The following is a 72,089-nucleotide window of genomic DNA, read 5'->3' on the forward strand; positions in this document are numbered from 1 at the left end:
TGTCGAACATAATATGGCCAGTATCAATGAATTAATTGGAATTTTATAAGCTGTTTTGGATATAAAAATTATCCAAATGCTACTAGGTGAAAAGTACTCTGAACACATTCTTGCTAAAACCCCTGAAAATATTCCTATAATGCCTGTCAATGAAACATACGTTTAAAAGGATGTTTTTCTCTCAAGATTGGCCAAAAACATTATTAAAAAGGAATATAAACATAAATAAAATTGCTAGAAATGCTACCACCCATTGTGAAGAGCTTTCTTTTCCAAAATATGTGGCTAGAATCATAAAGCTCTACAAAATTGCACAGCAATTCTGTCACCATATTGACAAAAAAATGGGAAAAAGCAAACCAACAATTGTGGTGCATAGCAACGGTAAAGAGATGGAAAAAAATCATCTAGGATAATTGCAAAAAGACATCTAGCTCATGATTATAAGGTTTCTGTTGGAAAGGGCTCTAAGTCATAATACCTAAAAATCTAGAATAATCCTAACAAAATAAGAAAAAAAAATTACGCAAGGGCAGAAATTGGAAGAACGATATCCAACTAAATAGATTCTATAACTTATTCTGATATTACAGGTACCTTCCTGTATTGCTATAAATGTCATCTGCTTCATTCTCTCCTTAATGGTCAAAATCTTTGTGCTTTTCCTATGCCACATATGTGACAGTAAGAATTTCAACAAGCGTTATGGCCATATTGTAAAATTGTTACACAGTCAGGGGAAATTGAAGTTAATCTCAGAATCATGTGATTTCAGAGCTAGAGAGACTAGAGTATTGCCTAATCCATTCCTTGAGAAATGCTGGTACGAAAAAGCACAAACTGGTACACGTGTATCCACATGAAACATACAAATTGCAATTTCTAATTTCTTGTGAGGAAATGACTGTATTCCTTGGATGGAGTACTTCATCCAAAGATCATTGACAGCAGGACTAATATGTGGCTAATGTTTCTTTAGGGCTTGTGCAGTCTGTTTAAAGATGTAAAAGCAAGATATATAAAAAGGTTTGGAAAGTAGGTCCTTTCTTGGAATCTCTAAATAGTACGTGCCTTTTCCTACCTATTTCCATTGATTTATATATAAACCTTAAAATGAAAAAAAATCTTTCCCCAAAGCTTTAGGACTGAGGAGGAAAAGCAAAGTTCCTGTTGGCAAACATCTAATACTGACTGCTAAAATATACTTGAAAAAATATTTCTTAATATAAAACCCTTCTTTTTATATTTCATAAAGGTCAAAAAACAAGCCAAAATTAACATATGTGAAAAAAGTGAATTTTCAAAAAGCTAATTTTACCACTTTTGTTCTATCAATTCTGTTGCATATTTTAAGATGTACATTAAGAAAAGCTACTAATTTACTTCTTGGGAAAGGATTTAAGCCCTAGATACCTTTATCCTTTGGGAGACAAATACCAACTGGGACTGCATGCATGTGTAGTTACTGAAACTACCAGATACTGTTAGTTCTCTGTGGCATAATTATATAAAAAGACAATCAGGCAAGTCATTTAGGAGTTCTGGACCTTAAAAAAAAAAAAAAAAAAAAAAAAAGGAGTTCTGAACCTGTTGAATTAGGGTTTCATTGTTACTAGATCTAGATCACACACTCCATGGACCTTAAAATTATTTAAATGTCTTTTGAAAATCAGTTCTCAAATCATCTCAGTTACATTTCAAATCCCTTTAGTCAGCATGGGTCCACAAACAAATAATAAACAATTTCCCACCTTTTTTCAATCTATCTTTTCTTACTTTAGGGGTTTTAATTTGGATGGTTTTAATTCACCTTATTTCTCAGTGTCACTTCCACATAGTACATATGTCTGATTTTCTAAATTTCAGGCTAGTCTTTTCTTTCTTTTCAAAAATAATTATAAGTTTCGCCTCCTCATTTTTCTTTCTTTCTTGAGAGTTGCACATCTGGATTACTCCTTGCCATTAATCTCTTTCTTTCCAAACTAAATATTGTTTCTAGAACTGCAATGATCTGTTTTCATTTATTTTTAATTTAATTTTATTTTATTTTATTTTTTAAATTTTTATTTATTTATGATAGGAACACAGTGAGAGAGAGAGAGAGGCAGAGACACAGGCAGAGGGAGAAGCAGGCTCCATGCACCGGGAGCCTGACGTGGGATTCGATCCCGGATCTCCAGGATCGCGCCCTGGGCCAAAGGCAGGCGCCAAACCGCTGCGCCACCCAGGGATCCCTATTTTTAATTTTAAAGAAAATAGTTTTAGTCATTTCACCCAGTAAAAACCACACCTGTGATGTCCCACAGTCATGATATGAACACAGATATCCTAAACATTTACTTCTCTAAAAAGTTGTATCTGTTTGGGGCACCCAGGTGCCTTATCAGCTAAATGTCTGCCTTGGGCTCAGGTTGCTATCCCAGGGTCCTAGGATTGAGCTCCATGCTCTTTCATGGTTTCTCTCTGGCTCCCAGCTCAGGGGTAGTCTGCTTCTCCCTCTCTCTTTGCTCCCCTCCATGCTCTCTCTTGCTTTCTCTCAAACAAATAAATAACATATTTAGAAAAAAAAAACTGATATCCTTTTATTACTTTACCAGTGGGCAAGGTGTTTGGTGTCCAAGCAACCTCCAGCTGCTGCAGAGAACTATTACTTTCTTTGCTATTTCTCTCCTCAAACTGTCAAACACACTACAGAAAGGTGTATTTGCCCTCATATGTCACAGCATCAGGAATATTATTTACATACTGTCACTTACTGAAATTTCTGCAGTTATATTCCCTTGGGCACCTTCAATAGGGGAAATTCTAGGACACCAAGAAAGTGTTTTAATTTACCATTTGCAAAAATCCAGTTCTCCACAACCTTTATCTTTTTCTATGAAGAAGAATAAGACTTGTTCCTCCTGTGCTTTCAGGGAGTCAGGAGGAATTTTACCTTGATCATTTTATGACTCTATTGGAGAAGAATACTGAACTGGAAATCAGGGAATATACATTCCAACCTTGACAGTCAGAAACTAACTTTAGGACTTTTTTTAAAGTCCCTTATTCATTATTATTTCCAAAAATTGAAGGGAGAAGTCAGACTATGCACCTTTCTTGTCTGTGAATCTATTCCTCATTTTCTCTCTCACAAAGATATGATTCTGAATATTCTATATTTAATTCATATGGTCCCAGATTTTAAATATCTCTTAGTGCATTTCAATTTTATGAATTCGGATTGTCACAGCCCTGTTAAATTGTTTTATTCCTGCTTTAGTCTCCTGCCCAAGCACCAAGTTAATTAGCATCCTCTCAAAACCTTTTTGAAATAGATCAGGATACCAATTGGTAAATAAAGAAAACAATGTGTTAATCATCAGTGATGTAAACCGCACATCCAGAAATAATGACTTTGACCATTTATGTATCTGTACCAAAAATGGAGCCCTGGAGGTACCGAGGTGGATCTGAGAACATAATCTGCGTTTGATTCTGCATCTGAAAGACCCTTCATATCCTCTGGTATTTGTGTCCTAAATGTGTAGTTAATTCCTCAATATTTATGAACTTGAAATGATCATATCTTATGAAAAATTTCATGCTTTTTTATGGTTGGTAGTGTTAAGAATTGTCTTCATATTGACTTCTGTCTTGTCTTTATATTGACTTCTCTTCCCTCTTTGTGGCAGCAGACAGAAAAGCCATGGTAGAAATGAAGAGTTTTACATTAATGGCTTCAAAACACTGAGACATTACATATGAAAGAAAGGATTCCAAAGCCTCCTTTCAAAATGAAAGCAAAGTTTCACTTTAATGCGCAAGAAAACTTCACCAGCTGGCTACATTGCATGTACTTGGCATGCTGGTTGCTAAGTTTATTAGATATTTTACAGTCCTGGAAACTAAAGATAATGGAGCCAGTTCCCACATGAGGCATCAAGAATTGAGAGTCAGTCAAGCTACAATACATGATGGAGGAGTGAATACACCAGGATACACACACTAAGATAAATTGATCTGAAGTCATTAAAGAGACATTGTCAAGTATTTACCATATTTAGCTTTTAATTCTTGACTATTATCTGTTGGTTGCAATGCCCTTTTGAAAGATTTACAAAGGAAATATTTTCCTTTGGATTATTTTTCCCTTTCCAGTTGATCAAAATTCATTATTTTCCTCTACCCACTCCCAGCCATCTCCACTTTAATAGTTAGGAAATAAAGAGACAGATTTTGACATTACTTTTGTCCCAAATGCTGTTTACTATGTCATCAAGGCATTAAACAGTATTAACATCAATTTTAGGCAAGAAAATCATTCACTAATTTCATAAGATTCAACTTAATATTAGAATATTACAAGAAATGGAGGGCAGCCTGGGTGGCTCAGTGGTTAAGCGCCGCCTTTGACCAGGGCATGATCTTGGAGTCCTGGGATCAAGTCCCACGTCGGGCTCCGTGCATGGAACCTGCTTCTCCCTCCTCCTGTGTCTCTGCCTCTCTCTCTGTGTGTGTATCTCATGAATAAATAAATAAAATCTTAAAAAAAGAGTATTACAAAAAATGGTGTGTATCTAATACCTGACTGCAATATGTAGTAATTTTCTACAGTTAGTAGCAAAGAGATTTTATAATATCAAGAATATTTATAAAAGATTCTTTTTTGAGTTGATAAGTAATCAACAAGCATGAATATTGTCTAATACATAGTCAATATTCCTATTCCAAAGTACATAGAACAACATCTGCACTGCCCCAAAATGTACATTAATGTTGACTAATAGAGCCTGAAACCTATGACTATAACCAGAGACTATAACCTTTGGCCACTCTCAAGAAGTATGGTTTTGGGGGAAATTTCTTATTTCCTCTATGTTGCATTTCTTCATCTGTTAAATTGGATGATGGGCAAATGGTTGGGATACATGAGCCCTAATATTTAAAAAATCTTTTGTGATACAACCAACATACAAATTCTAGTGAAATATTACCTCGACTGTTTGAAGATGCAGAATTACAAGGATAATGAAAAGTAAGTTGAAAGCATTAAATCAATCTCAACCTTTTCCAGATTGGATACTTTGGGGCCTGTTTGTACCACTAGGCAGGAAAAAATGACTTAGTTTGGCAGGTGGGGTGAGGGGAAGAAAGCTTCCAAGAAATGAAATTGGATAAATTTAGATGTTTTGTGATTGTAGCTACTGAACATGTTTTATACTGGCACAATATGCTCTCTGATATTGGAATACCGTCAAAATCCATTTAAATCATGCCAGAGAAATGTTAAATGGTGATGAGAGGGCTGGAATTGAAGCTGATAACAGTAGTAAAGACCTACTCACACTGACAAATTTGATGGGGGAATCTGACCTAGCAGATCACTCAAGTAGTAGAAGAATCTTCGTGTAGCAGCTTTCTCCTGGAATTCACAAGGGGATGACACTTTGGCAAAAAGCTATTCCCACCATCATCTCCAACCCCTGCTGGAATGTATGAGGTTTTACAGTCAAATCACATCCAAGGAAAGAACCAATCTAATTTATAATCTGTGAGAAACATGAAGATAATAGTATAATTTGTAGGACTACTAACCGAAATGTCAACTTAGGAATTTAGGTGATGAATATTTTCTCTTCAGAAAGATATCAGTAATTAACCTGCCAGAAGTAAGTAATTTTTTCTCTTTTTTTTTTGTAGACTTAATGAAGAGCAGAGAGAGATAGGAAAGAAAGCCGAAAGGAAAAGGGAAAGGAAAAGAGAGAAGAAATGATAAAGTCAGGGATTGTAGACACGGAAGAAAGGAATGGGAGAAAGAAGAAAAGAAGACAAAAGAACCTCCCTTTAAGCCAAATAAGAAAGAAAGGAGCCAGTGAAGGTGAAAGACAAGCAGACAAAGTAATTCCAAGTCCAACATATAAATATAATGTTATATTGTTGGAAATTATCCGGAGGCAAAATGAAAGCAATTATTTTTTTTAAGATCAAAACTACCTGCAAACCTGTGCACTTTATGTTCATAAAATACCTATTTCTTCCCTCTGTAATCATCTGAGCAACAGGGTGGACTTTTAGAATTTTGAATAGGTGGTCCAAAGATTAGTGAAGTCAACTATTTAAATGTCTATGGACAGACAAGCCCTACAAAAGACTATGTGAAAAGGAGTAGACAAAACTGAAATATTCCTTGTGAATCAATGAAATGAGAAGAGTGGACGACATAGTAGAAGACTAACATTCAGATTGTGGAGAAAGCCTTGGGCTCTTTTTTCCTTTCCTTTTTGTACATTAAAAGTGTCTTGGATTTTAATTGATTTATCTATTAGACTGTGGAAAGATCCATTTACTCAAAGTTTTAATGAACCTATTGCTTAAAGGTATTCATTTGTGTTTCATAGAATCAAGGAAAGTTGCTGAGAACCATGCAGATGAGTAGAGTTTAATCAGCACCAACATTTATGGGTCAGTGACATTGTATATATTAAATGAACTAACTCAATGGAATCCAGAAGAACTTAGAAGAAGCTAGAATTCAGAAAAAAATAGTTGAAAATCGAGGATTTAGATTTCCAGGAATGGAGAGACTCAGTTAATTTTGGATTTATTTTTAAGTATTGTTCAGGATCATCTGAATTTTGTAGCTTGGTTTAAATTTTTTTTTTAAGAATTTATTTATTATAGTCACACACACACACAGAGAGAGAGAGGCAGAGACACAGGCAGAGGGAGAAGCAGGCCCCATGCACCGGGAGCCCGACGTGGGACTCAATCCCGGATCTCCAGGATTGCGCCCTGGGCCAGACACAGGCACCAAACCGCTGCACCACCCAGGGATCCCTGTAGCTTGGTTTAAATCAAGGTGCTACACATTAGCCAGGAACCCTTCCCAGTCTGACTGCCCAAGAGTTGACTCACTTAGCAGGAAAACTGACACTGTCCATTGACCTACGGCTTATTTTTTCCCCCTATGGCCTGTTTATAATGGCTCTGGGAACTCCTCCTTAGAATGAGAAAGAAGTTTTAGAAATAATTCAGAAGGGGGTTTTATGACCTTTGAAAACCTCAGCATTTGAAATTGTATGTTCCAGCTGGTCATTCAGATGTATATGATATTGTTCCCTACTGAAGTTCCCTACTGAAGTAGTGGAAAAGGGACAACACTGGAAATTGTGGGTTAGGTAAGAGTTGGAATACTTTATGGGGGAAAAATGACAGTGAATTGTCCATGTTTGGAACAGTCCATAGGTCCTGCTTTATTTCATTTGTGACAAACACTGCTAGAGATAGGACTAAAGCCTCTTACTAAAGTGGAATATACTCTACTTTATATAAGTCCTTTCTGAATATACTCAGAATGTGCAGTGCCTAAGACAGGAGGGGGAATTTATGAATTACAGCAGGAATATGTCTATGAAGTTTTATAGGAATAAGACTCCAAGAAAGAAAAACAAGTGAAGGGTTTAGAAATTATATGAGTAAAAGGAGTTGCACATATTTTCAAAAGCCACAAATGCTTCAGTGTCTATGGGCTAGGTTTGCCAGTTTCTGAAAGGGTATTTTATAGTGTGAAGATAAGGTGAGAAGCATATAAAAATTTTGACACATGGGAAGGTAGAAAAGAACTCAAGAAAAAAAGAACTCAAGTCTTTTGGTGCTTTTTGCTAAGAAGAATATGGGAAGATATTATTAATGAAATTATACTGGATTTAGTGATTACTTGGATCTTAACATTCAAATTCAGCTAAAGAAGCTCAACTTGCTGACAGAAATGGAATATTTTGCCAAATTGTCCCTGTTAGTATATGAAACTTGTGAGAATAAGAGGGTTAGTTAACATTATGTGTTTTTAGAAATCAAGACAAACAGCAAGATAGAGTGGGGTTGGAACTGGAAACTTCAGGTGAAATCTGAAAAGTGGGAATGGAAGTGTATATAATTCAAGTACCTAGGTTGAAGTTCTTTATAACTCATATTCCACGAAATTGGTGTAAAGAGGTCTCCCTAGAGTCTGGATAAGCAATTAGATTGCTCCTTGTACAAACTGAATGCAGTTTCAGCATAGATATGATCAATCTACCAATTGAACCATAGTGCCACAGAGACTCATGTCTCCAGGGATGCAGGAACTAAGAGCATAGGAGAGATAGCTAAGGATGTTCCTGGTAAAGGAAGAGATGATGTTGTGCACTAAATAGAACTTCTCGTAAGACGGAAGAGCAGACTCTGGTGAAACAGAAATGGCTACTGTTCTGTTATTATCATTGGTATAATACTTTCTAACAAATATCATGTTGAATCTGATTCTAGATGTGCTGAGGGGATCCCTGGGTGGCGCAGCGGTTTGGCGCCTGCCTTTGGCCCAGGGTGCAATCCTGGAGACCCAGGATCAAATCCCACCTCGGGCTCCTGGTGCACGGAGCCTGCTTCTCCCTCTGCCTATGTCTCTGCCTCTCTCTCTCTCTCTCTCTCTGTGTGACTATCATAAATAAATAAAAATTAATTAAAAAAATAGATGTGCTGAGGCTGGGTCAACTGGGTTAGAGTAAAAAAAAGTCAGCCATATTGAACCCATCAGAGAATATGTTTAATTAACATAATTTCTCCTCCTTATAAGAGAGAAAAGCTGGGAGAAATATGCTATCCTCCCAAAAATACTCTGTTCCAGTGTATAGAGCTCAGAAAAACAAAAAAGACCCTCCACTCACGGAGGAAAATACTATGGCAGAGATGTAGGCTATCTTCTTGGCGGTGTTAAACTTTTATAACATATATTTGAACCAAGAGCTGTTGTATCCATAGTCATCCAAATCCAAAAGCAAGTAATTAAGAACTAGAAAGACTCAAGTTAGAAAAGTGCAGTTTGGAGGAGAAGCCAAGAAGTTATCTAGTTATCTGAAGTTATCTAGGTAATAGGACAAAACTGGGAAGCAATTCTGCTAATAGAAATGAAAACAATTATCTAAAATATTTAAGAAAAAGAAATGGCATTGCACAATCAGTTGGAGAAGGAACATAGGATAAATCACATCAAATAAAAGAGTCAAAACTCTTATCCTTCAAGACAATAATCTAAATGTAAGACTTCTGGAACTAGGTAGTCATCCCAAAAAGGCATGAAAGGAACCAGTTCCTACAACACTACAAGACAGTGTATGGAATCCAAAAAGGCATGAAAGGAACAGTTCCTACAACACCTACAAGAGGTGTATGGAATTAATGCCTCTTGGAAGGGAAAGACAAAAAAGCAGTTATGCATGTCAGTAATAATGATAGATGTAAGGAGACCTGACTCTGATTAAAAGACAAAGTCTATTGCGTTGTATGTAATTTATAAGAATTAGAAAGGAAGAACTAAATTTTTCACTATTGGCATATTTACTTACATAACCCCCCAGCCCCCAGAGAAACAACTGATTAGTAGAATCTTAAAGAATGTTGTGCAAGTTTTTGGATATAAAACTGATATGTAAACATTAATTGCATCTTCATATATTATGCAAAAATAATTAGAATTTAAGAATATATTTCCAATGAAAACAAAATGATGACATGCCTAGAAGTAAGTCTGACAAATCATATGCAATATTTTGGGATGCCTGTTTGGCTCAGTAGGTTAAGCATCCTACTTGTGATTTTGGCTCTGTCATGCTCTCATGGGTCATAGGATTCCACTCTACTCAGTGGGGAGTCTGCTTGAGATTCTCTCCCTTTGTTCCACTCCCAACTCATGTTCTCTTTCAAATCAATAGATGAATATTTTAAAAAAGATATCTTTATGTAGAAAATATAAGAAAGTATCGAAAGAAATTAAATAAAACTTACATAAGTGGACAAGTTGACTTTGGTCAAGGATAGGAAAATTCAATGCCATAAAGTAGTCAATTATTTTCTATTGATATATGGATTCAATGAATACAAATAGGATTTTTGTTCATGAAAATTAGCATGCTGATACTAAAACATGAGACATCAAAAAGCCACAGTTAGCTAAGAAATTCCTAAATGAAAAGTATGAGAAGACCTATACTAGATATCAGAATTATTATTAGGTAGAAGTGATACAGGAATGGAAAAATGAGATTAATGGAACAGAACAGAGTACCTCAAAACAGATCACCATATACAGAGATTTAAAATATTACAGTATTTTTATGGGGGAGGGGAATGAAGTGGGAAAGGGATGGGGAATTTAATTAATAATGCTGAAAAAATAAGTTATCTATATGGAGTAAAGGTGTTGGGATCTATATATGAAAAAAGTTAAATGAGATCACACTTCATACCTCATAAAGCGATGCATCCCAGATCAAGTTTAATATTATACTCATGGGACCTGTGATGGATAATTTTATGTGTCAACTTGACTAACCCACAGAGTGCCCAGATACTTGGTCAAATGCTTTTCTCGTGTTTCTGTGCTGCTATTTTTGGATTAGATTAACATTTAAATCAGTTGACTGAGTAAAAAAGATTGCCCTCCTCAAGAGGGTGAGGACTCAGTTGGAGGACTGAATAAAGCAAAAGGCTGACGCTTCAACTAATAAGTAAGAATTCTTCTGTCTGATAGCCTTGAATCTAGGATGTCAGCTCTTCTTAGCTCTACAGCAGCCTGCCAATCTTCAGACCTCGATTGGGATGTTGGTTCTACAAATTTGGACTTGCTGGCCTCCATATCGTGTGAGCCGATTCCTCATTAAAAGTCTCATTTCCTATTTACATATCCTATTGGTTTATTTCTAGGGAAAACCTTAACTAATACAGGACTTTTAACTTTCTCAGTAGACTTAAAACTAAGTCTAATACAGGAAATTAATTTTCTCTTTCAATGTTTGCCATCTTGGCTTGTCTTGGCTTCAAAGCATAAATTGTAGTACATGGGGTATATACATAAAGAGTTACTGTTTGTATATACATGGTGTACAAAGGCAAGAATCTAAGAGCTTTCTAGTAAATATTCTTCAGGCATCAGTCTACAAATAGAACCCTGCCATTCTGTTATCATGAGAAGTAGACTCAAGAAAGAACACAGGGAAAAAACATTTTGTCATTCTGTGATCATGAGGGGTGGACTCACGAACACAGAGAAAAAAAAATTATTCATATTAAAGGATGCAAGTATACTTACTGTCAAGTACTTATAAAAATGCTCTGCATATCAGTTAATAACTAGGGCAAGATTTCTCATTTTACGTACCACTCCTCCAAAGATTTTGAATTAAAACATTTGGAGAGGATGTGCATTTTTAATAACTTCACGGTGATTTTGATACACACCAAAGTTTAAGAACAATTGACTGGCTAGAAAAATAACACTAAACTAAAACCTAATAAAGAAGAACTGATCCAAAAAACAAACAAATATAGGGGAGGGGAAGAAAGGTGAGTAAATAACCCCCAGAGTTACGACTAAGTGTTGGCAAGTGTTTTTATGCTTCTCTGTGTACTGATAGCATATAACAGCTGGTGTAGGCATTAATCATTAACTTAAAGCAGATTAAAATAAGTTAAAAGCTGAGAGAAGAACCTCAGCATGAATGGATGGTCAGAAAAAAGGCTGAAACTCAAAAAAGCATTGCCGTATTTACGCTTTTCAAATGAAAGGTGTGGACCAAAAAGTGTTAGAATCACACTGTATGGGAAAGGTCCTATAAAGTTAATTGGCAACAGAGATGAATAAGCTTAATTAAACTAACTTGTTTCTTTCAGAAAAGAAAATAATCAACATACCAAAATGATAAAAAGTGGCATCAAGGAAATGAAGCCCCAGGTAAAAGAAAAGGTAGTTAGAATTCACTTTTCAAGATCACTGAGGAGGGATGACCGCCTCCTCTCCTTACACACACACCTGTGCCAGCAGCACTGTGCTACTGCAAGTCTTAAAATCTGCCATACTCCCTCACACTTGTATGGCAAGCCAGAGAGTTGAGGCCATCTTCTTACCAAGAACAAGACCTTTCATTTTGTTAAATCCAGTTTTTCTTTCAAAATTTTGCCTGTGCATCTCCATCTCCATGAAACTTCTCCATATAGAGGTGTAGTTCCCAGGCAGTTGCCTAAAAGCATGTGTAGTCCTATATTATTATACATTCCTTTTTGGTAATCTTTATTTTATTAATATGGATCTCCCTCAATTTTTTTATATTATCCTTTTTTGAGATATAATTGATATATAACACTATATTAGTTTTAGGTACACAAGAATTTAAGAAATAATGTTTCTTTTCTTTATATCCTTAACCAGTAGAACAGCATAGGGAACAGAATGCAGTTAAATATATGTAAATACACAAGTGTGTGCACGTGCACACACACACACACACACACATACACACATAATATTAGTTTCCTAGGGCAGCCATAACAAAATAGCTCAGACTGGGTGGCTTAAGCAACATAATTTTATTTTCTCACAGTTCTGGAGGTTACAAGTCCAAGATCAAAGTATTGGCTAGACTGGTTTCTCCTGAAGCTTCCCTTCTTGGTTTGCAGATGGCCATCTTCTTGCTGTGTCCTCACATTGTTTTTCCTCTGTGGAGCACATCCTTGGTTGTCTCTCTGTGTGTCCTAATGACCTCCTATTAAGAGGACATCAGTCAGATTGAATTAGGTTCTTACCTTAAAGGTCTCATTTTAACTGGGACTGTTAGGACTTCAACAATATACATTTTAGGGACATGGTTCAGCTATCTATATATCTACATACCTCTCTATGGATATCCATCTACCTATGTATCAGCTACATAGAGATATATAAATATATAGATATGGTAAATGAACAAAGTAGAGAATATATGGTCATTATATGCAAAGGTGCTGAACTCGTGACTGTGACCATGAGCCAATCATTAATAAAAACTGAAATATAATGGGAATTTAAAAATATGTCTCTGACATAGAAATGTGCAAATCTTGTTCTATACTCCAAAGGTGGGGCAAGGAAAGTTGATTACAGGAGTTATAGAATGAAGAGTTACAATGACTTATAATAGAGGTTCATTGAGAACAAGCCATGCAGAAGTAACTTCGTTCCTGTTTCAAGGGGTTACCTGACGAATAGAATGTGAACAATGATGTCAGCATATATAAGGCAAAGTATCTAATTTTCTATATTTATGTTAAAGGTATAGAAATACTGGATAACAATGCAATTATCTGAATCCATAACATGTTTTTAAAAATCTTTGCGAAAAGGAGAGATTCATGGAGTCATGCCAACTGAGGCAAGCTCTTTGGTGACAAGTCACAGAATTTCCTTCATTAGCTCTGTCTTGTTAAATGTTTTTATCAGCTAAAACATTGGCTATTAGATTGGAATGGCTAATCTATTAGATGATAGGTTCAGTGTTCATAATGATTTTAGGAGATTTAAATTGTTACAGTTTGAGAAATATAGTTGACTGTTTAAAAAATATTTTATTTATTTATTCATGAGAGACACAGAGAGAGAGAGGTAGAGACATAGGCAGAGGAAGAAGCAGGCTCCCCTTGGGGAGCCTGATGTGTGACTCAACCCCAGGACCCCAGGATTATGACCTCAGCCGAAGGCAGACACTCAACCACTGAGCCACCCAAGTGTCCCAATATAGTTGACTTTTAAGATTGAAATGCTAAGGGATGTATTCAGGTACAAACATTAGTTATATAAACAAAATGTGAAAAACATCTATTTTTATTTGTCTGGAAACTCAACATTAGAAAGCAATATAATACAGCTCCACATTTTACCCTAATCTAGACATAGAATTAATTCACCTTAGAGACTATTAATAACAATAGCTTATGATTTTTAATGTCTTTATATATCAGTACTGTGCTAGATATTTTATATACATTGTGATTTAATTTATCCAATAACCCTAAAATGCATGTTCTATAATTATTTCTACTGTAGCATTGAGAAAGCTGTGGTTTCATGTAACATTTACTCTTGCAAACTCACACAGGTATTGTAGAATAAATTTTGAATCTATGTCTTCCTGGTTCCTAACTTCAAAATTTTAAATGCAATTTAAATTACAATTAAAACATGGAGCTAAACAGCTTAGCATACTGTTCTTTCCCAGGCAATTTTCTATTATAATCACCTTTAACAGTTCTCAGCTGGAATTTGGGGTGGTATAATTTGAAGAAGCATGTTTATATCATCCCTCTATTCACATCTTATTTCTGAAATATTTTAACTCATTTACAAATATTGTGTTCATTTTCAGAATTTTTTTTTTTTTTTGAAAGACAGAGGTAGGAGTCGGGGCTCACACAGACCTTCCAAACTCTGAATGCCACAAGTGATGACTGGTTTTTGTTTTCTAAAGCAGGCTAAAAGATCCTCATTTCACTGCCTTTTGTTGTTGTTGTTGTTAGCTTTCATTTTGTTTTTATATTATCTAAAGCAGTTAACCAGCTGCACCCTCATTGAGCCTAGAAGACACAGTCTCATATATGACAACACTTTTAACATATGTTTTTAAGAATAAATTATTCCAGTTTTAAGAATAATGGCTTTAATTGGTTTCAAGATCCCTACAATTGTATAAAATTTGAATAAATATTTTCTATTGTTTTTATATGTTATGATTCATTTTATAATTCAATTCTTATATTTAAGTTCTAGTGTTTCATCAAAGCAGGAATTTGTCTCATCGGATTTCTCAAATCCAATTAAACTAAAAACAATAAATATCCTAAATAAGATATCTGACTAAAGTCAATTCAACAATTAAACTTTTACCCTATTAATAATGCACCTAGAAGCTAAACCGAATAACTAACTCTATGATCTCCAGGTTTTCTCTAATAAATAATTTCCCCCATCCACATGGTCCTAGAACTGTGTACATTGGCTATAAACGCTAGGAGCCATCTTCTTTCTTTCTTTCTTTCTTTCTTTCTTTCTTTCTTTCTTTCTTTCTTTCTTTCTTTATTTTTTTTTACGGCTATAGGGTTCAGTTTTGAGTGCTTCTAAGATACCTAGAGAGTTAACTGAAACACATTTTATTTAAGGTAGAGTCATGAACACTAACCCAGTATTTCTGAAATAATTATCATTGACTTGATATATCACCTTGATTCAGTCACATATTCACTAAAATCACTGCTCCAAACACAAGCAAAATTCCATCAAGTTAGCAAAAACATAAAAATAAAAAAAAATACAAAGAAGGCAAAAATCATTGTCCTATTATTTTTGGAATTTTTGGATTAAGGGCTACGTGTTTTGTCAAAGAAAAATGCAATTAATTCTTTCCTCTGAACTTGTGTATTTTATTTGGATATATTTCTGATAATTGATTCTAGCAATTATATTTATCCTTTAAAAATTTTTTAAAGCTTTTATTTATATATTCATGACAGCAGAGAGAGAGAGAGAGAGAGAGAGAGAGAGAGAGGCAGAGACACAGGCAGAGAGAGAACAGGCTCCATGCAGGGAGCCCGATGCGGGACTCCATTCCAGTTTCCAGGATCACACCCAGGGGCCGAAGGCAGGGCTCCCACTGGCCAAACCACTGGACCACCGGGGCTCCCCTATTTATCCTTTTAAACTCACCCTCTGGGCGTCTTGGGTGGCCCAGTGGTTTGGCGCCACCTTCGGCCGGGGTGTGATCCTGGAAACCCGGGATCCAGTCCCACATCAGGCTCCCTGCATGGAGCCTGCTTCTCTCTCTGCCTGTGTCTCTGCCTCTCACATTCTCTCTCTCTCTCTCTCTCTGCTGTCATGAATAAATAAATAAAAACTTTTAAAAAAAATTAAAGGATAAATATAATTGCTAGAATCAAGTATCAGAAAGTAGTCCTGCATGGAGCCTGCTTCTCCCTCTGCTTGTGTCTCTGCCTCTCTCTCTGTCTCTGTGTCTCTTATGAATAAATAAAATCTTTCAAAATAAAAAAAAAATAAACTCACCTTCTTTCATTGATACACTTAGCCGTGTCCAACCAGTTTACTGGTAAGCACTCCACAATACACATGCACACAATTTTATTTGTATACATCAAATACAATGACAAAAGATATTGCCTTTGCAAATTTATTTTTCACATTTTAATTAATATTTACATCATTGTGATCAAAATTTGGATTGCTGAATAATTGCCATTTGAGTGTCAGGTCTCTAAAAAGGGAGTAAATTACTCTATATATCTAAAAACAGAATAAAGAGTTTTGACTCATAGCTCAGAATAACTTCATCAGTCTTATCAATGATGATCTGTTAACTTAGCTACTGGGATAGAAAATGTTATCCCTGCTATTTGCATATACAGAGAACAGAATATTCTACATTGCCCCTTACAAATACCACTTATTAAAGCTACTGAGTCGACCTAGTCCTTTAAATTCTGAACTCTGCTGTGTTATCTTACCATAAAAATTCTGTTGATTTTACGAATCCCACCCTTTCAGGTTTTATTGATGTTATTCTTATCTGTATTAATTTCAAAGGAGGCTTTAGCACAGAAGAAACCTATAACTGGAGTTCAATATATGTGTTGAAAAGCTTTTTCTGTGACTTAGTAATGGAATACTGTTAGGGTCAGAATATTCCATGGTATGGAAGAGAGCATTTTTTGTGTAATTTATTTTTTATGTAAAATCAATATTCTATTTATATTGTATATTATATACTGATATAGTATGGTGGGACAACTCCCTTGTCTTCAAGAAACTTATAGCAGATATTTAAAGATGTAATAAAGTTTATCCATTTTGGTTTAAAACATTTTAAAATTTATTTCTATCAAGATTTTAAAGCTTTCCAACTAAGGACAGAGAAGAACAGATTTCTCTCATCCCATCTTGTTTGCTGCAATGGGTCTCTAGTCTTTGAGGTAAAATGCAGTTATATTATACCTTAATTGTGAAATTATATAATTTAAAACATGGTTATTTCATTAAAATTGATACTTTTGGTAGTCAAAAATGATTTGTCTCATTGAATGTACAGACAATGCCAGAGAAACTCCATAATAATTAGTGCAGGAACAGAGAATTATAAATGCATAATTTATAAAGATAATGAGAATACCTCAAGCCAATCACCACCATTACCTTGCTAGGCTTATGAAATCACCAGAGTGGCTTGGAGGAAGGGAAGGATGTGTTTGTTTACAGTGGGCAGTCATGAATACCTTGCTATGGCTGATTACCACTCTGACTACTAGAAAATGGAACTGTTATACACAACAGCATCTGCTGAGCTGGAGTACTGCAATGCCCAGATTGCCTATTACGGAATTCCAGAGACTATTTGCCAGCAATAGACTTCATTTTGCCAATGGGTAATTTGCAGTTTGCTGTGTCATCAGAATCTGAACATGTCACATCTTCTCCTCATCAGAGCCAATCCAATGGCAAAGTGCTATTGAAGCAGCTGTCAAGTATGCAAAAAAAACTACAGAGAAAGCACAAAGTGACAGCAGATGCTATGCAAATCAGCAGTGGACACAGAATATGCACTAGCAGAAACAATCACATACAGACCTGTGAAGTTCCTGACACTATGCAATGTGAAGACAATGCAACTCCACCTCAGATAAAATATCACAGGTGGATAAATCAAAGACCCTGTGAAGAATGAGGAGGGCTTGTAAAGAGAAATGGTAAGTGCTAGATTATATGCTAAAATACTACCTGTGCACTAGGTGGAAATCGTAAAACATACTTTGGGTAATTATTTCAGAAAAAGAAAAATAGCAGAAAATGTGTACAACCATGTCTAAGATTTAGAATTGTTCATCATTAGAGGGAAAAGTTCTATTAATTAGATAATGTTCATGTTATTAAATGCTATTTGAAATATCTGTGTAATTCCTGCACTAATTTTGAAGTAAAACAAAATTTTTATTTTAAAAATGATACATAAAATGTATTTATAGTCTATAAATTTCAGTTTTTTGAAATTTTCCTTATTTTTTTCTTATAAAGCACTGGAATATTTTGAATACCACTCATCATTATTGTATAATTATAAGATATTTGAATTATGATACATTTAAGAAGTTATATTGTCACAAGAATCCAGGCTCAAGGAGCCTCTGTGTAACAGCCTTTAATGAATGCTCATTTGCCCTATCCATGCACACTTGGGTGGTGAAAATGCCACTGCCTCTTGAGGCCAGCTATCCCCCCACCCCCCTTTTTTTAAATAGCAGTTACAATTAACCAACATCTTAAATGAAGCCAAAATTTGCTATCTTGTGACTTTACTGGTCACAGACACATAACATATCCAGTGTTTCTTCCTCTTTCTCTATTCGCTCATTTCCTCGGTTCAGCCCCCAAGGCCTGTCAGTCCTATACCTTTACTGATTACCTTTGTATATATTCCCCCCCTTTTGTTCTATGCCACCTCCCTAATTATGCACTTCCCAAGTCTGCCAGAATTAGTGGAATAGCTTTCTGAGAGTTTCCTTACTTTTAGCTTATTGTTGCTACAGTTCTTCCCTAACGTCACAACCATCTTTCTTCTACAAAACTGTTTGAGCTTCTAGAATATCCAGTAGACCCTAAGAGAAAAGTCAGTAGTACATTTATTAGTGTAGGTAACACCAGCTATTATGAAACACCCACAAAAAAAAATGAAACACCCACCCACAAAGGCTCAGTGGCCAGTGGGAACACAGACCCCTGTCTTCATGTTTTGGCACTCTCATCTTCCAAGAGTAGGATTCTTTTCCTTTGCAGGCTAAGAACTGGGAAGAGATGGTGGAGAAAGCTCATCTGTTGTTAATCATGCTGGACTGGAAGTGACACATATAACTTCAATTCAAATTCTATTGTTAAGTCACTCAGCCTCACTTAGATGCCAGTTAGGGAGTCTCTGCTGGACTGGAAGTGACACACATAACTTCAATTCAAAATCCATTGTTAAGTCATTCAGCCTCACTTAGATGCCAGTTAGGGAGTCTCTGCCTTGGGAGCAGGTACCCAAATCAATGGGGAATGGGATTATAATACAGGATGGGACGCAAATCTTTAGTAAACAATTGATATTCTTTTTTTTTTTAACCAGGACTAACAAAATTTCATAGTAGAGTATCTAAAGCAAAGACTTCTCATCAAATTTCAGCTTGAACTTTTACCTTATCTGTTCACAATCCTTAAACTCCATTCCTCATATTACTTATATTTTTCCCCAAGAGTATCATTTATTGAGATGTCCCTATGCCTTCAGGTCCATCTCAGAAAGCTTTATTTCACCTCTCCTCACTTTCACGAACCCTTGAAATCCAAATTTCAAGTCTCAGCTTAAATTATGTTCTTCTCTAAAATTTTCTTTAATAATCCCATGTAATTAGCTCCTTCCAGATCATTTCCTAGCATTTCTGTATTTTTAGCAGGACTATTTATATGCCTGCCTCTCCATTGTTTTGTGCATCTTCTTAAAAGTTTTTCCTTCCTATATCTCTTTTCTGGTGCCTTACTCTGTTGGCAAATAATGGCATGGCATCACAGCTATCACTTACAGAATCTGCTATGTGTCAGACAATAGTCTAAGTTTTTTTTAATGTAGATTATCTTACATTATCCTCATAACAACCTAATGAATTAGGCACTAAATTATTGCTATCTTATAAAAAAGAAAGTTAGAAACAGAATGGTCATGCACTTTCTGCAGGTTCACATAGCTAATAAGTGGTGAGTTGGGATATCAATCCAGGCTGACCCCAAAAGATACACTTTCAATCACTATGTTACAGCAGATTATTACTCAATAATTATTGGATATATTTTTTTCATAGTTTATAATTCATTCTTACTTTCCTTACAATGTTACTTGAAAAATCATGCATCATTTTCATTTTTAAAATAATATTCTCTGTTACTAAAATTACTAAGCATTTGCTATTTCCAATGAAAGGCATTCTCTGAAACTCTAATTCCTTTAAAGCTTTCAGTTATGAAACCAACCTGAGAGAAGTAATACTTCTTTGCATGTTTTGTTTAGATAGACTGCATGTTCTCAGGGTCAATATAAAATGGGCTTCAAAGCTTTAAAAACTAATAAATATAACATCAAAATTTAGAATCAGAGTAATCAATTTCACAGTTGATGTTATATTTATTAGTTTCCTTGATTCTAAGTTTTTTCTTATGAAAATATAGTTCTATTAACTACATTAACAATCATTCCATGGATTTGAAAATAGATTCCCTAAGTAATTCTACAGTTGTTTCATGGTATATTTTCTTCCTATCTTGCTGCCTGCAAGTAAACAATGTGAAAGAATAAATTTTGCTTAGCGATTAAGTCTATCTTTAGATGTAGAAAATCCTTGAGATCTCTATATCTTCGTGTAAAATTTGTTCCTCAGGTTGACATCAGTGGTTCCCCCCTCCCCCATTTAGTCATATTTACTCTTATCTGTCTTCTGGGTCTTTTTTATCAGTTGACTTGCTTTTACATCATGAGAGATACATAATGTCCATGTATAGAAATAAATAACTTCTGTTTGTGCATGTGTGAAAGAGACAAAAAAGAAAGATTGTGTTCACCATCATGAATTTGTAAGCAAGATAAACAGTAGCCAGGATAAAAATTTAAAAGGAAATCAGGACTGTCCATCACTTGTTACTCATCTGCTGTTTCTAGGACTCCAGGTCAAATACATTGTGGGAGGAGGTCATCCCGAGGATGGAACAACCAGTTGACCATGGAGCTGGGCCAGGGCAATCAGTCTCTTCACCCTCTTCACCCCCCTGGCCTTACAGGCTACGTTTTGCCTGTCATTCCCACAATGAGAGCCATTTTCAAGGATGCAGCCTTGAAAGAGTAGTGTGTTTTGGAAATTATTCTGAATGGTATGCATGACTGAATTCTGTTAAAGTCTTTATATAAAATTTTAAGATGCTAGCTGGCAAATGTGGAGATCTACTCATCTCTTCATCTTGCTGCTGCCAGGGACAAGCCTCACAGGTAAGTTCCCTTGTATACTAAACCTGCCACCTTCGATCCCAGGTGGCCTGTCTCTTCCATCTCTCCTTACTCTCTACATGCAGCAGCCCATTGACAAACCAATATAACACCCTTTAAAATTTTTTTGAATGTGGAAATTAGTATATACATTTGTATAGAATAATCTTTACAATGTTTTATTTATTCAAACAATGTAAATCAGAACAAACATATGTTATACATTTAATTACTATGTTTATTTCTATTCTAGTCACCCAAATGTCACTAAAGTAGGTCTTTTTAGGTCAACAGATTAGGAAGGGAGTTTTTGTAGTGATTTATTTACTGTGCAATGTTTCTTGAAGCCATAGGCAAGACTTTTAATAAAAACCTTGAAATAAATCTGAATATGATAGTCTATAGTGAAAAAGAAAGGATGGAGCTCTTTAAAAACATTGTAAGTTAGAGATATTACTTATTTTATTTCACTTTTGAGCTTAAAAGTGTGTATTTGGGGGTCATTGACATGTTGCCATGGTCCAACTGATAATACTGCTTCCAAAATGTTCTTGCTCCATTCTATCTTGCTATATCATGTAAACTCTAAGTGAAGTTTGTATTTGTGACTGAAAATTTGAGACAGTTATTTATGAAATGTTCTGTAAAGAATGCTTATTTATGTTTTCATTTCTGTGCTATATTTTTATGGCCATATGGCTTATATGATAGGTTAATTAGCAACAGAGTCAGCAAATACATATTTAACAATTTACGTGTTCAAAGATCGCATTATGCCAAGTATTATGGGATATAAAAATGATCTTAAGCATGGTTTGTCCACAAGATAGCTGATCAATATGGGAGAGAATAAATAATTTAAAACAGAAAAAAGATTAAGTTCAGCTTAAGGCAGTGCCACCTAAAAATTGAGTATCAATTTGGTCCCTACCAACATGTTTGTTTTCTGTCCTCTGGGAAAAAGATTCTGATAATTACCAACAAAGTCATGGCAAAAAAACTTCTTTCATAATACTGTAAAATATATAAACACAAAACAAAAATTAAAAACCACAGAGGAAACTGTATTCCTTGGAATTAGAATCTTGTATTCATTGTGGATTCTAGTTCCCAAAGGAGAAATAAATCAAAGATGTTCACTTGGGTTATCACTTTAACAGTTGCATTTTAATTGAAAATTTTATTGAAATAATTGTACATTCACATGCAGTTGTAAAAATTATTATAGAGATATTCCATGTAGTTATATACTTTTTACCCAGTTCTTCCAACGTTAACATTTTGAAAAACCATAGTGTAACAACCATGATGTCAGCACTGATACAATTCAATGATCTTATCTGGATTGTGTGTGTGTATGTGTGTGTGTTTGTGTGTGTGTGTGTGTGTGCTTAGTTCTATGAAATTTTATCACATCTAAGATTATATACCTGCCAAGACAGTCAAAATACTGAAAAATCCCATCATCACAAGGATCCCTTGTATTTCATTTTTATAATCACATCTACCTTCCCAGCCCTTCCTAGCCTCTAGCAACCTTTTCTAAAACTCAGTCATTTCAAAAATGTTATATACACTGAATCATTTAGTGTATATAACATTTCAAAACTTTTTCCCTCATTCAGCTAATTCCTTGGAGAGGCATCCAAATTGTGGCATTTATTAATAGTTCATTTCTTTTTATTGCTAGGTAGTATTCCATGCTATGTATGCACTAAAATTTGTATGACCTTTGATCTATTTAAAGAAAGCTGGGCTGATTATAGCTTTTGGTTATTACAAATAAAACTGCTATAAACATTCATGTACAGGTCTTTGTGCATTCACAAGTTTTTACTTCTCTGTGATAAATGCCCAAGGGTGCACTTGCTGGGTCCTTTGGTAACCGCATGTTTATTTCTATAGGAAACTGCCAAAATTTTTTCCAGAGTCGAACTTTTGCATTTCTATCAGCAATGTATGAATGACCTATTATCTGCGCATGCTTGCCATTATTTGGTGTTGTAACTTTTTAACATATATATATAAGCCAGTCTGATAAATGTATAGTGATATTTCACTGTGCTATTAATTTACATTTCCCTGTTGGCTAATGATATTCACTATATTTTCATAGGCTTATTTGACATTTGTGTATTCTCTTCAGTGTAATGTCTCTTTATGTCTTTTGCCCATTTTCTAATTGGGTTACTTTTACTGTTGAGTATTGGGATTTCTTTATATAATCTAGTTAGTTTTTTGTCAAATGTCTAGTGAATTAGCTTCTTCTTGCTGCTGTACCAAATTACCACAAAACTAGTGACTTAATACAAATTTATCATCTTATATTTTGGAAGATCAGAAGTCCAGAATGAGTCTTACAAGGCTGCAACCAAGATGTCTATAAGGATGGTTCCTTCTGTGGGTCTACAGGAAGGTGGGGAGATAGACGTCTCTATTCCTTGCCTTTTGCGCCTTCTAGAGGTCCCTGCATTCCTTGCATTGTGACTGTATCACCACATTGTCTATTTCAACCATCCCACTATCTTGCCCCTGAGTCTAGCCCTCTTGGGACCCTTTTATAAGAAAACTTTGATTACATTGGTTTTCATAATCTCCCTCCTCATAATGCAGGATACATTTCCCTATCATATATATAAAGTTTCATTTGTTATATAAGGAAACATTCACAAGTTCATGGGATTAGGACATAAATATCTTTGTGAGGGAGATTATTTAACCGACCAACATGATTTGCAAATATTTTCTCTAAGTCTGAAGATTGTCTTTTCATTTTCTTTACATGAGCCTTTAAAGAGTTTACTCCTAGATATTATTTTCTCCCATGTGTTTTTATACAAGTTAATAAAGTATTACATTTTCATTTAAGTCTATGATTTATTGTGAATTACTTTTATATAAAGTGTGAAGTTTAATTAGAGGTTTACTTTTTTTTTTTTTTTTTTTGCCCATGGATGTACAATTGCTCCAGTCTCATCTGCTGAAAAGACTATCCCACTTTCATTGACTAGCTTTTGCACCTTTGTCAAAAATCAGTTAAGTACATCTGTATGGTTTATCTCTGGATTCTTTGTTCGTTTTTTTTTTTTTTTTTAATGTGTGTCTGTCCTTCTGCCAATACCACAAAGTCTTTCTCATTTCTGTAGCTATATAGTATAACTGAATATTGAATAAAGTGTTTCCTCTAACTTGATTCTTCTTTGGCAAGATTGTTTTTAGCTATTCTAGGGTCTATACCCTTCCATTGTAGAATAAGCTAGTCTATGCCTACAAAAAAACAAAAAAACAAAAACCTAAAAACACCCCCAAAAACAACCACAGAAAACCTTACTGTAATTAAGATAGGAGTTGCAGTAAACATACAAATATAGATTTAGGGACAATTGACATTTTTACTGAACTGAGTCCTTGAGTCTATAAATACAACATGTCTCTCTGTTTAGGTTTTCCTTGTGTTCTTTCATCAGCATTTAGTAATTTCCAGTACAGCATTCCTGAATATGACTTATTAAGTGTATATGTAATTATTTCATTTTCTTTGGAACAATTATAAATGGTGCATATGGTGTCTTTAACTTCAGTTTCCATATGTTCATTGTTAGTATTTAGATATATAGATTACCATTGCTATTGTATCCTTTGACCTTGCTGAACTCACTCATCAGTTTTCTTGCTTTTCAATCTGTCTGCTTTTATATCTTTTCACTCTCTTATTGCACTGTCTAGAACTTCCAGCATTATATTTGAATAGGAGTGGTGACCGTGGACATCCTTACCTTGTTCCCAATCTTAGAAAAACACATGCAAAGTCTTTCATCATTAAGTGTGAATTCAGCTGAAGGGTAAATTAAATAAATTAAGTTGAGGTCATTCCTGTCTATTCCTAACTGGCTGAGCATTTTTATCATAAATATATGTTGCATTTGTCAAATATTTTTTTTGTGTCAGTGATTATGATTGTCTAATTTTTCATCTTTATCTGGTTGATATGGTGAATTACATTGGCTGATTTTTGAATATTAGATGACTAGGAAAAATCTAAATAGATCATACTACAAAATAATTTTTAATTTCAAATTCCACTCCCTCATTGCTAGTATATCAGAAAGTAATTGATTTTTGTATTCTAACGTATCCTTCGAACTTGTTATAATTGTTTGTTAGATCCAATAGTTTTGTCAGTTCTTTCAGACTGTCTGCATAGATGATCATGTTATCTGTGAACAGGGATGTTTTTATGTTTTCCCTGCCATATACCTTTTATTTCCTTTTCTTGCCTTATTGCATTAGCTGGCATTTCCAAGAGAATGGTTCAAAAATGTGGTGAGAGGAGACATCCTTGCCTTGTATCTGGTCTTAGTGAGAATGTTTCCCAGCATTATGATGTTAACTATAGGTTTTTATGGATATTCTTTAACAAGTTGAGAAAGTTCCTATTCCTAATTTACTTAGAGTTTTTATCATGAATGGGTATTAGATTTTGTCAGATGTGTTTATAGAATTTATTGATAAGATCACGTGATTTATCTTTTTTAACCTATTTATGTGATGGATTACATTAATTAATTTTTGAATCTTTAACCAGCCTTACATATATGGGATAAATACCACATAGTTGGGTGTATAATTCTTTTTATAATTTGTTGGATTCAGTTTGCTGATATTTTACTAGGGATTTTAAAATCATTGTTTGTTGATAGATATTTATCTGTATTTTTCTTGAAATTTATCTGCTATGGATATTAGAGTAATGCTAGCTCATAGAATGAGTTAAAATATATTCCCTCTGCTTCTATCCTCTAAAAAGGATTGTAGGTTATTGGTATAATTTCTTACTTAAATGGTTGGTAGAATTCACCAGTGAACTCATTTTAGGGAACTTGCTTTCCATTTTGGAAAGTTATTAACTATCGATTCAATTTCTTTAATTGATAGAGGCCTATTCAGATTTTTTAGTTCTCCTTGCATGAATTTTGTTAGATTGTGTCTTTCAAGGACATGGTCTATTTTATCTAAGCTATCCAATGTGGACATAGTTTGTTTACAGTATAACTTTTTTTAAAAGATTTTATTTTTTTTATTCATGAGAGACACAGAGACTTAGGCAGAGGGAGAAGCAGGCTCCCTGTGGGGATCCTGATGCAGGACTCTATCCCAGGACCCCAGGATCATGACCTAAGCCAAAGGCAGACACTCAACCACTGAGCCACCCAGGTGCCCCATTACAGTATGCCTTTATTATCCTTTTAATGTTCATGGGATCTGTAGTGATGTATACTTTTTCATTTCTGATATTAATAATTTGTGTCCTCCCTCTTCTCAGTTAGCCTGGCTGGAAGTTGATTGATCCTTTTTTTTAAAAAAAGATTTTATTTATTCATGAGAGACACACACAGAGAGGGAGAGAGGCAGAGACATAGGCAGGGGGAGAGGCAGACCCAATACAGGGAGCCCGCCTCAGACGCGATCCTGGGTCTCCAGGGTAACGTTCTGGGCTGAAGGCGGGGCTAAACCGCTGAGCCACCCGGGCTGCCCTTATTGATCTTTTCAAAGAACTAGCTTTTGGTTTCATTGTTTTCTATTGATTTTCTCTTTTAACTGTCATTGATTTCTGCTCTAATTTTTATTACTTTTGCTTACTTTGGATTTAATTTGCTCTTCTTTTTCTAGGTTCCTTAGTTATAAACTTACATTGGTTTTAGGTGTTTTTTTTTTTCTATTATTAGTATTCATTCAATGCTATCAATTGCCCTCTAAAGTACTGCTTTCACTGCATTCTACAAATTTGTTTTAGCCGTGTTTCATTTTCATTTAGTTCAAATATTTTAAAATTCCTCTTGAGATTTGTTCTTTGGCCACGTATTATTTTCAAGTGTGTTGTTTAATCTCCATGTATTTGGGGATTTCCAGTTACTTTTCTGTTACTGATTTCTAGTTTAATTCCACTGTGGTCTGAGAACAGCATTACATGTTTTCTATTTTTAAAAATTTTTAAGGCATTTTTTTGTGTGTGTGTCTCAGAATGTGGTCTATTTCAGCAAATCTTCCAGGGGAGCTGGAGAAAAACATGTATTCTGCTGCTATTGGGTGGATGAAGTAGTCTCTACATGTTCATTATATCCTGTTGATTGATGGTGCTAAGTTCAACTATGCCATTGCTGATTTTCTGGCTGCAGGAACTACCTATTTCTGAGAGGGAGATATAGAAGTCTCCAACTATGGTAATGGGTTCATGTATTTTTATTTGTAATTCCATTTGGTTTTGCCACACATAGTTTGGAACTCTTTTATTAGATGCAATACGTTAAGGATTGTTATGTCTTCTTGGAGAATTGACCCATTTATCATATGCAATGCCCTTCTTTAACCCTGATAGTTTTTCTTGAAGTCTGCTTTGTCTGAAATTAATTTACTCCTGCTTTCTTTTGATTAGTGTTAGCAAGGTATATTTTCCTCTGTCCATTTGCTTTTTACCTATGTTTGTTTATGTATATAAAAGTAGGTTTCTTTTAGACAATATATGGCTGGGTTGTGTTTTTTAGTCCACTCCAACGATTTTTGTCTTTTAATTGGTGCATTTAGACGATTGACATTCAAGGTGATTATTCATATAGTTGGATTAATATTCTTCCTCCCATCTCACGTGTATCATTACTGTCATTCATTTCACCTATATAAAAACATATAGATAGATAAGATATATGCATCCATGTACATATTCAAATACATTGTTGCTATTTTTATTTGGAGGAAACTGTTATCTGATAGATCAATCATGAATTAGAAAATATATTTTTATTTTACCTTCACCTCTACCTTTACTCTTTAAGCTCTTCTTTTATTTATGTAGACCCAAGTTTCTGATGTATATTATTTTCCTTTTCTGAAAAGATCTTTTAGCATTTTCTGCAAGGCACATCTATTTGCAAAAATTTTCTCAATTTTTGTCTGACAAAGTCTTTATTTCTCCTTCACTTTTGAATAATAACTTTACGGAGTACAGAATTCTAAGTTGGTAAGTTTTATTTTTTTTCTCTCAACACCTTAGAATTTTCATTCCACTCTCTCTTCGCTTGCAGGGTTTTTGAGAAGTCAGATATAATTCTTAACTTTGTTTATCTAGTATAGGTATGCATCCTGTGCCCCCACTTCTTTCAGGGCCTTTTCTATTTTTGATTTTCTGTAGTTCAAAAATGTTATGCTGAGGGTAGCTTTTTTATTTTTTGTTCTTTTCCTTCTAGATATTCTCTCAGTTTTCTGGATCTGTGGTTTTGTGTCTGACATTAACTTGAAAAAATTCTGTCATTATTGTTTCTCTTTTTCTTCTCTTGATAGTCTTCTTATGCATATGATACACCTTTTATAGTTGTGAGTCCTTGGATATCCTGTTTCATATTTTTTCACCTTTGTTCTCTTTGCTTTTCAGTTTTTGAAGATTTTATTGATATAGTCTCTATTTCAGAGATTCTTTCCTTGCCCATATCTAGTCTACTAATAAACTCATCAAAGGTATTCTTCATTTCTGTTATAGTTTTTCTGTTTTGATCTTTGGCATTTATTTTTGCCCTTTCCTAGGATTACATTCCCCATCTGCTCTTGCATGCTGTCTATTTTATCCATTAGAGCCCTTAGCATATTAATAACATTGTTTTACATTCCTAGTTAGATAAATCCAATATTGCTGCCATGTCTGGTTCTGATGTGTGCTCTGTCCTTTCAAGTTGTGTGTTTTGCATTTTATTATGCCTCGTAATTTTTTGTAGATAGTGAGACATGATTGATTCACTAGCTAAAGGGAACACTTGCACATAGAACTTTAGTAATGTGGTGTGTGGTGTGGGGGTAGGTAAACCATTCTATAATTGTATGGTTAAGTCTTAGCCTTTTAGTGAGCCTATTTGTCTAGAATATAAACTTCAAAAATGTTTCTCATTTTTTTCCCACTTAGGTGGTACAGTATGGCTAGAATGGGATGGAGTTAGGTATTTCCTTTCCTGTATGTCAATTTGGTTCTGATAATAACCCAGCAGGCTAGACTCTGGTTAACTATTTTCCCCTGAGGACAGGCCTTATTTATAACACAATGCTCTGGCACATTTCAAAATGGTTTCTTTTCACCAACTCATGCTGGAAGCCCAAGAGGATTTTTCTCCAGTATTTATTGTGGAAACCTGGTTGAGCTTCTGGATGTAAACTTCACATATATTGTGGGAATTCCTGTTATAACTGGATTCCCTGGAGTTTTTAATTTTCAGTTTTCTACACTTTATCATCAGCAGTTCTTCAGCTACAGTTCAAGTTTCCTCCACGCTAGTTACCATGGTGATTTCCCTTACTGAGTCTCTGTTCTGATAACCTATGACTCCCTTATTTGCCTGTCTCCAGTCTTTGATGTAGTCATTTGTCCCATGTCTTTCCTTCTCTGTAAGATCCAAGAACAGTTGGTTTTAAGTCTGTTCAGGCTTTAATTTGTTTTAGAATAGAGTGGCAACTTCCAAGTTCCTTATGTGTGGAAACAACTAATTCTTTTTATGTATTGTTGAATTCAGTTTACCAATATGTTGGGGGATTTGTAGTCTAAGATCATGGGATATAATGGTCTGTTATCTTTTGTATTGTACTTTCTTTTTTCAGTTCTGGTATCAGAGTAATAATAAGCTTATAAAATGAATTGGAAAGTATTTCTTCATTTTCTGGAAGTGATTATGTAAAGTTGGTGTTAATCATCTTTATATGTTTGGTGGAATTCTCCAATGAAATCATCCGGGCCTACAGACTTCTTATTCAAAAGCTTTTAAATTATGAATCTAATTTCTCTAATAATTATTTTTATTCAGATTAATATTTTTTCTTGGTTGAGTTTTGGTAACATGGTTTTTAAGGAATTGGTCCACTTATTCTAAGATGACAAGATTTTGAATGTAAAGTTGTTTATAATATTCCCTTACTTTTTTTTAATGGCTGCAAGGTCTGAAGTGACACCTCTTATTTTCAATATTGGTGTTTTTTTTTAAGATTTTATTTATTTATTCATGAGAGATACAGAGAGGCAGAGATATAGGCAGAGGGAGAAGCAGGCTCCTCGTGAGGAGCCCAATGTGGGACTCAATCCTCGGACCCTGGGATCACAGCCTTAGCTGAAGGTAGACACTCAACCAATGAGCCACCCAGAAGTCCCAACATAGGTGTTTTGTACTTTCTTTTTGTTTTTGTCTGTATTGGTAGAATTTTATCAGTTTTATTAATCTTTTCCCCCATGAACTAGACTTTGTCAGTTTTATGTTTTCAATTTTATTCCTTTCTGGATTTGCTCTTATTATTTATTTAATTCTGCTAACTCTAGCTTTGTTTTTTTTTTTTTTAAATTTTTTATTATTATTATTTATTTATGATAGTCATACAGAGAGAGAGAGAGAGAGGCAGAGACACAGGCAGAGGAGAAGCAGGCTCCATGCACCGGGAGCCTGACGTGGGATTCGATCCCGGGTCTCCAGGATCGCGCCCTGGGCCAAAGGCAGGCGCCAAACCGCTGCGCCACCCAGGGATCCCCTCTAGCTTTGTTTTACTGCTATTTTTCTAGTTTTTTAAAAAACTTTGATTATTGATCTAAAACCTCCCTTTTCCCATATTAGCATTTGGTGCTATAAATTTTCTTCTCAGCAGTATTTTGGCTGCATCACATTTTTAGAGAGTTGTATTTTCATTTAGTTCAACATCTGTATTTATTTCATTTTGGTCTCTTTTTATTTAGAGGTGTGTTGCCTAATTTCCACATGTTTTGAAATTGTCCTGTTATCTCTCTGTTACTGATTTCTAATTTGATTTCATTATGATCAGATAACACACTCTTTAAAGTCTCAATTATTTTAAAATTGTTGATTTATTTTTCATGTCCCAGGATATAGTCTTTCTGGCAACTATTTTAGCTTCCACGGTTTTAGACAAGAAATCTACTATCATTCAAGTTGGAATCCTTCTAGAAGTAATGTTTTATTTCTTCCTGTCTGATCTCAAGATGCTGCATTAGCCTTTAGTTTCTTCCCTGGGAGAATCACCTCTCCTCTCCAGCCCTGCCTGGAGAGATGGAAGGCATTGACAACAAACGCTCTGGGAATAGCTAGTGGATTCATAGCTACTCTTCTCCCCAAACTCAACTCCTTGCTTGCCTCACTGCCTCTCTTCTGCTCTCTGTCTTCTACTTACCTTCTTCCAACTGCTAAATTAGACAAGAGGCAATCACTTCTCCTTTGGTTGTCTTATACATTATTTTCAAGATATGTACTTGTGCTTAGAGGTGAAGAACAGGAAAAAATAGGTATACAGTATCTAGTCTGGATGGGAAGTCCAGTCATAATTGCAATTTGATCCACTTTGTATTTTTTTTAAAGGAGAATTTTTTAAAGATATATTTTATTTATTTATTCATGAGAGACACAGAGAATAAGAGAGAAGCAGAGGGAAAGACAGGCTCCATGCAGGGAGCCTGATGCGGGACTCGATTCCCAGGACTCCAGGATCACGCCCTGAGCCAAAGGCAGATGCTCAACCGCTGGGACACCCAGGGGTCCTATGATCCACTTTGTATTTTAAGTGTCCCAAAATATGAAATTAATTAATGATTTATTTATTATGATATGTCATGAAGATATCACAATATATTATAAACAAAAGCAGGTATTAAAAGTCAGTGTGTATGTTTTAATCTCAAATTCCTAAGTATATAGGCATATTCAAATATACACAGAGAGGAAATATATAAAAATATTAAAAATAATTATTTCTAGATGGTGGATAATGGCTAATTTTTATATTCTCCTATTTTTTGTAACCTCTAAATTTCCTGAGTGTGCATATTGTGCATGTTTATTTTATTATTAGAAAATAAGGGACAGCCCAGGTAGTTCAGTGGTTTAGTGCCACCTTCAGCCCAGTGTGTGATCCTGGAGACCCAGGATCGAGTCCCACGTTCGGCTCTCTGCATGGGGCTTGCTTCTCCCTCTGCCTGTGTCTCTGCCATTCTCTCTCTCTCTCCCTCTCTCTCTCTCTGTCTCTTTGTCTTTCATGAATGAATAAATAAAATCTTTTTTAAAAAAGAAAATAAGTAGGAAGCAGACAATGGAAATAATTGTTTTTGTAGGGAAGAAGGTGGAAAGTGTAAGAGGAAGATTGGCGAGTTATTTTAAGAATATCTTGTCCAAACTTCTGCTTTTATACATTATCCTTTCAAAAAAAGTATCCAGCAGAAAAAGGTTCATACAATTATATCCTTCCCTGTAGTGGTGGGATAAGCAGCTGAAACAAACAAGCAAAATTAAAAGAAAAAGAAAAGATAAGGAAAGAAAAGCAAAGGTTCCCTCACTTAAATAGCATGGCTGCTGAAGGACTGGTTACCACAAAAGAAACTTAGCTCTTGCCCTTGAAAATTTGTGACTTAGATGCATACATAAGACACCATTGCTGAAACAGATACAAATACCTGAAAACAATTACAGACATCACTTTAGGAGATTCTTTTGTATCCTACATTCTTTCTTTGCCGACTGCCCACTTCCCATACATAAAATTAGTTGTCTCAACAAGGTAAATAAACAGTTATGTTCCAATCATAGACTGGTATTATGTAAAACTAATCTGTAAGAGTTCAGGACATGGTTATTGGAATCTCAGAATCAATTTATCTAATATCTCAAACCTCAAAACACAAGCAACATCAGAAACAAAAATATATCTTAGTTCTCGTGCATATCTCAGATGCCAATTTGGGTTGGCATAAACATGAAGGGCAACTTAACAAAAGTACAAGGATACAGGGATAGTTTACAGAGTTCACAGAACAGGCAAACTATCCAAGATAGAACACTATCTAGAACACTATGAAAGCACGTTAAGACTAGAAACAGAGAAACATTAATGATATCACCAGAATTGGGATCCCTGGGTGGCTCGGGGGTTTAGCGCTTGCCTTAGGGTCAGGGCGTGATCCTGGAGTCCCGGGATCAAGTCCCGGGATCAAGTCCTGCATCAGGCTCCCTGCATGGAGACTGCTTCTCCTTCTGCTTGTGTCTTTGCCTCTCTCTCTGTGTGTCTTTCATGAATAAATAAATAAAATCTTTAAAAAAATGATAGCAGAAGGAATAAATGGAACTTATCTCTAATCTCCAATATTCACTTATTAATAAACTCCTATCTCCTTGTGTCTCAGTTTAAATTCCTGGCATTGGGAAGCACATACCAATGGGCAGACAGAATGAGAAAGAGGGAGAAATTTAATTTTATCAATATATGTGAAGTATCCACTTTTTGTCTTATGGACAAATAAAAAAATGACTGGTAAGGACATATTTTGGTAGGTAAGTGGGGCAGTTATAATTTCTCCACGCTGTATTTAATCTCTTTGTTATTCAACCTACATATACTTTTCTTGTGCAAAATTCAAAATCCATTATCACATGTACAAATATAAATACATCCATAATCTCTCAAATGGAGATAATCATAAGTCACATCTAGCATCTACACTTTGTTTTCTACTTTAAAAACAAAAAAGACTTGATTTGTTTATTTATCTATTTATTTTAGAGAGAGAACAGGAGAGAACACGAGCAGGGGGAGGAGTAGAGGAAGTGGGACAAGCAGACTCCATGCTGAACCAGAGCCCAATGTAAGGCTCCATCTCATGACACTGAGATAATAACCTGAGCCAAAACCAAGAGTCAGATGCTTAACTAACTGAGCTGCCCAGGCACCCCCTAGCATCTACATTTTAAAAACATTCCATCCAACAGCTGCAGAACACACCTTATTCTCAAGGGCACACGGAGCATTCTCCAGGATATACCTATGTATCTATGTATCAGGATACTAAACAATTCTTAATAAATTTAAGAAGATTGTTTTCTGACCACAATGGTATGAATCTAGAAATAAATTACAAGAAGCATATTACAAAATACACAAATATGTGAGCGTTGAGCAACATGCTCCTGAACAACCAATGGGTAAAGAAAAGGAAATCAAATAAATTAAAATAATATCTGAGATAGATGAAAAGGGAAACACAACATATCAAAATGTATGGCTGCAGCATTTCTAAGAGGGACATTCACAGAGATAAATAGCTACATTTTTAAAAAAAGAAAGATGTAAAGTAAAATAAAAAACCTAAATTTACACCAAAAGAACCAGAGAAAGAAAAACAAGTTTATTAGCACAATGAAGCAAATAAAAAACGATCAGAGGAGAAATAAATAAAATACAAACTAAAAAGACAATAGAGGGGGGTGCCCGAGTGGCTCAGTCGGTTAAGCATCCCTCTCTTGACTCCCGCACCGGTCATGATCTCAGGTCCTGAGACAGTGCCCTGCACCAGGCTCTGCACTGGGATGGAGCCTGTTTAAGATTCTCTCCCTATCTCCCCTGCATTTCTCCCACGTGCAAGCTCTTTCTCACTCTCTCAATAAATAAATAACAAATAAAAAATTAATAAAAAAATTCTTAAAGAGGGGCACCTAGGTGGCTCAGCTGGTTAAGCATCTGACTCATGGTTTCTGCTTATGTTATGACTCACGGATGGTGAGATCAAGCCTTATGTTGGTCTCTGCACTCACCTAGGAGTCTGCTTGAAGACTCTATTTCCCATTTCTATCAAAGAATGCATCACCCCTGGAAGGGTTCCGAAAGAATGAAGCAAATAATACAACACTAAGAAGTGTCAGAGGAGGCAGCACCTTGTTTTAATTAGGTAATAAAGTCATTTTGTGAAGATTTTGTGCCTTACCTTACTCATCTGTCTATTTTGGAATTTAATTCAGAATGTAGAGGGTAGCCATAATAATGCATATTAAAAATAATCATTTGAATTGAAATTGAAAACAAAATTAGACTCTTCCTGACAGAACGTGAATCTCATTTGGTTAATTGTATTTATGATAAGAATTGGAAAAAAAAGAATTGGCTTTGCTAATCAATTTATATCCCACCAGCTGCGTTAAGTTCAAGGATTTGATGCAAATAAATTTAAAGCACATAGTAAGATATATGCAGTTTGTTTAAAAACTGCATTGCCAGAGTTATAGCAGAATTTGTCTTATTTCCATTTTACCAACCCTTTCTGATCATACTGCTTTAAATAAGATACCTCTAACTGAAAACATAGCAAGCATTGTCAATAATCATTGCTGAATTTCTTTTTTTTTAATTTTTATTTTTTTACATATTTTTAATTGGAGTTCAATTTGCCAACATATAGCATAACACCCAGTGCTCATCCCATCAAGTGCCCCTCTCAGTGTCTGTCACCCAGTCACCCCCACACCCTGCCCACTCCTCTTTCCACCACCCCTAGTTTGTTTCCCAGTGTGAGGAGTCTCTCATGTTCTGTCTCCCTTTCTGATATTTCCCACTCATTTTTTTTCTCCTTTCCCGTTTATTCCCCTTCACTATTTTTTATATTCCCCAAATGAATGAGACCATATGTTTGCCCTTCTCCGATTGACTTACTTCACTCAGCATAATACCCTCCAGTTCCATCCACGTCAAAGCAAATAGTGGGTATTTGTCGTTTCTAATGGCTGAGTAATATTCCATTGTATACATAGACCACATCTTCTTTATCCATTCATCTTTCGATGGACACCGAGGCTCCTTCCACAGTTTGGCTATTGTGGACATTGCTGCTAGAAACATCGGGGTGCAGGTGTCCCAGCGTTTCACTGCATCTGTATCTTTGGGGTAAATCCCCAGCAGTGCAATTGCTGGGTCATAGGGCAGATCTATTTTTAACTCTTTGAGGAACCTTTGCACAATTTTCCAGGGTGGCTGCACCAGTTCACATTCCCACCATCAGTGCAAGAGGGTTCCCCTTTCTCCACATCCTCTCCAACATTTGTTGTTTCCTGCCTTGTTAATTTTCTTAAAAGGATTTTAGACATACTTTTCAGAGACAGAAACTAAATAACCCTGGTGACTAACGAATCATTTTGCTATTTAGGAAGCTCTTAATTCTTTGCTTTCAGTAAACCTGAAAGAGCTTTCAATCAATAAAAATAAAATTTTATTTTATCAATAAAATTTTTTAATGATATACCAGTATATGATTTTAGGTATATAACTAAAAGCAAGTAAAATAATGTGTTATTGAATAACTAAAGTCTTCCATTTCCATCTACTCATAAGAAAAAGTATTTGCAAGTATCAAATCCATAAAAACAAATAATATAGAATTCATGCTGAACACTACTTTGTTCTACCAGTAAATATTGACTTGTCTGTAAATAAAACAATTTTTACAAGTCTGGTATCATGTTGAGATACTTTTCTAATATATGTTATTTTTAATAATTATCAAAATTGGTTATATATTTTTGATCAATTGTTTAATAGAATAACCCTAATAATTTTAATACTGTGGACATGTTCAAAATTTAGACTTACGCACAGATACACATACAGAGCTATAAACAACAGAGATGTGTGATCTGTGATTAATGGCTATCAAACTTAAAAATACATTACACTAGGCTAAAATTTTGTGGGAAAATTGGAATAAAAATACATGAATATGAAAAATGTAAATTTTGACTATAGTATCTTTTACTATAATGTAGTTTTAATAGACTGAGATATCAGATTAAATGCTATGTCCTTTATATTCAGTTGTACATATTTAAAAAGTAGTATAAATGAATTTAAAATGTCTATATTTATAACACACAGATTATATCATATGCCACAAGTAAGTCATGAAAAACAATTATATGTCAACTTAAAAATTTGTAAGGATTATAGAATTCTTAGATAAATTATTTTAAAGGCATTATACTGAAAAAGTTTGAAAGCTACTACTAAGTAACCCAAACCCATATTAAGTGAGTGGTGGATTCAATCAAATTCTTCAGTATTACCAAATGTGGAGAGATTTCAATTAAGTTCACCAAAGATGGCCATGTCCAGTTGTCCCTCTGCCATTTGTTCTATCACTTCTTTTCTGCAGCATTTCCTTGCAATAGAGCCTTCTTTCATTCATGACTACTGTTTTCTTGCCACTTCATACTTGCCTTACTCACAAATGCTTTCTCGGGCAACAGAGATTTCCCACCTTTCTCCCTCTGCATTATCTCCATATCTTCATTGCATGTCACGCTATGGTGATAATCAGGCTTGCTCTAACTTGACTCACTTGGGGCTCTAAAATCCACTACAAGGGCTGATTTCTCTGTTTTCTTTTTCTTTTTTTTAACTTTCCTGAATTACCTTGGTCTCACTCTCATAACTGGGATTTGGATTCATCAGCATCATGGTTACCCCAGTCACCTAAAAGTCCAAGTCACTGAGCAATAATTTCTTAGTGCAGCTGCAGGAAGACCCAGGGAATTGGTAATTAGGGCAAGAAAAATTATTTTTTCCCTTGGAAGTCTTCATCTTATATGAATCCAATAGTTTCCTCATCAAACTGTACTCATTCCATCTTTATTGCATTATCTACAATATACTCGAAATACATTCCCAAGCAATACCTATGTTTTATTATTCAACAAAGGATAGTCCAATCAGAGTCAGATCAGAGAAGATGATTTATGGTAAGGTAGAAAGGAAATAAAAGTTTTCTAACGGAAGGATCTGAAAAGTTGCTGGCAAGGCAGCCAGGCAGTGTGGGAGCAAAATGTTCAAGGAAATATTTTATTTTTATTTATGTTGGCTATGAAATAAATATTGCATAGTTGAATCAGTGGATTTTATGTGTCAGGTACTATTTCCTGCTGCACCCAATCACCGCAGAGCTGTCAGAAGCAAAGTGTGTATTTGAAGAGGCTACCCTCTCTGAACAGAAAAAGAAAAAACAAAACAAAACAGGAGGGTTGACAAAATGCATCCTGATGAGTGTCTCTCCCTGTTTTTAAAGCTTTTTGGGTTTATTCCAATTTTAACAAATGTGAACTCTGCATGAAAAGTAATTGAAGGCAATATTTTCTAAAAAGACATGGTGAGGGAAGTGGGAAGACATATTTTCTAAGCAGATAACATTACATAGTTGTAATGTATGTCCAAAGAATATAAGATATAATGGTTTCATTGCAGTTTGGATACCTTCTCCCTTTACTCAATAGCAAAATACACAGAATGTGATGAAATGAGCATTTTATATTGTGGGTGTCTGGTCACTGACCTGTATGTTACAGCCAAACCGGTATAGATGAGCATCAGGAACAGGCAAATGAGAATGCCCTGAAAACAGCAAATGTCAGGAGAGTACAAGCAGGGAAGCAACAATAATTCAACACATGCCCCTGCACAGAATTTGATTGGAATTACATGGCAGAAGGATGGCTGATGATAAGGCCAGAGAAGGCCCAGCACAGACACCTGAGATTTAGGCTAGGCTTTTAAAACAGCTTTCCTGGTCAGGCCTCTTTGTATCCTCTGTTTCCTCTGCCTCATTCCTGAGAGGCAGAGCTCCAGAGACTGAGACATTGGCTTTTGGCTGTTTATTAATTGCCGTATATGTTTGCTGCTGTTATGTGACTCAAGAGCCTTAAGTTATGAATAATTAACGCCTTGACTCTCTCTGGGCATAAACTATGATATAATAATAACAATCCCTTCAGAGTATCCCTCAATACTATATGGATACGAAAATTATTCCCATCTCTCTCACACATGCACCTACACACACATTCTCACTAACATATTCAACTCATTTTTTAATAATCTCAGTTAAACTGAATGCTTTTTAAAATATTATTACCAATTTCTGTGTGCTAAAAAATATCCTTTTTTTTTTCCTGTGATGAAATAGGTTAAAACAATATTAGCTAAATTTGTACCACTTCAGCACCTTTAATAATGTCATTACAATGGGCATACTATGTCCTAAAAGATATCCAATAAATGCTTTATCCTAAATGGGCTAACTAAACAATTTTGAGTGCTGAAAGTCTTCATAGTGTGGCATTGTTTTCCTTTGTCCAGCATTCAGGCACCTCCTAGATTCCCAGGTCTGAGCATGCGTCCATACATTTGTTTCTCCTGTGCTTCTGCTTGCTCGTGGTCTCAGCTGGTTGAAAGGAGTGAATTTCTAATGGTGAAATTATAGGCATTTTGACAGGCCAATGGAGAGATATTCTGAGAGTGGGGAGCTTCCCAGCATCCCTCAAATTTAAATGACAACAAACAGTAGGGTTTAATTTCTTCAGTCCAGGTTTTAGCAAGATTCTTGTCAGTCAGACATTCACAAAACACCTGCCCTATATAAAATATTTCTCTTCACATACTAATTCCCTGCCTGACACTTGACAGTTTTTTATAAAGAAAGATGGGAAGCTGAGTATTTTCTCTGTAGAATGGATATCTGATTCACAGCAATTTACTTATTTAGACTGAAATTCGACCACGGCAAAACTGTTCATTCCTGTGGTTTTCATTGTAAAGGAACCTCGCTTGCACCTCAATTTATGCGGGTTTCTTAATTTTAATAAAGGAGGATATTTGTTCAATCTTTGAAGTACATTTGGGTAGGCTTTTAGCAGAATTCTAAGAGTATAGACCATTGTTGAAAACAGCTGTAACTGCTTCTTACCTTCCTGTACAGAGAAATGGGAAAGATAGGAAGCTAAAAAACTGTGATCGCACCATTTACATTATTTACAGCCAGCATTCTAGCAAAATGTAAAGCCCTTGTGCCTTTCATCTCTTGGTGCACTCTGAGGTGGGATTTTTTTTTTGTTTCTCCCAGTTAACTTCAGATATTGTTTTTTTCTTTCATTGAATGGTTCTTGCTAATGGGAAATCTGTGGATTGGCTGCATTCTCTCTAAATAGGCTCCTTACTACACTTGTATGGATATTTAATTAGCCAAGTCAGACACAGTCCAAAATAGAAATGGGAGTAAGAATTCTGAGGACCATGTACTGCAACACTTTCTTTTTTTTAAAAAAGATTTATTTATTTATTCATGATAGACGAGAGAGAGAGGCAGAGACACAGTCAGAGGGAGAAGCAGGCTCCACCCAGGGAGCCTGACACAGGATTTGATCCTGGGACTCCAGGACCGTGCCTTGGGCCAAAGGCAGGTGCTAAACCGCTGAGCCACCCAGGGATCCCTGCTGCAACACTTTCATTTATTTGACGAATAAGTATATTTACAAAATGAGAAAAATAAATCTGACCTTTTTTAGATACTGTAAAGATGAAAATGAAATAATACTTTTAATTCTTAAATAAAAGATCTTAAATGAACCTGTAAACATAGTTTTCCTAATTGTGCCTCTATGCTTCAATTTCTATCACTTGTAAAAGGGAACTCAAAACGCTTCAGAAAAAAGTCTACATTCTTGTGTACCATAACCTTTTAAAAGAAAAACAGCATTATTAAGGTATAACTGACATACAATAAACTGAATATATGTCAAGTATACAATTTGATAGGTTGTGTATATACCAGTGAAATCACTATTACAATAAAGATGGTGAACATATCTATCACCTTCCCAGTTTTACAATACCTCAACTGCCTACCCTCACTTCCGTCCCTCAGACAGCTGATCTATTTACATCACTGTTTTTTTGCATATATTTTCTAGATTTCACACTAAATGGAATCAGACATATTTTTTTGAGGGGGGTTGCTGTGTTTCTTTCATCTGGTACAATTATTTAAATAGTTTATTCATGTTTTGTGAGTATCAATAGTGCATTTTTTATTGCTGAGTAGTGTTCCATTGTATAGATATATTAGAAATTGTTTATCCGTTTACTGCTGGGTGGACATTAGAGTTGTTTCCAATTTTAGGCTGTTATACATAAAAATGTTATGAGTTTGAGATGGGACGTGTGTTTTTCTTTTTCTTGGGGGAAATACCTAGAAATGAAATGGGTGTATGCTGTTTTCGAAAAACAAAAACAAAAACAAAAACAAAAAACAAAACAAAACAAAACAAAACTAACTAACACACTGTTTTCTAAATTGGTTGAACCATTTTATATTCCCACTGGATAATTAAAAGAATTATAGTGGGTCCACATTCTCATAAAAACTCGACAGAAGTCTTTTTAAATTTTAGCCATTTTAATAGCTATGTTGTGGCATCTCATTGTGGTTTTAGTCTGTTGCTTTAATTCTTCTTTGCTAATTTGCCAGCAAGATGGACATTGGGGTGATGTAAAGTGACAAGAAGTGACAAGAAGTAAAACAGTTTTCTAGACTTCTTTGTCATCACAAGGAACTCTAAGAAACAGGAAGAATTATTTATATCCTCCCTATTCTCTCTACTATTAAAATAACTTTATATGATATTTGGAAAATTTACAAAAAAAGAACAAATAGTCATTTTTTTCACCTTGTTATTTTTACTATTCAGATTTCAATCTACTTCATTCATCTTCTCCATCATAATAAAATTATTAACATTTATTAACTATTCACAATGGCCCAGAATTAAGTAGATAGTCTCCTATATCTTATACAATTTTTTCAAAAAATTTATAAGTAGATATTATTTTCCCCAAATATAAATTAAAGCAAAACAAAACAAAACAGAGACTTAGACAAGTCTCATATCACAGAGCTGGTAACTAGCAGAACCCCAACTTGATTCAATATATTTGTGACTGTAAAGACTGTCTCTTGAGTTGTCTGGTTTCTAAAAAATCCAATTAAGAAGAAAAAATATATAGCTGAGTTTTAATGATATTGAAAGCAATTATTCATTAGAAGTCAGGAAACTAACTTAAGTGTAATTAGAAAGATGGAATAAACAGACTTGAACTAATCAGCATAGCACAGTGAACCAAGTTTCTGGAGAGATGGCTCATATCCCAAGCCAGCTATAGAACAGTTGTGACACCTTTGCCAAATTATTGTATTTCTCTTATTCATTTAACATTTCTCAGGGATCCCTGGGTGGCGCAGTGGTTTGGCGCTTGCCTTTGGCCCAGGGGGCGATCCTGGAGACCCGGGATCGAATCCCACATCAGGCTCCTGGTGCATGGAGCCTGCTTCTCCCTCTGCCTATGTCTCTGCCTCTCTCTCTCTCTCTCTGTGACTATCATAAATAAATAAAAATTAAAAAAAAATTAAAAAAATTAAAAAAAAAACATTTCTCAGATGAGGCTGTGTTAGAACTCTAAGACAAACTATATCTCTGAAATATTTTACTCTATTTGGGATGGAGAAGCAGTAAATTAGGGTTGAATGACCTCCAGATTTTCAGTTTCCAGGTAGTGTCATTCAAAGTTGATGATGATAAATCATAGGGAGATATAAGAAGATTGTTGACTGGTCAAAATATGACAGAGGCACAATGGATCTACAAGTGTCAAGTAACACATTTAAATTACCTCATCTACTGAAATAATTGAACTATGAAGTCTAACTCTTTATTCAGAAGAAAGTGTTTTTGTTCATTGCCAACCTTGTTCTTAAAAATATCAGCTCAGAAGCAACAAATGCCACATTGTCATAAGCAGAAAAAATATATGTATAGTCCATAAGTCAGATCAATATTCATAACACCTAGAAGCCTTTCTTTTTGTTCATTGTAGCTATAGACATTAGAAATGAAGCAATAGATGTTCTGCAAAACATTAAATTAGAGATTTTGTGTTAGTGTCTAGCAATGAAAAGATTAAAAACTATTGCTCTATGTCAAAAAATAAAAGCTGAAATTTCTATATTTGAAATTTAAAATTAATTATAGGTATAGATGGGGAAAGAAAACTTGTTCATTGTAAATATATTCTGGAACAAAATGTTGATTTTAGGACAAAGAAAAATAAGATATTTTTCTACTTGTGGTTTATAATGCATGAGGCTTATTATCACTTAATATGGTACAGAGTAGATGGAACATACTGAATTTGATCAAGGTGATTATGGAGAAATAACTGATATTTGATCCATAAATGCATACTGAATGAATATAAAGATTACTTAGCAAACATGTTCTTTGTGTTGTAGTTGACAGTGCAAAACAGCTTGGGTTTTCTTCAGATTCATTGATGTCAACAATGAAAAGAATGTTGTAGGAGTTTTAGTTGAATTTTCTCATTTTATACTTGAAGAGTTTGAGATTTGGAAATGTGTAGAAAACTGGTCATCTTATGAAAGCCAGCATTTCAACAGAAGAGTTTTGAGGCTGCTCTTAGGCACAGAATGATTTGGGTGACCTTTGATACAATACCAAGATTTCGAAGATAATTTTTTCATATGTAAACTTCAAATGTTAATATGTATAACTAGAATTTTAAAGAAAAATTTAAATAAATTATTTCATCAAATCTGTTATTTACACTAATAGTCACTTTTATTTTTTGTATCACTAAGAAAAAAAGCTACAGCACTTTCCTACATTAGAATTGTATATTTTATTCATATTTAAAGAGATATTTAAGGTTTATCTAAGTTTTAAGATTAAAATTAAAGTGTAAGAAAAGTATAGCGGTTTAGTTTTTCCCAAAACTTAACACTTTCAAAGCATAACTATTATAAGTCACTTTGAAACCCAATTTGGTCAATGTTCATATTGTTGCTCTTTTTTTGTTGGTTTTTTAAACCATAGTACTGTTCTCTATGCAGTTAAAAGCATTAGTATCGAAGGTTTTCTTTTTTTTTTTAATTTTATAGCTTGCTTATTTTTATTTTCTTTTTTTTAAATTTATTTTTTATTGGTGTTCAATTTACCAACATGCAAAATAACACCTAGTGCTCATCCCGTCAAGTGTCCCCCTCAGTGTCCGTCACCCATTCACCCCCACTCCCCGCCCTCCTCCCCTTCCACCACCCCTAGTTCGTTTCCCAGAGTTAGGAGTCTTTCATGTTCTGTCTCCCTTTCTGATATTTCCCACTCATTTTTTCTCCTTTTCCCTTTATCCCCTTTCACTATTTTTTATATTCCCCAAATGAATGAGAACATATAATGTTTGTCCTTGTCCGATTGACTTACTTCACTCAGCATAATACCCTCCAGTTCCATCTACATTGAAGCAAATGGTGGGTATTTGTCATTTCTAATGGCTGAGTAATATTCCATTGTATACGTAAACCACATCTTCTTTATCCATTCATCTTTCGATGGACACCGAGGCTCCTTCCACAGTTTGGCTATTGTGGACATTGCTGCTAGAAACATCGGGGTGCAGGTGTCCCAGCGTTTCACTGCATCTGTATCTTTGGGGTAAATCCCCAACAGTGCAATTGCTGGGTCGTAGGGCAGGTCTATTTTTAACTCTTTGAGGAACCTCCACACAGTTTTCCAGAGTGGCTGCACCAGTTCACATTCCCACCAACAGTGCAGGAGGGTTCCCCTTTCTCCACATCCTCTCCAACATTTGTGGTTTCCTGCCTTGTTAATTTCCCCATTCTCACTGGGGTGAGGTGGTATCTCATTGTGGTTTTGATTTGTATTTCCCTGATGGCAAGTGATGCAGAGCATTTTCTCATGTGCATGTTGGCCATGTCTATGTCTTCCTCTGTGAGATTTCTGTTCATGTCTTTTGCCCATTTCATGATTGGATTGTTTGTTTCTTTGCTGTTGAGTTTAATAAGTTCTTTATAGATCTTGGATACTAGCCCTTTATCTGATACCTCATTTGCAAATATCTTCTCCCATTCTGTAGGTTGTCTTTTAGTTTTATTAAGAGAATGATGCACTGTTATCTCTGGGATTTTCTCCCACATTGGTAACACTCATTCTAGAACTGTTTTTCTGGCAATGTATTATTTATCTAAACATAAAATTTTATTTTTCCTCTTTCATTTCAATCACTGAGTGCTGGAAATGTGAACAACTTTTGTCCAAAGTCAATATAAAGTTTCTGGCAAATTGATGTTCAATGTCTTAATATGATCTTGGTCTATGGAAAAATCAATCCCATCTGCCCCTAGTTTCTCTGAAGTTTTCTTCATCTATTTTAAGGGATCCAGCAATATTTGTGCTTTTAGATATAGGGCTTTATGATAAGCATTTTTTTTCCACATAGTTCAGAAAAAATATGTAAGAGACATTATTGCACTTATGAGTATCTTGAAAGCATTTGGTTGTGGCATTTCAAGAAAATATGGAATTCTGGGGATCCCTGGGTGGCGCAGCGGTTTAGCGCCTGCCTTTGGCCCAGGGCGCGATCCTGGAGACCCGGGATCGAGTCCCACATCAGGCTCCTGGTGCATGGAGCCTGCTTCTCCCTCTGCCTGTGTCTCTGCCTCTCTCTCTCTCTCTCTCTCTCTCTCTCTCTCTCTCTCTGTGACTATCATAAATAAATAAAAATTAAAAAAAAAAGAAAGAAAATATGGAATTCTGGTTAATTCCTTTAATGAATTGTTCATTTACTAATATCCAATTAGAAGTGTACTTTTCTGTATCTGTGCACTTTTGCATACTTGATAACTATTTTTTAAAAATTTTTAAAATTTTATTTATTTATGATAGTTACAGAGAGAGAGAGGCAGAGACACAGGCAGAGGGAGAAGCAGGCTCCATGCACCGGGAGCCCGATGTAGGATTCGATCCCGGGTCTCCAGGATCGCGCCCTGGGCCAAAGGCAGGCACCAAACCGCTGCGCCACCCAGGGATCCCTGATGACTATTTTTGATACCTTAACACATTGTAACATTTTAAAACTCATTTTAAAGAGCTTTAAGCTTAACGTGTGTAGTAGTACCCAGTGGGTTGAGAGGAGAAAAGTTTGAGCAGTGATGACCAAGTGTGCCCATGTGCAGGCAATATCAAGTAGACAATTGTCTTGCATACAAAGACTATAAGAGATCATCTATTTTAAGAAGAATCTATTTCAACAGGTATTAAAATATGAGAAACAGCCATCACAGCATGAATGAAATATGGTTTATTAACATATAACATATTAACATATAACAATATCTGGCTTACCAATGTTTAATATGTGTAGCAATTGTTCTATTATTGTTATAACATTGTCTGATGGGACATTTTGACATTTTTTGTTAGTTTTCTGATGGTGCAGCAGCTTCCTCCTAAGACAGTGATATTACACATTGAATGGACTTGATTTCTTTGGGATGTTCAGGTACCCTGGCTTTTCCTGCCTTGAGAAATCATATTTTGATTATTATCTGAATTGAAATTTCAAAATAATTCTTATTATATAAAACAATAGTTCATTGCTCCCTTAGGATAGTTATAGAATCCAGAGTTTATATCATCTAGTCACAGAATCGTTTATAAACACATTTTTATAATGAAGAATATATTCATTTTGACCTGGTGATTAAAGGACTTTTTATTCATTTGTGAGTTCTGAAATATTAATGAGGGAAAGCTTCTTATTGCTTAATCAATTTTAGATCCTCTGACTTTAATGGTCTTGCATGTTTTCAAATACTTGAATAGTTGAGCACAGTTTCAACACCCGTATCTGATGTAGTTACTTAACTAGAAGCCATTCCCCCTCATATTTCTTCTCTGCTAATTTCCATTTATTTTAACAGGCCAAATATTAATGTGGAATGTTATATATTAGATAAGTAAAGCATAAAGCACAAAACAACTGAAATAGTGATGGAGATTACTCTCTGTGTAAGCCAGAAAGGAAAAAAAAATGTTGTTAAAGTGCATAGGTGTCAAAACTCTTTAATGATAAGCTTACAAAAATTGGATTCTATAATATCTGAAGGAAAAGTCTGTTTTGGAAGCAGTGATTACATAGATGGCATCTACCCAGTGAATCTGGGTATGCATCTTCAAAGATATGGCCTTGTGAGTGAAAGTGGTGATCCACACATTCACAAGAGTAATGTTTGTTACACAGGTCCGGTAGTGGCCCTTCTGCAAAAATAGATAGATAGATAGATAGATAGATAGATAGATAGATAGATAGATCTTTGAAATATTTAGATCTTTAATGTAATAAATCTACAGAGTAAAGGTTTTCACTTATCCTTTTGACATAAGTACTCTCAGTATGATTATACCTGTTTTACCCACTGAGAAAGCTATTTTTCATATTTTTTTAAAAATTTCTTTTTATCCATTCATCTTTCGATGGATGTGGTTTATGTATACAATGGAATATTACTCAGCAATTAGAAACGACAAATACCCACCATTTGCTTCAACGTGGATGGAACTGGAGGGTATTATGCTGAGTGAAGTAAGTCAATCGGAGAAGGACAAACAGTGTATGTTCTCATTCATTTGGGGAATATGAATAATAGTGAAAGGGAATATAAAGGAAGGGAAAAGAAATGTTGGGAAATATCAGGAAGGGAGACAGAACATAAAGACTCCTAACTCGGGGAAACGAACTAGGGGTGGTGGAAAGGGAGGAGGGCGGGTGTTGGAGGGGAATGGGTGACGGGCACTGAGGTGGACACTTGACGGGATGAGCACTGGGTGTTTTTCTGTATGTTGGTAAATTAAACACCAATAAAAGTTAATTAAAAAAAATTTCTTTTTAATTTATTTATTTATGATAGTCACAGAGAAAGATGAGAGAGAGGCAGAGACATAGGCAGAGGGAGAAGCAGGCTCCATGCACCGGGAGCCCGACGTGGGATTCGATCCCGGGTCTCCAGGATCACGCCCTGGGCCAAAGGCAGGCGCCAAACCGCTGCGCCACCCAGGGATCCCCTATTTTTCATATTTTTAACAAGCCATTTGACTATATTATCTCAGTATTCTTTAATACTTTGTTAAAGGGTTTTTGTTTTGTTTTGTTTTTGCCAAGTGAACTCCACCTATTTTTATTCACTTCTAAGGTAGAGCTTTAAGTAGAAAAAGCTTAGAGTCTGGACTCAGAGACTTAAAAGGATCACTTCTCCTTATAAAAACTTATTTAACCTTGAACAAGTCACTACATCTCTAACAGCCTCTGCTTCACCTAAAGATATCTTCACTAAGGTGTCTTTGGGATGATTAAAGAATATACATGAAAGCATCTGCCACACAGTAAGTGTTCAGTTGTTTGTTTTCCTTCATTATTATTTTGTTTCAGTCAATTATTTAAATATTTGTGATTTTTATACTGGATTCCATTTTTGTTCAAAGTGCTGTGCAGTTAATTGTATCATTGGGTGCACGCCTTCATTCTCTCTGAACCCACAGTCTTTACCATGTGACTTTTCAGTTTCTCTGTTAAAACAGTGAAATATATGTATTCCTCCTGCTCCTAAGCATGGGTTCATCCATGGGACAGTCTTTAGTAAATAGAAATGAAATAAAAGTGAAAGTGTGCCTTAAGATGTCCTGCATGTTTTTACTGACTCTATTAGGATTTTCAAATTTAATTTTAAAAATGTAGAAGAACATACATGCATTAATTATGGGACATATTCATACTACTTTATTCATTGTTTATCTAAAATTCCAATATAACTGGCATCCTGTAATTTATTCGGCAATCTTATCTACTATGCCTCTACCATTTCCATAAGAACATACCAGATAGCACTTTGATCCTATCTAAGAAGAAGATGAAGAACAGGTGGATCACAGCTGCCCTAGCTGAAGTGCAGCATGAAGTAGACATGCCAAAACAAACAGAAACATCTGTTATTACTCAATTATGCATGCATAGAAAACATGATTTTGTATTAAGAAAATCAAAGAAAATCTAAAAACTATTGGAATAAATGATTTTAGCAGAGTTTCTAAGTCAAATTAAACATATAAAAACCAAATGGATTTCTATATATTATCAACAGAGAAACAGAAACTTAAAATTTTATTTATTTTATTTATTTTTTTAAAGATTATTTATTTATTCATGGAGATACGGAGAGAGAGAGGCAGAGACACAGGCAGAGGGAGAAGCAGGCACCATGCAGAGAGCCTGATGTGGGACTCGATCCAGGGTCTCCAGGGACTCGATCCAGGGTCTCCAGCATCACGCACTAGGCTGCAGGCGGCGCTAAACCTCTGCGCCACCGGGGCTGCCCCAGGGCTGCCCCAGAAACTTAAAATTTTAAATAAAATATCGTTTATAATCAATCTAAGAAACACTGATTACTTTGGAATATATCTAATGAAAATACACAGAGCTCTACAATGAAAAATTACAGAGTACTGGGTATTATTATACGCAACTGATGAATCACTAAATCCTATCCTGAAACTAATATCTTGTATATTAATTAACTTGAATTTATTTATTTATTTTTAAGTAACTTGAATTTAAATTTTTAAAAAGGGTCAAAGAAAAGAAAAAGAAAAAGCATTTTTTTTTAAATTTTTATTTATTTATGATAGTCACAGAGAGAGAGAGAGAGAGGCAGAGACACAGGCAGAGGGAGAAGCAGGCTCCATGCACCGGGAGCCCGACGTGGGATTCGATTCCAGGTCTCCAGGATCGCGCCCTGGGCCAAAGGCAGGCGCCAAACCGCTGCGCCACCCAGGGATCCCGAAAAAGCATTTTTTTTTTAGAAAATTTAAAGAAGACAAATACATTGGGAGATATACCATGTTCTGAACTAGAAAATTTTATATATTTAAAAATATCAAGGCTTTCCAAACTGACCATTAGGTTCAACATGACCCTAACAAAAATCCTAAGGCTTTTATTAACTGTGGATATGGCAATTAGTTCTAAAATTTATTTGGAAAGTGTAAAGGCCCAAGAACAGCCAAGACAATCTTGAAGAAGAAAAAAGTTAGAGGACCTACAATATCAGATAAAAAGATTGATGTAAAGCTATGTAATTAACAATACATAAATGGATCAATGGATAGAACAGTGAGTCCAAAAAAGAGCCCATATAAGTAGAATTATTTTGTATACAAGAAAACAACATTGCAGTGAAGTATGGGGAAAAAAAATCTGATATTGTGAATAAATGAAGTTAGGTCAATTAGGCATTCCTTTGGGGGAAAGCATATTTTGACACCTATGTTACATCATATCACAAACACAAAAACATTATGAATTACAAATATAAATTTGAAAAGTAAAGCAATAAAGATTTAAGAAAAAGTAGAAACAATCTGACAATCATGGAGCAGAAAAAAATTCTTTAAGACAGAGATAGTAAATTTAAAATAAAAAATAACAAATTGGACTATGGTAAAATTTACTACTGTTCATCAAAAGGCATCATTAAAAAGTATAAAGGCAACCCATAGGTTGGGGGAAAATATTTATCATATATATTATTTACATATTCATATTATCCTTATATCCAGAATACATAAATAACTATATTTTTAAAATATTTTATTTATTTATTCATGAGAGACAGAGAGAGAGAGGCAGAGACACAGGCAGAGGGAGAAGCAGGGAGCCCAGTGTGAGACCCTATCCCGAGTCTCCAGGATCATGCCCCGGGCCGATGGTGGTGTTAAACCACTGAGCCACCCAGGCAGCCCTATAAATAATTATTTACACCACTATATATGATAGTATTAATATATATATATATATATATATATATATATATATATATATATACACACACATATATATATATCTCCACTTAGACAGGGATAGGATTCCCTAAGTGGAGATATATGCAGGGTGGTATTAATATATACATATATAAAGATATATATATACATCTCCGCTTAGGGATGCCTGGTTGGCTCAGTGGCTGAGTGTCTCCCTTTGTTTCAGGTCATGATCTTGGGGTCCTGGGATCGAGTCCCTCACTGGGCTCCCTGTAAAGAGCCTGCTTCTCTCTCTGCCTATGTCTCTGCCTCTCTCTGTGTGTCTCTCATGAATAAATATATAAAATCTTGAAAAAAAAAAAACCCACAAAACACTTCGATAAAGACAGACAAGCTCAGAGAAAATGGGCAAAAACTCTCAACAGACATTTCATAGAAGAGAATATTCAAATGATCTTTAAATGTAATTTTCAACCTCATGAAGGAAATATCCATTAAAACCACTGGCTTGGCATGAAATAACGGAAAAATCACCAAGTGTATGTGAGGATATGACACAATGTTTTAAATGTCTTTTCTTCTTAAAATATGAGACATAATTTAGCTAACATAATAGTGAACTACTACCAGGCCAAGATTCAGAAGGATATGGGAACCTAAACACGGTGAGCACTTGGACTCTTTTGATAATTTCCATGATTAAGAGATAAAAATTTAATCTGGAGGCCCATGAAATGTGAAGTCCTGGTTAACAAAGTTTGCTTTGTGCTAGGCACCCAAAGCAACTCTGGGTAGCAGTACCTCCTTGTAGTGACTCTGGGTACTACCAACCCCAGGCCCTACCAACTGAGGCTGGTTATTGTTGTTATTTGTTATTTATCTTTTAGTGACTTGTTGCATTATTTTAGGGAAATCTATTTCTCCTTCACAGTTTTAAGCCTCTGATATTGTTCCTCAGAGAAGTGTAGCCTTGAGTATGACCACAGTCACCCTGGGATGACAATTTTTGCCAGGGCTTGCTTTCTTTCTTTCTTTCTTTCTTTCTTTCTTTCTTTCTTTCTTTCTTTCTTTCTTTCTTTCTTTCCTTAACCACACCCAGTTTTTAAGGTCCACTGATTGCTGGCTGACTGCTCCATAATTTTTCAACTATGCCCTAAGGCTGAGGGTGGGTACAATGGTAAGCTTGTCTCAGTTAAATCCCTCATTCAGGAGCTGCCCATTCAGTGGAGGAAGAGGCAGCAATGTGCAATCTTCTCCAGTTGTCTCTCCTGGCATGGAACTACTGCCTACTGAGCCACGGCAAGAAAATATCTTGTTTCTTTCCTGCTTGTATTAACAAATATTTCCTTTTTTTTTTATTTTTTTTTATTTTTTTTTAATTAACTTTTATTGGTGTTTAATTTACCAACATACAGAAAAACACCCAGTGCTCATCCCGTCAAGTGTCCACCTCAGTGCCCGTCACCCATTCCCCTCCAACACCCGCCCTCCTCCCCTTCCACCACCCCTAGTTCGTTTCCCCGAGTTAGGAGTCTTTATGTTCTGTCTCCCTTCCTGATATTTCCCAACATTTCTTTTCCCTTCCTTTATATTCCCTTTCACTATTATTCATATTCCCCAAATGAATGAGAACATACACTGTTTGTCCTTCTCCGATTGACTTATTTCACTCAGCATAATACCCTCCAGTTCCATCCACGTTGAAGCAAATGGTGGGTATTTGTCGTTTCTAATTGCTGAGTAATATTCCATTGTATACATAAACCACATCTTCTTTATCCATTCATCTTTCGATGGACACCGAGGCTCCTTCCACAGTTTGGCTATTGTGGCCATTGCTGATAGAAACATCGGGGTGCAGGTGTCCCGACGTTTCATTGCATCTGAATCTTTGGGGTAAATCCCCAACAGTGCAATTGCTGGGTCGTAGGGCAGGTCTATTTTTAACTCTTTGAGGAACCTCCACACAGTTTTCCAGAGTGGCTGCACCAGTTCACATTCCCACCAACAGTGTAAGAGGGTTCCCTTTTCTCCGCATCCTCTCCAACATTTGTTGTTTCCTGCCTTGTTGATTTTCCCCATTCTCACTGGTGTGAGGTGGTATCTCATTGTGGTTTTGATTTGTATTTCCCTGATGGCAAGTGATGCAGAGCATTTTCTCATGTGCATGTTGGCCATGTCCATGTCTTCCTCTGTGAGATTTCTCTTCATGTCTTTTGCCCATTTCATGATTGGATTGTTTGTTTCTTTGGTGTTGAGTTTAATAAGTTCTTTGTAGATTTTGGAAACTAGCCCTTTATCTGATATGTCATTTGCAAATATCTTCTCCCATTCTGTAGGTTGTCTTTTAGTTTTGTTGACTGTATCCTTTGCTGTGCAAAAGCTTCTTATCTTGATGAAGTCCCAATAGTTCATTTTTGCTTTTGTTTCTTTTGCCTTCGTGGATGTATCTTGCAAGAAGTTACTGTGGCCAAGTTCAAAAAGGGTGTTGCCTGTGTTCTCCTCTAGGATTTTGATGGAATCTTGTCTCACATTTAGATCTCTCATCCATTTTGAGTTTATCTTTGTGTATGGTGAAAGAGAGTGGTCCAGTTTCATTCTTCTGCATGTGGATGTCCAATTTTCCCAGCACCATTTATTGAAGAGACTGTCTTTCTTCCAATGGATAGTCTTTCCTCCTTTATCGAATATTAGATGGCCGTACATTTCAGGGTCCACTTCTGGGTTCTCTATTCTGTTCCATTGATCTATGTGTCTGTTTTTGTGCCAGTACCACACTGTCTTGATGACCACAGCTTTGTAATACAACCTGAAATCTGGCATTGTGATGCCCCCAGCTAAGGTTTTCTTTTTTAAAATTCCCCTGGCTATTCGGGGTCTTTTCTGATTCCACACAAATCTTAAAATAATTTGTTCTAACTCTCTGAAGAAAGTCCATGGTATTTTGATAGGGATTGCATTAAACGTATAAATTGCCCTGGGTAACATTGACATTTTTACAATATTAATTCTGCCAATCCATGAGCATGGAATATTTTTCCATCTCTTTGTGTCTTCCTCAATTTCTTTCAGAAGTGTTCTATAGTTTTTAGGGTATAGATCTTTTACCTCTTTGGTTAGGTTTATTCCTAGGTATCTTATGCTTTTGGGTGCAATTGTAAATGGGATTGACTCCTTAATTTCTCTTTCTTCAGTCTCATTGTTAGTGTATAGAAATGCCATTGATTTCTGGGCATTGATTTTGTATCCTGCCACGCTACCAAATTGCTGTATGAGTTCTAGCAATCTGGGGGTGGAGGCTTTTGGGTTTTCTATGTAGAGTATCATGTCATCGGCGAAGAGGGAGAGTTTGACTTCTTCTTTGCCAATTTGAATGCCTTTAATGTCTTTTTGTTGTCTGATTGCTGAGGCGAGGACTTCCAGAACTATGTTGAACAGCAGTGGTGAGAGTGGACATCCCTGTCTTGTTCCTGATCTTAGGGGAAAGGCTCCCAGTGCTTCCCCATTGAGAATGATATTTGCTGTGGGCTTTTCGTAGATGGCTTTTAAGATGTCGAGGAAAGTTCCCTCTATCCCAACACTCTGAAGGGTTTTGATCAGGAATGGATGCTGTATTTTGTCAAATGCTTTCTCTGCATCTAATGAGAGTATCATATGGTTCTTGGTTTTTCTCTTGCTGATATGATGAATCACATTGATGGTTTTACGAGTGTTGAACCAGCCTTGTGTCCCAGGGATAAATCCTACTTGGTCATGGTGAATAATTTTCTTAATGTGTTGTTGGATCCTATTGGCTAGTATCTTGTTGAGAATTTTTGCATCCATGTTCATCAGGGATATTGGTCTGTAATTCTCCTTTTTGGTGGGGTCTTTGTCTGGTTTCGGAATTAAGGTGATGCTGGCCTCATAGAACGAATTTGGAAGTACTCCATCTCTTTCTATCTTTCCAAACAGCTTTAGTAGAATAGGTATGATTTCTTCTTTAAACGTTTGATAGAATTCCCCTGGGAAGCCATCTGGCCCTGGACTCTTGTGTCTTGGGAGGTTTTTGATGACTGCTTCAATTTCCTCCCTGGTTATTGGCCTGTTCAGGTTTTCTATTTCTTCCTGCTCCAGTTTTGGTAGTTTGTGGCTTTCCAGGAATGCGTCCATTTCTTCTAGATTTCCTAATTTATTGGCGTACAGCTGTTCATAATATGTTTTTAAAATCGTTTGTATTTCCTTGGTGTTGGTAGTGATGTCCCCTTTCTCATTCATGATTTTATTAATTTGAGTCTTCTCTCTCTTCTTTTTAATAAGGTTGGCTAATGGTTTATCTATCTTATTAATTCTTTCAAAGAACCAACTCCTGGTTCTGTTGATCTGTTCCACAGTTCTTTTGGTCTCGATATCATTGAGTTCTGCTCAAATTTTAATTAACTCTCTTCTTCTGCTGGGGGTGGGGTCTATTTGTTGCTTTTTCTCTAGTTCCTTTATGTGTAAGGTGAGCTTTTGAATTTGAGATCTTTCCAGTTTTTGAATGTATGCTTGTATTGCGATGTATTTCCCCCTCAGGACTGCTTTTGCTGCATCCCAAAGATTTTGAACGGTTGTATCTTCATTTTCATTAGTTTCCATGAATCTTTTTAATTCTTCCTTAATTTCCTGGTTGACCTTTTCATCTTTTAGCAGGATGGTCCTTAACCTCCACGTGTTTGTGGTCCTTCCATATTTCTTGTTGTGATTAAGTTCTAATTTCAAGGCATTATGGTCTGAGAATATACAGGGGACTATCCCGATCTTTTGGTATCGGTTCAGACCCGATTTGTGACCCAGTATGTGGTCTATTCTGGAGAAAGTTCCATGTGCACTTGAGAAGAATGTGTATTCAGTTGAGTTTGGATGTAAAGTTCTGTAGATATCTGTGAAATCCATCTGGTCCAGTGTATCATTTAAAGCTCTCGTTTCTTTGGAGATGTTGTGCTTAGAAGACCTATCCAGGGTAGAAAGAGCTAGATTGAAGTCACCAAGTATGAGTGTATTATTATCAAGGTATTTCTTGAGTTTGGTTATTAGTTGGTTTAAATATTTGGCAGCTCCCACATTCGGGGCATATATATTGAGGAGTGTTAAGTCCTCTTGTTGGATAGATCCTTTGAGTATGAGATAGTGTCCCTCTTCATCTCTCACTATAGTCTTTGGGGTAAATTTTAATTTATCTGATATAAGGATGGCAACCCCTGCTTTCTTTTGAGGACCATTTGAATGGTAAATGGTTCTCCAACCTTTTATTTTCAGGTTGTAGGTGTCCTTCTGTCTAAAATGAGTCTCTTGTAGACAGCAAATAGATGGGTCCTGCTTTTTTATCCAGTCTGAAACCCTGCGCCTTTTGATGGGGTCATTAAGCCCGTTCACATTCAGAGTTACTATTGATAGATAGGAGTTTAGTGTCATCATATCTATTCAGTCCTTGTTTTTGTGGATTGTTCCACTGAACTTCTTCTTAAAGGGGAATTTTAAGAGTCCCCCTTAAAATTTCTTGCAGAGCTGGTTTGGAGGTTACATATTCTTTCAGTTCCTGCCTGTCTTGGAAGCTCTTTTCTCTCCTTCCATTTTGAATGAAAGCCTTGCGGGGTAAAGTATTCTTGGTTGCATGTTCTTTTCATTTAGGACCCTGAATATATCCTGCCAGCCCTTTCTGGCCTGCCAGGTCTCTGTGGAGAGGTCTGCTGTTACCCTAATATTCCTCTCCATAAAAGTCAGGGACTTTTTTTCTCTTGCTGCTTTAAGGATCTTCTCCTTATCTTTGGAATTTGCAAGCTTCACTATTAAATGTCGAGGTGTTGAACGGTTTTTGTTGATTTTAGGGGGGGATCTCTCTATTTCCTGGATCTGAATGCCTGTTTCCCTTCCCAGATTCGGAAAGTTTTCAGCTAGGATTTGTTCAAATACATATTCTGGCCCTCTGTCCCTTTCCGCGCCCTCGGGAACCCCAATTAAACGTAGGTTTTTCTTCCTCAGGCTGTCATTTATTTCCCTTAATCTATCCTCATGGTCTTTTAATTGCCTGTCTCTTTTTTCCTCAGTTTCCCTCTTTGCCATCAACTTGTCTTCTATGTCACTCACTCGTTCTTCCACCTCGTCAAGCCTCGTCGTTAGGACTTCTAGCTTGGATTGCATCTCATTTAATTGATTTTTAATTTCTGCCTGATTGGATCTAAATTCTGCAGTCATGAAGTCTCTGAGTCCTTTATGGTTTTTTCTAGAGCCACCAGTAGCTGTAAAATAGTGCTTCTGAATTGGCTTTCTGACATTGAATTGTAATCCATATTTTGTAACTCTGTGGGAGAGTGGGCTGTTTCTGATTCTTTTTTTTGAGGGGTTTTCCTTCTAGTCATTTTGCTCAGTGCAGAGTGGCCAAAAACAAGTTGTATTGGGAAAAGGAGAAAAAGAGAGAGAAGGAAAGAAAAGAGAAAAAGAAAAAAGAGAAAGAAGAAAAAAATAGGGGAAAAAGAGAAGAAAAAGAAAAAGAAAGAAAGGAGAAAAAAGAAAAAAGGGGGGGTGGGGGAAGCAATCAGAAATCAAGAAGAAAGAGAGAAAAAAAAAAGCACAAAACAAAACAAACAAAAAAAACAAAAACAAAAACAAAAACAGAAAAACAAAAAACAAAAAAAACCACGGGGGAGTATCTTCCGATTCTGTGTAGTTTAAGTCCCTTGACTTCCCTTGGAACTGGTCCGTCTCGCTGGTCTTCTGGGGGAGGGGCCTGCTGTGCTGATTCTCAGGTGTTAGCACTTGGGGGAGCTGCTCTGCCCCTGCCTGGTGCAGGGCTCGGTGGGGGTTGTTCACCCCGTGAGGCCCCGGGAGGAAGCCACAGTGGCGGGGGCAGCTCTGGGACCCTGGATCCAGCCCCCGCAGTAGCTCCGGGGCTCTCCGTCTGCAGGGCCTGGGGGCTCCGGGGCGGGGCCGCTGATCTGCTCAGCTCCAGGCAGGAGCGTCCTTGCTGTCCTGGGCCCTCCCAGCCTCTGCCTGTCCCGGGGGAGGCCGGATCCTGGGCTGTGTCCCGGCGCCCTGTGCTCCGGGGCCTGCGCTGTTGGATTCGCGCTCCCGGCGGTGCAGCCCCCTCCGCGGAGCCGCCGCCCGAGCCCCTCCGAGCTGTTCCCGGAGCCGCGCAGCCCCCTCCGCGCGAGCTCTCCTCTGCGCGAGCCCCTCCGAGCTGTTCCCGGAGCCGCGCAGCCCCCTCCGCGCGAGCTCTCCTCTGCACGAGCCGCCGCCGCTGAGCTGTTCCCGGAGCCGCGCAGCCCCCTCCGCGGAGCTTCTTCCTCCGCCCGAGCCCCTCCGAGCTGTTCCCGGAGCCCCGCAGCCCCCTCCGCGGAGCCGCCGCCCGAGCCCCTCCGAGCTGCTCCGGTCCCGCCGAGCGCTGCAGCCCTTAGGGAGCTCGGCGCACTCTCCGGGGCGCAGGTTCCTCTGTTACTGTCCCAGGGAGCCCGAGGGCGTCCCCGCCTTTCTGGGGATCCTGCTCCAATTCCCGGGGAGCCCCTTTCCGCGCGGAAGGTCGGTGCAGCTCCTGCTCCTCCGGGACGGGGCTCTCCTGTCCTGGGGACACTCGCCCCGGCCTCAGCCCGGCTCCTCGCGGGGCCCCTCCCCCTCGGAGGCCTTTTGTGTCTTTATTTCTTTTTCCCCGTCTTCCTACCTTGATAGAAGCGCGAACTCTTCTCACTGTAGCATTCCAGCTGGTCTCTCTTTAAATCTCAGGCCGAATTCGTAGGTTTTCAGGATGATTGGATGGTTTTCTAGGTAATTTGCTGAGGACAGGTGACCTGGAGACCCTACTCTGCCGCCATCTTGCCCCTCCCCCCAAATATTTCCTTTTTATAAATACTCTTACTCATTTCATTATTTACTTGGATAACAATATATTTGATTAGTAATAACTCCAAATATATAATTCTTTAGGGACACCCGGGTGGCTCAAGTTGGTTAAGCATCGAACTTTTTTTTTTTTTTTTTAAGATTTTGTTTATTCAAGAAGAGAGAGAGAGAGAGTTGGGGGAGCGGGGGGAGGGAGACTGAGAAGCAGACTCCTCCCTGAGCAGGAAGGTAGAGGAGGAGCTCAATCCCAAGACTCTAAAATCATGATCTGAGCAGAAGGCAGAAACTTGATTTCAGCTCAGGTCATAATCTCCACGCTGTGGGATCAAGCCCCATGTTGAGCCCCACAAAGAGATCCTTATTGGGCGAGGAGCCTACTTAAGATTTTTCTTTCTTCCTCTCCCTTTGCCCCTTACCCCCTCTAAAAATAATAAATAAGGGATACCTGGGTGGCCCAGCAATTGAGCGTCTGCCTTTGGCTCAGTGTGTGATCCTGGAGCCAAAGGATCGAGTCCCACATCAGGCTTCCTACATGGAGCCTGCTTCTTCCTCTGCCTATGTCTCTGCCCCCCTCTCTCTGTATCTCTCATAAATAAATAAATAAAATCTTAAAATAATAATATATGTATATAATTCTTAGAAAACATTCTAGTTATAGTTCCTTCACTAACTCTATTTCAATATCCTAAATTACATTTTTACTTTTTTTATTTTTTAGAGAATATCCAATGCACCTGGTCAATGATTTAAATAACTAATATGACTATATGAAGGGTGAACATTAAAAAATAATAAATTAATAAAATAATTTTTAAAAGTAATAATAAAATTTCCTAGATTAAAACATGTATGTAAGAACATGGTAAATCATGAAATCATGAGGGATATTGAATCAAAGTAATTGTGTTAGCTCGCTCAATCAATTCCCTTCCTTCCTTTTTTCCTCCCTTCCTCTCTTCATTCTTTCCTACCTTCCTTCCTTCTTTTGTTCTCCTTTTCCTACATTTCTTCTCCCTCTCCTTTATCTTTTTCTTCTTCTTTTGCATTTTATAGGTCAAGGATGTGCACTGTTCAGTATTTTCCTAAATATACAACAATCTTGCAACTTATATTTATTTGAATTAAAATATAAGAAAAAGCAACACCACCAACAAGGGACCTCTTGTTCATTCCCCAATTTTTAAATTATTTCAAAAAAAAAACTGTGTAGATAAAGCAATATAGAGAATTTAGTTTCTTTGATGTGATTAACTTTGATTAATTCAACCCATGCCCATAACTAGTTAAGCAAATTTAAACAGAAATGAATTGGAGCTGCTCAGGGAATTCTGCCAAAACCTTGAGTCAAGTGAAATTTAATCCTTCTAGAAGTCAGATTTGAAAAAGAGAGATTCCTACTCTGTTTCTGCTTGTGAGAGCCACACCCACTAGTGCTGCTTTTGGAATCTTGCTCCGGGCTAGGCTTTAAACTCATCATACCTTAAGTTTTAATAGAAATATATGTAAGAAAACTCAATTAAGCTCTACTTAAATTTCTCCCTGGGTTCTAATATAGCCAACTTGACATAAACTTATTCTCAACATACAGTAACTTTTATTGGATTGAAGTTTTTCCGGACTGAACTTCTAGCATACATGGATTTTGTCCATTCAGTCACCACACATTAGTATGCAAGGTATTTTGTTCAGCAGCGCCTTTAAAACATATTGAAGTGATTATAATATAGACCTACCATTATGGAGATCAGATTCTAGTGGGAAGCATAACGGAATCTGTATACTAATCACTACAATTTAGAGATTTATTGTGAGTGCTATGTGACTAGCAGAAAGACCCTGAGAAAGCTAAGATAATCAATGCCATGTTAGAGAAAAAGACAGCATTTGATCTGGATGCCAAGACTGAGTCAGATTTCATGAGGTGACAATATAAATAGATAAAATCACATAGTTTTAATATGTGCCATGTCCTATTCTGTTTCTTACATGTGTTATATAGTTTAATTTTCACTTATATTTTTAGTGTAATAGACTTTGTTATTATACAAAATTTGTGGATGAGGAAAATGAAGCACAGAATGGTTCCTCTTCCCTTTCAGAGAAGAAATAGATGTGAACTTCTCCTAGAAGTGAAGATCGAAGTATACATACATTAATTGTGATGCACTCATTTATATGTATTTTATAAGTGACCTAAAATGCAAAATTTGTCTGAGATAAAGTTTAGCTTTTTGGAAGTTTCATACTATTTATTTTCTGCTTGTAATATTTAATATTAATTAAATACATAAATCATAATATATTCATCTCGTGTTAAAATGCTACTTTCTTTTTTTAATATTTTATTTATCTATTCATGAGAGACACAGAGAGAGAGGCAGAGATATAAGCAGAGGGAGAAGTAGGCTCCTTACAGGGAGCCCTATGTGGGACACGATTTCCGGACCCAGGATTACGACCTGAGCCTAAGGCAGACATTCAATCTCTGAGCCACCCAGGCGTCCCTCAAATGCTACTTTATAATTATTTATATGGGAATGATAAAACTATCAAGAGAGCCTAAGATAAACAAATATGGACTCTTCAAAAATAGGAAAAGACAACTACATGTTACAGTAGATCCCTCCTTAAGGTTAAGACTTAAGAAATGAAGAGAATGATGAATTCCTTATATTTAAACATTCTTTTTTAAATAAAATCTTTTATTTTATTATATTTATTTAATCATAGAGACAGAGAGAGAGAGAGAGGCAGAGACACAGGCAGAGGGAGAAGCAGGCTCCATGCAGGGAGCCTGATGTGGGACTCGATCCCAGGTCTCTGTACTGAAGGCAGTGTTAAACCGCTGAGCCACATGGACTGCCCATATTTAATCATTCTAGAAATTTGCATGTGTAGAGCACAGAGTGTTATTATTGCTATGAGTTCAACAGTACCTATTTCTTTTCTTTTAAAAATAATGGGAAAGATGGGATCCCTGGGTGGCGCAGTGGTTTAGCGCCTGTCTTTGGCCCAGGGCGCGATCCTGGAGACCCGGGATCGAATGCCACGTCGGGCTCCCGGTGCATGGAGCCTGCTTCTCCCTCTGCCTGTGTCTCTGCCTCTCTCTCTCTCTCTCTCTCTGTGTGTGTGACTATCATAAATGAATAAAAATTAAAAAAAAATATTTAAAAATAATGGGAAAGAAAACACCCTCATAAAAGGGTTAGGCACTTTGTCACATCTCATATTCTAGTAACATCATTACACTGAAACAAAAGTGTAAGATTATTTATTCCCTGAACCCCATTCACAACTGAGATGTTTAGCTCCAGTGTTTCTGTCTCTTGCAAATCAGATGAGTATGAAATGTCCACTGATTTCAGAAACAGCTCCACAGTTGGAGCACCATCATGGATCATGAAATATGATGACAAATCTAGCAGCGTCTCACCTACAGAGTTTATTATACTGGGATTTATAAAGCAATGGGTTCTTTTCTCCTTTGTAGAATTGTCTCACTCTTATCTCTGATGTTGACAGATACTTGTCTTACAATACTCTCCATGAGAAAATAAGTGAATAGCAGTTACATATTAAAGGCATTTTTGTAAACTATATTATAGAGGATCCCACTCAACAGATATAAACAATACTACCATGTCACGTACCTATCGCATTTTTCATCTGTCTGAGTGTGTGGTTTGTCACAGTTATTATTGTTCCCTAAATATTAAAATATGTAAGAAATTATTCACTTTGAACTACTGTCTGAATTCATGGAGTTAGATCCTCCTCCCCTCCACATATTAACCTCACCATTCTGTCTGAAATAAGAGGAGGTTCTGCTCACAAAAGGGTAGACATACAGCAGGCGTGCTGAAGATAACCTAAACTGAATTCTCAAGGAGAAGAATCTTTGTGATACATTGGGCTGCAAATACAGAGGAGCCCTAGAGTGAAAAGGAGCTCCCATAAATGGAGACGAAAAGAAGTAGAGCATGGAAGCTGTATATGGACCAAACATAAGAGAATTAACATTTTTCAAATGCTTAGTATGTGACAGGTATACCCATCTATTATCTTTAAACTGCATAATAATCCAACACTCTCTACGATAGTGTTTTCAATGGACAGGTGTGGAAAATGAGCTCAAAGAAGATAACTGTGTGAAGGAACTCACAACAGCAGAGGCTTCAGAATTTTGTATGGTTAAGGTATTAAAAGTGTCGAGATAGTTGGAAGACAAGGCTTAAAAATGCATTTTATATAACAGTCTAGATATATTAAGCAATGAGGAAAGGGCAAATGCAATTATCCGAGGGGTCAAGCTAAAGCCACCCTGTGTCCTCTTGTGGCTGCTGACATGGCTAGTTGAATCAGCACTGGAACTCCCACCCATTCTGACTCCAATATGTGTTCATTGTTCACAGTATCACACTGCCTCCTAAATTGTCAGTCAAAATCACATTCAAGTTGAACCCTGAGTGATTTCTAAGAGTAAAACTGAATTACAAAAGCCTCTCTTCCCAAAAAGAAAGATGGATACAAGTTGTTTCTCTAGTCTGAAAACTCTCTATTTCTCTCTTCCAAACTGAAAATTGTAACCAGGCATCTGCACCCTCATGATCTCCTGGGCCTGAATCATAACTCTGAGCTGATGGTCACACTGAGCCCACAGTATCACAGGAAGCACACATTGAGTGCAGCAGCTCTGTGGCTGCTGTAGATACAACCCCAAGCTTGCCATTGGTCTCCTCCAGTGGAATTTGAGTAGCTGTATGTCCAAAATCTCTTTAATTAGCAGTTGCAATAATGTCCTGATCAGCCAGTTCCACTTCAGCAGACATGTGATGAGCAGCCTGAATAAACCACAACAAGGAAAAAAAATATTTTCATGTACCAAAATGATACTTTTTGGGTTATTCTTTTGTAGAGCTGCCAAATAAAATACAGAACACTCAGCTAAAGTAGGATTTCAGATAAGCAATGAATAAGTTTTACTGTGATCATAGATACATATGCTAGTAGAGTATGAATATTAGCATAGGTATGCCCATGTAATATTTAGGATATACTCATATTAAAAATTAATATTTATCTGAATTTCAAATTTATGGGGCATTCAGTATTTGACTTACTAAATTTGGCAACCTTACTTATGTGCCAATCAAAGACCTAGTCTCTGAACTAAAGGGATTCAATCTGGGAGAATCAGATATATAAACCTCAGTTAAAAAGAAAAATGATAAATTCTTCTTTAAAAAAATACAAAATGTTTTGCAATCTCAGAAAAAGAAGCGCCTAATTGAGAATGGGAGGAATGAAGACATATATCAATGTCTCTGTTTTACAGCTGAAATCAAGTCAGTAAATAAATGGCTATGTATAAGGCATAAACAGCTGGCAAGAGAGTTGGGGAAATAGGGCATTAATACAGGCAAAAGTAGCAAACCACACAAAATAATAAGAGAAATAGCATATGAGGTTATGACCAGTTTCTAAATAAACTGTCAGAACATTACTATCTAAAAGGACTTCATTCGTTGCTCTTTACACTACTCATTGAGGAGAGATTTTATTTATATATCAGAAGAGAATATCTCTAAATGCTGGGTAGAACCAAGCATTCACTTATGCCTCTGAAGCATTTTATATATATTTCTGTTACTATACTTCTCAAATATCTCATCAGTATTTGTGTTCTAAAAGAGTACTCTTTTAGAACACAAATCTTTATCTTTAGCCTAAAAGCCTTTATCTTTTAGGCTACTAATTCCTCACAGGTAGGGTATTTTTTGATTTTCTTTATATTCTTCTTTGTATCCTAGGCCTCTAGTTAACACATGTACAGTGTAGGTGCTCAGCAAATATTGAACTGACTCTGTTGGAATTAATGCAGGATGAAATACCCCTTTAGAGGAAATAAAGGAAATGCCCTTGAAGGGGAAATAAACATAAAATGCTGAAAATTTAAGTGATAATTATGCAATGCCTGAGTATGAGTGTCGCTAACATGCATGCATTTTGACAGTGTGGGGTGACCAGCATACCACAGAGGCCTGCAGCCACAAAGTCATTATTTGGTTTTAGTAATACCAATGATAATAAGGAACAAAAGTAATATGGATAAGAAATAGAACTCACAAACCAAAAATATGATGCCAGAAAAGAATTTTCATTTGTGTTATACCATTTTGTCCATAACATAAGCTCTTATCATTTTAATCCCTCATCTTCCAAATTTCATCACTCCAATCAATCTCATACATATTACCTAAACTACTGAATAAATGATCACCCCTCCACCCTGTCATTTTAAATTCCTTTGGTTCTTTCTACATTACTCCACATTTTTACTAATACAAATGGAATATTATACATACATAACATATATATAGACTGAAATAAGAGACCCATGGAAACTAGGGGAATTAATTAATATTAATTTATTATAGTTGTTTGGAGAGAAACAGATTCCTTGTGTTCTTTCCTTTCTTCCTTCCTAATTTCAGCTATTTTGCTCTGTCAGTTGTCCTCAGTTCTAATTACCTGTATTCTCTATCATTTATTTTTTGCCATCATTTTTATTAAATCAAATATATACGTGTGTGTATTAGAAAAGGGCTTAAGCAAGCAATATATATAAGCATATAGTATGTAGTGATATTTTTAAATGTATACTTTGTATGTATATACACATATAAACACATATAAAGCACATAGCATAAATGGTATTTTAAAGAGTTTTCTACTTGTGTGTGCACGTAGTTTTGTTTAAAACCAAAGTTTGATAGTAAGAACAGGTTGAAACATCTGTTTTATAGAATGCCAGGAATACCGTGGGTGCTTAATAAATTAAATAATGTTAATCTGCTCCTAACCATCGATCTTCTGTCTGCAATTAAGCAATGGGGTGCCAAATTATATATCAAGCAATTTTTATTAGTTTATATTTTTCTAAGCAGCAAGAGGAGTATCCACAACACTATGCACTATAGATCTTCCTCAGAGCAACTCACCATGCAGTTTAAATACATAAATTTCTGACCCGTACCCTGCAGCAAGATTGTCAAGGCTAAAAGCAATATTCAGACTCTTTGCTTTTGCTTTCTTTCTCTCTTACTTTACTTCAATTGCATTACTTCTTATGGAATAAATAAAGGTTTTTGCATTTTTGAGCAAATTTTTCTTGTACTGAAATTGGTAAAACTTCTCCATGCCAATTCTAAGTTTTGATATGAGTAACTCCTTGGTGATTTTCTTTTCTTTTCTCTTTGTGTTTTAGTTGTATTTTTTTGGGGGGGGGATTCAAGTGTATATTATGATTTAATTGTTACAAATGAGATATACCATAGCAGAGGGACAAAAGTGTAGTAATTATTTTGTTTTAAAGAGAGATGGTAGAGAATGAAGCATTGATACGTATTGATCATAAAAGCTTAGAGTGTATCTTAAATATCATCTAGCCCAACTTGCTAAAGAAATTCTCTATATTTTGTCCCCATCACAAAGTCTGTGCAATATGTAAAATACTTATAATGGTAATGAAATCACCTCCTCAACTCAAAAAAGATGGTTTGGTTAAAAATATAAACAAAATAGACAAACTTTTAGCTTGATTCATCAAGAAAACAAGAGGACTCAAATAAATTAAATCAGAAATGAGAGAGAAACTGTTACAGCTGATACCACAGAAATATAAAGGATCATAACAGACTACTAAGAACAATTATATGACAACAAATTGAATAATCTGAAGAAAAGGATAAATTCCTAGAAATATACAGCCTATTAGAATGAATCATAAAGAAATAGAAAATCAATAGATCAATGAGTACGGAGATTGAATCAGTAATTTAAAAACCTCCCAACAGAGAAAAGACCAGGACCAAATGGTCCCACTGGTAAATCCTACCAAACATTTAAAGAATAATTGGTGTCAGTCATTCTCAAACTATTCCAAAAACTCAAAGAGGAGAGAATATTCCTAAACTCATTTTAAGAGGCAAGCGTTACCCTCATAACAGAGCCAGATGAGGACATTATAAGAAAATGAAACTGTAGCTCAATATTACTGATAAATATATATGCAAAAATTCTCAGCCCAATACCAGCAAACTGAATTCAGTAGCACATTAAAAGGATCATGCATCATAATCACATGGGATTCATCCTACAATACAAGTTTGGCACAATATATGCAAATCAGTAAATGTGATCTATCCCATTAACAGAAGGAAAAATAAAAATTACCTAATATTTTTATAGATGCAGAAAAAGCATTTGACACAGTTCAACTCCATTCATGACAAAACCTCACCAAATTGGGTATAGAAAAAAAATGTACCTCAGCATAATAAGGGCCACAGATGACAAGATCACAGCTAAAATGATACACAATGGTGAAAGGTTAAAAGCCTTCCTTCTAAAATCAGTTATAAGACAAGGATGCCCATTCTCACCATTTCAATTCAATATTAGTACTGGAAATCTTAGCCAAAACAAATAATCAGAAAGAGAGAGGCAGAGAGACAAAGAGAAGTCATACAAGTTGGAAAAAGAGTAGTAAATTTGTCTCTGTTTGCAGATGATAGAAAGAAAACTTCTAGGTAGAAAACCTTAAATATTTCACTAAAAATAATTGATACAACTAACACATTTAGCAATGCTTCAAGAGACAAAATTAATACATAAAAATTAATTACATTTCTATACACTAACAATGAATTATCTGAAAAAGAAATAAAGACAATAATCTCATTTACAAATGCATCAACAATAACAATGCAAATACAATAATATATTTTAGAATAAATTTATCCAAGGAGATAAAAAAAAGCTGTACATTGGGAATTATAACACAATGATGAAAGAATTAGATAGGAAGCAATAAAGAGAAAGATACCCTTTGTTCATAGATTTGATATAGCCAAAATGTTCTTGAGAAAGCAAAACAAAGCTTGAGGCATCATGCTTCCTGAGTTTAAACTATATTCCAAAGCTCTAGGAACCAAAACCATATGGTACTGGTATAAAAAGAGACACACAGACCGATGGAATACAACTGAGAGTCCAGAAATAAACCCATGCATATGCATTCAACTAATATTTGACAAGGGAACTAAGAATAGCCAATGGAGAAAATATAATCTCTTCAATAAACAGTGTTGGGAAAACTGGATATTCACATGCAAAAAAAAATGAAACTAGGCTCCTAAATTATGCAATTCACAAAATTTAACTTTAAATGAATTAAAGGCTTAAATGTAAGACCTGAAACCATAGAACTCCTAGAAGTTAACATAGCAAAAAATTTCTTGATATTGATCTTAGCAATGACTTGTTGGATATGTCACCAAACACAAGCAACAAAAGCAAAAACAAACAAGTAGGACTATATAAAATTTAAAAAGTTTTTGTAAGGCAAAAGAAAGGATTAATAAAATGGAAAAGCAACCTATATTTGGAGAAAATATTTCCAAACCATATATCTGATAAGGGGTTAATATAAAAATATATAAAGAACTCATATAACTCAATAGCAATAATTAATAATAATAATTTGATTAAAAGTAGACAAAGGATCTGAATAGATATTTTTTCCAAAGAAGATATTTAGTCAACAGGTCCATAAAAAGATGCTCAGTATCATTGTCAGAGAAATGCGAAACTAAATCACAGTGAAATGTTACCTTATACTTGTTAGATGGCTGTTATAAAAAAGGCAGGAGATGACAAGTGCTGGCAAGGATATGGAGATGAGGAAGTCCTTGTGCACTGTTGGTGGGAGCATAAATTGTACAGCCACTACAGAAAATGGTATGGAAGTTCCTCAAAAAATTGAAGATAGAACTACCATACGATCCAATAATCCCATTTCTCGGTATAGTTTGAAAAAATTTAAGTGGGAAATATCAGAAAGGGAGACAAAACATGAAAGACTCCTAACTCTGGGAAACGAACTAGGGGTAGTGGAAGGGGAGGTGGGCAGGGGCTGGGGGTGACTGGGTGACGGGCACTGAGGTGGGCACTTGATGGGATGAGCACTGGCTGTTGTTATTCTATATGTTGGCAAATTGAACACCAATAAAAAATAAATTCATTAAAAAAAAAGAAAAAAAATCAGTTCCTGAAGTGATATCTGCATTCTTATGTTCATTGGAGCAGAAACAGGGAAACAATCTAAATGTCCAGTAATGGATGAATGGATAAGGAAAATGTGATACAAATATACACAATGGAATATTATTCAGCAGTTAAAAAAAAAAGGAAAGCCTGCCATTTGCAATAACATGGAGTAATTCTGCTAACCATCACCCTCAGACACCCACACATGATTTAGGACTTCCTAAGCATTCTTTCTGGGATATGTATATTTGAAGATTCTGGCTCCCAAAGGCGAACACTTCCCTAAGGGAGCATAGAGAAAGAGCCATTAAGTTATATATTAAAATTGCCATCTGAGAACTTTGGGGTCACTGAGTCAAGAGAAGAGGTGGCAAAGAGAAAAGACACCATCCTTGTAGATGACTCTGACCATCAGGATGAGTTAGGCCTGCCATTGTATCATGGGAGCTGGAAGAAATATATTTGGTATCTAGGTGACCCCCTTGGGGACTTCTTACTCATTTACTCAATTATAAAAAGTTAAGTACAGCAGCCCTGACTTGGAAATGGCAGAGTGAGTGACCTGGAACCCAGACTTAGAAGGATGAAAGTTGAAGACATTTAGACACTGTATAGTTAAAAGCATACATGATGAGAGTCCTTGACGGCCTCAGAGCTGTAGTGGTGATGGCTGTAACTCATCCCGTTAACCTTGATAATTTAAATTTCCCTCAAAATCATAAAACAAAAAAAACAACAACAATGACAAAACAGAACGAAAAACCTGTTCCCAGGATACATAAGAAGAAATGGATTCAAGTAGCCTAATGTAGCTGTGGTAGGTGTTACGATGTGCAACCCAGATTCTCCCTCAAAGAAGGACATCAACACATATGTAACAGGTTTTTTTTTTTTTTTTCACCCAAAGGATAGTTGTTAAGCACTTTCATGTGGTAGGTACTGTTCTATGTGTTGGGGATTTAGTCGTGACAAAACTAAAAACAGGTCATATTTATTTAACGTCTACCGATATTTCAAACATTTATGAAAGATGAATAGTGATCCTTCTTGTCTACTGCTATAACCATGCAACTTATCAGAATGTTTAGTGCACCAAGTAGTCCCTCAATAAATATTTATTGATTGAATAAATGAATTAATAAATTTACACTATTCTTACTTAGATTCCAACAGAGGGGTCATTTATAAAACTCACATTACCAGAATATCTACTCAATCCCTTCACTGCAGCATCCAGATTACTTTTAGATGGAATAATTGGGGAAGATGTGCTTATATTGCTTCTTCCTTTGAGCTGCTTCCTTTGGCTGCTACTTCCTTTGAGGCCACTCTAACCTGAAGAGAAATTACAAGGAGTATAGTTCAGTCTCAATAAATTCACACACCACAAATCCAACACATTCATGCATGACTGAAATAGGTTCATTGATTTATATTCTGGAAATCCAATAGAAAGATCCTGGGAACATCAGATAGTAACATTCATACTTTTAACCAATATTCTAATTACTTATTTACACCTAAATTGCCCTCTACAAACTTTAATAAAACTTGATTATAGGATTATATTTTATAATCTGTGCTAAATTGTTTTCTTCAAGTTAGAATTTCTCCAACTAAGGTTCTCTAAATTTGAAAAGAGACCTGAATAAAGGAAACAAACAAGCCACTTAATGGACTGGGTGATAATTCTCAAAAGGCATCTGCCTTCCATGGGGTGTTTTTGTTTGTCACTATTATTGGAGGGCATTGAGTAGACAGAGGCCTGGCATCATGGTCATTCTACAATTTGGGGCAGTCTGCATAATAAATAACTGTGTCACATATGACTTTTAAATGCCCCCACAAGAGAGGCTTCTGTGAATTCCCACAGTCCCAGACACACTGCTCTCTGTCATAATTCTATACCAGCAACCCCAGCTTCATATGACAGTAGGGATCAATCATTTGTGGTAAGGAGTCCAGGGTGACCAGGGAATACATGGAGCCTCAGGTTCAATGAAGCTAAACCTATCATCATTGATTTTGTGAATGCATTTTTGATATTTCTATAAAAAAAGAGAGTAGAAACAGGTCACACTCGTATATGGACAATAGTATAGAAGTCTATGTTAATAACCCAGTTCTCTGTAAGAACTAGCAGAGCCTTGTGGAAAAATCATCCTCAGCACTAAATCAGTTATAATAAAACATGTCTGGACCTTAACCTCTAGATCTTTTGTGCAAAACTTAATTTTAATTCTCATGAACAATAATCTCTATGGGACTGCTCACATTAGGTGGCTGTACTAGCACTTTAGTGCATACTATGTTAAGAATTGCCTGAATTCACTGAGAGGGCACTTGATTGGATGAGCACTGGGTGTTATGCTATATATTGGCAAATTGAACTCCAACAAAAAAAATTTTAAAAAAGGAATTGCCTGAATAATATAAGCTCTTAACTGTAGCTCTACTGAAACATTCTTTTAATTAGTATATATTGCGGTATTTTAAATATATTCTCTAAAGATATTAATATATGAAGTTCTATTAAAATCCATTTGGCAGGGTAATATTTATCACTTATGAACATTAATCTAAACATCTAATTAAATTTTATTCTTATTAGTTTTCTTAAATATTTAGAAAATGGGGATGCCTGGGTGGCTCAGTGGTTGAGCCACGGCCTTTGGCTCAGGGCGTGAGCCTGGAGTCCCACGATCGAGTCCTGCAACGGGCTCCTTGTGGAGAGCCTATTACTCTATCTGCCTATGTCTCTGCCTCTCTCTCCGTGTCTCTCATGAATAAATAAATAAAATATTTAAAAATAATAAATATTTAGAAACTCAAAAATAGTCTATTTTACATTGATTAGAATTATACTAAACATTAAAATCATAAACATAATTATTCATTAATTTTTAAAAATATATGTACATTCATCACATACCATATTAGTTATAGAATTAGGTGCTTTAACACAATTCAAACATATAAAGAAGACAGGCTCTTTTAAATTTCCTGTGAAAGAACACATAAAATTTAGAGAACTTCATTTTTTTTAAAACAGAAGATGCCAAGATATGTCAGAATAGACATCTTGCACGATGAAATAAGTGAAGATGGGAATCATGCAAAATTTTGATAAGAGCTGGAAACTGGCTCGTTTCCATTTTTACTAGGAATCTGAATTTAGCTTGTGTTCACTTAGAAGTTTATTATCTCTCTAGACAAATCCAACCTATGTTTTCAGGTCATTCTCTAACCTTTCTATTAATTCTCACTATGATCTAATAGGAAATCAGCTCAGGAGAATGCCATTTTCCTATTCTTGTGCAATTAACATCCCTGATTGAGCACACAGGTTACGGGCTGAAAGGCTTTAAAAGAGAGAAGAAGATACTGGGCAGGCATTTTACTTTCTGCCCAAGTGAGTATAGAAGGTTTAATGTTTGGGGGAGATTTTTGTCTGTAATATTTAGAACTTTGTCAGAGAAACAAATAACAACAAAAAATGAGGACACAAAAATATCCAGCTAATTAATTTATTAGTTCAATAGATACATCGAAAAAGGTTCTCCTTTAAGGAGCTTAGAGTTTAGAGTTTGTAACAAGATATTGTACACAATTCCCATTGTTTGTACTGGAAAGTTTTTGAGAAAAGCTAGTGATTACAAACGTCAAAACCCTTCACATTTTCCCTAACTACACTTTTTTTTTTTCCTAACTACACTTTAAGTTTTATATAGTGCCCAATGATTCCTTCCTAGGTTTAATGAGGTCCACAGCTCAACAGAACAAAAATTTACAAACCTCTCTTCCTGAACTGCCTCTTACCTATCTGATAATTTCCTGCTTAATTTATACTATAAGGCCAATTTTAATTTTTATTGCCACAAAGAGAATATTTAAA

The sequence above is a fragment of the Vulpes lagopus genome, chromosome 6 (genome assembly GCF_018345385.1).
Source record: "Vulpes lagopus strain Blue_001 chromosome 6, ASM1834538v1, whole genome shotgun sequence".
Taxonomy (NCBI): Eukaryota; Metazoa; Chordata; class Mammalia; order Carnivora; family Canidae; genus Vulpes; species Vulpes lagopus.